The 60948-nt window shown below is 27.1% G+C and overlaps 3 protein-coding genes across 5 annotated transcripts in view; 2 read left to right on the top strand and 1 right to left on the bottom strand.

The window, feature by feature from the left end:
• Nucleotides 1–240: 240 nt before the first annotated feature.
• On the bottom strand, nucleotides 241–7531 carry LOC145842037 (uncharacterized). Of its 3 annotated transcripts, none has more exons than XM_082949393.1 (12): nucleotides 7438–7531; nucleotides 6528–6682; nucleotides 5973–6100; nucleotides 5524–5650; nucleotides 5215–5317; nucleotides 3651–3821; nucleotides 3294–3494; nucleotides 2839–3106; nucleotides 2329–2517; nucleotides 1096–1318; nucleotides 859–991; nucleotides 241–592 (listed from the first exon to the last, which is right to left on the bottom strand). In XM_082949393.1, exons 1-12 carry the CDS (start codon nucleotides 7460–7462, stop codon nucleotides 375–377), a joined length of 1941 nt encoding a protein of 646 aa, XP_082805519.1. In that variant the 5' UTR covers nucleotides 7463–7531; the 3' UTR covers nucleotides 241–374. The 3 variants fall into 3 exon arrangements, with proteins under 3 accessions (XP_082805519.1, XP_082805521.1, XP_082805520.1); XM_082949395.1 differs by having other exon boundaries at nucleotides 1096–1315; XM_082949394.1 differs by having other exon boundaries at nucleotides 3294–3491.
• Nucleotides 7532–11978: 4447 nt separating this feature from the next.
• On the top strand, nucleotides 11979–43907 carry LOC145843039 (kelch-like protein 7). Its single transcript, XM_082950508.1, has 3 exons — nucleotides 11979–12018; nucleotides 42293–43285; nucleotides 43522–43907. The coding sequence occupies exons 1-3, from the start codon at nucleotides 11979–11981 to the stop codon at nucleotides 43905–43907; spliced, it is 1419 nt and encodes a 472-aa protein (XP_082806634.1).
• Nucleotides 43908–54435: 10528 nt separating this feature from the next.
• The window catches only part of LOC145842149 (lysine-specific demethylase 8-like), a 9414-nt gene continuing 2901 nt past the window's right edge, over nucleotides 54436–60948 (top strand). The window contains exons 1-6 of the mRNA XM_082949544.1: nucleotides 54436–54606; nucleotides 55015–55120; nucleotides 57286–57438; nucleotides 58180–58288; nucleotides 58628–58768; nucleotides 59499–59634. Coding sequence (XP_082805670.1) covers nucleotides 54453–54606; nucleotides 55015–55120; nucleotides 57286–57438; nucleotides 58180–58288; nucleotides 58628–58768; nucleotides 59499–59634 — 799 coding nt within the window. The 5' untranslated portion in view covers nucleotides 54436–54452. The remainder of the gene's footprint in view (nucleotides 54607–55014; nucleotides 55121–57285; nucleotides 57439–58179; nucleotides 58289–58627; nucleotides 58769–59498; nucleotides 59635–60948) is intronic.

The following is a 60948-nucleotide window of genomic DNA, read 5'->3' as shown; positions in this document are numbered from 1 at the left end:
CGGCGATAAAACGTGTACGAAAATCAAAAATAATTCATAAAGTCTTAAAACAGACTCTGTACAGCTGAAAAATATCTGAAGTCAAAAGGACTCCAATAAGCACCTTTTCATTTTGTACTATACAGCGCAAAAACAGCTTTTGGGTAAGCAGGTGAACAAAAGCCCGCCAAAAAGTAGCAAAAAGCGCGCCAAATCTTCACTCCCACAGCTGCTCCTCGTCGTCCACGTTCAACACGTCATCAACTTGGATCGTCTCCCCGTCGCTCTCCTCCGACTCCCCCCTCATCCTGATCACCTCCTCCTCCTTCATCTCAATTTCCTCCTTCTCCCGGGCTCTTTCCACCACCGGAGGGATCCGCAAGTCCTCGATGACGTCATCGCGCTTCTCCGCCGGCTTCTTGCCGCCTTCGTCCTGCTTGTTGTGGCCGAGTATGTCGCTGATGGTGTGGCCGGTGAGCTGCTTGCGCTGCTGCAGTGAAGCCTCCTCCGTTGTTGCTGTTGTAGCTGGCCGGCCTGAAGTGGGGCGAGTTCTGGAGCAGGCGCGGGCTGTAAGGCGACGACAGCAGACCCGCCGCCAGCATCTGCAGTTGACCTGAAGCGAAGGTTGAGTTTGAAATATACGAATCAACTGCATTGTCGGAATTTAATTGTATTTCAAGTTATTATTTTTATTTATCTAATTTTTTGTTTAAAATTATATACGAGCCTAAGGTAATTTACTTTGCTCAATGAGCTTTTTCAACTAAACTCAAGTTACAGATATATCAAAATCAAAAAAAAAAGATAACCAACTTCAGTGAAAAAAAAAACAGTCTTAATACATACTTTATTGATAAAATTTTTTCACAAATAGGTCACCTGGAGAAGGAGGAGGAATGCCATATGGATGGTAGTGGGGAGAATTCATCTGCCTGTAGAGAGGAGAGTGCAGTGATAGGGAGCTGCCAAAGTGGTCAGGAAGCTGCTTCAGCCTGATCCTTGGTGGCACTTTCTGTAAATGTTACAAAAACTTCAACGACTTTTCGCATCAAAAATAAACTAAAATACTTTTTCATAAAACAATTTTAAATTTATAAAAAATCCGCTCAAAACAACCTTGAACGCCATTCTCTTCGGAGTTTTGGGCGGGATCTCGTCGTTGACCCTGCGCACGTCAGAAGTTCCGTTCTGCTTGCTTTCCGACGACGAGTCGGAAGAAGTCTTTCCGGAAGACAATTCTCCGCTGGAAGACTTTTCTCTGTGCGGGCTGGTGGAAGGGACCGTCTGGTCCTTGTTGACCTTTTTGTCGTCTTTGTCCGCGGGCAGCTCGCCGGCGCTGCTGTGTGAATGAAAAGGAGAATTTAGTGTGAAAACAAGTTCAGAAGCTAAGTAGAGCGTTTGTCTATTGTTCGGTGGTGAAATAACAAAGTAGCGGAGACAATGAGCCGAGAAATGAAAAGTTTTGCCAGGTACGTGACAATTACTGTTTGTACAGAAATAGATTTGTGAGAAAGTGCGCAAGTTCGATTGTGTTTGCTCAACAGCGGTTGAGTTTCATCCGAATGCGTTTCCATTGCAAATGTATTATTTCACATGTCAAACAAACAGTATTGTAGTTTGAATATCAATAAGGAAGCGAAAAGGAAGTTTCTGGTTAAAGTGCAACTTTGTTGTAGTTGAGCTAATAAAAATACAACTGCAATGTTTATCGAATAATTAAAGACTTTTTGGTTGCTAGAAATTATATATAATGATAGTTTATAAGCATAATAATAATAAGATAATTTGATTGCATCTGACTTATTGTTTTAATGATGTATAATTTTATAAAGTTATAAGACCTTACAAACAAATAAAAACTAAAAATTTGAACTCTTTTATGACAAAAACTTTAATACAAAAAACAATAATGTGGATACAAAGTTAGCATTTATAACTTATAAACTTTATTTTCTTTAATTCGCTTCGAACTTAACTAAAATTTTATATTTAGTCAAAAAGCAGTACTTATGCTTCCGATAAAAAATAGAAATTTTAAAACTAGACAACTTACAACTTTATTTCAAAGTTAAGTAATAAACTTTTAAAGTCATACTTTAGGTTAACGAAAAGTTTACCTTCAGCCAGAAAAAAAAAACGGTTTTATAACTGTTTAGCAACACTGCTTTGTATGAGGTAAGATGCTATTTCAGTAATTAAAAAAATTAAACATATATTTCAATTTGACTTACTAAATGTACTACTTTGAAGTCATGTTATTTGTTCAACTTTTGTTTTCAAACGTCTTAATATAAATACTTGCGAAATCTGAAAAAATAATAACCTGTATTAATAAAATTCTCAACTTACGATCTCTTGCGAGCGCTCTTCAGCGGCGGCATCTGAAGCTTGATGTTTCCCGTGTCGACCTGCTGCTTGCTGGCCGCTTGCTGCACCTGCTGATGGTTGGGCGACACCGGTAGTGGTTTCGCCGCCACGTTGCTGCCGTTTCGCTGGTGACTCACCACCTTGTCGTTTGAAATGTTGCTTCGGCTTGCGCTGTGCAAAGTGAATGGTGCAATTACAAAACGGTTACATGACAATTCAAGTTAAATAAAAATTTTTGAAGGGCATGAACTCAAAAAGTAATAAAAATTAAAAAAAAAAAGCGTATGTAGGTTTAATTAATACCTACGAATACTATTTCATTTCAACAGAAGCTATATTCATCAATTACTATAATTTACTATACTTTTAAAATAAATTTCAGCCATATCTCAAAAAAATATTTTTAATTTTTTAAAGTTTGAGTTAAACTGACCGAATTTGATTAGTCGTGCACCCCATAAAAACTAACTATAACTCAATTTTGACACGAACCTGAGGTAAGCGGTGATTTCTTCCTGGTCGAAGGTGAACGCCGGCCTCGGTCCACTGGGCTGACCACTGAGAAGCCTCGGGCTGGGTTGGACGCGGTGCGGCAGCTGCGGGCTCTGAGGGACCCGCGGCAAGGCGGCCGACATGGAGCTGAAGACGGGGGAGAGAGGGAAGAGGGTCGGGGTGGTGGGCAATGAACCGTAACTAGATGTGGAACCGTAAGGGTTCAGCCTGGTCGTCATGGAAGCAAGGGCGAGCGCCTGTGGGCTTTCTGCGGGTTAAATTTATGGTTGAAATATTTTAAAGCCTCTTTTAAGTATTAAGAGCACAAATCAATTAGTTTTAGAACTAAATATTAAATGAAGTTTGTCTAAAGCTAAAAAAAAAAAATCATTTTACCTAAGATCTTCGAGATTTAAGTTCAAACTAATAAAAAATAATCAAAACATTTGACCAACGTTGAAGAAGCTGGGCAGCGGGCAGCAGGTGCCTGTTTATCAGCTGCTGGCTGATCATCTGGTTGCCCATGGGGTTGGTGATTATTTGCCGGGGATTCACCGGGTGGCTTCCGTTGGACGTGGCGTCGGTGGTCGAGTCGGAGGTTGCCAGGGACTCCTCGCTCCCGTCGCTGATTGATCCCCTCAGCAGGCGGGTGGCTGCTTGAAAAATTAAATCATTTTTATTTGTTAAAATTTGTATATATTATGAGATAATTGTAAATAAATAATAGCAAGTTATCATATATACACTTTTGTAAACACATTTTGGTGTTATAGATGAAAAAAAAACAGCATTATTTCCAAAAAAATACCAACCGAGCCTGTGCTGGGTGTTTTGGGGCGCGGGGATGCGCGGTGTGAGCGATATGAGGGGATTACCCGGTTGCAGTAGCGGCGAGTTGAGGGGCGACTCGTGGTGGTGGGCGACGGGAGGAAACACGTCGCTCATCACTTCCGCCTGATGGCGCTTCAGAGCAGAGTTGGCCGCTGAAATGAAGATTTAAATTGTAATATTTAAAAAAATAAATAAACTTTTAAAGTAACAGGAAGCTATCAAGTTGCGTGTGTTTATCTTTTAAGTCTTTTCAATTTCGTTGTTTACTTATATTGTTCAAGCAAAGGAAGGGAAACTTAAGTTTTGCTAAATGATTTCATCGAAAAGTAACAAGAAAGAGCTCCGAAAGTTTATAGCAGGGTTGCCAAATGTTTTTGGCAAATTTTCTCCAAGTTTTCAAAATATCCTCCAGGTTTTTAAAAGTACATATTTAAGGGTCTATTTTTAGTTTAAAGTTAAGTATAAGGTAAAAAACTGTGTTAAATAGTAAATAAACATTGAAAAGATACTGTAAAGCTACTTCAAATGTGTTTTTTAATAAAAAAAATGTTTGATCCTGACAAAAATGTTTATCTATATGGTAGATTTTTTGTGTCAAATCAAAATTTTTTTACTTAACATGTAAATTTTTTTTAAATTCAAAGTTTTTAGCCTAAACTGTCAAATTTCAGGTTTTTCTAGGTTTCCAAGTTTTTTGGCAACACTGTGATAGAAAAACGTCACCAAAAAAAAATTTATAAGTAGTTTAAAGAACTGTTTGAATATAAAAACTTAAACATTCGATTAAAACATTTTCTAGTAGTCAGAATAAAATTACTTGTAATTTTAACCACGTAAACATTAACATTTAAAGTACGTATTTTGGAGACTATTTTTAAAGTAATTCCATTTTATTAACACATATGTTTCTTGGTAAAATTTGATGAATAATAAACAAACTTAAAGTTTAAATAGAAAATATCGACAAATACATTGCATTTTTATTGAAGTAGAAAATTTTTCTTAAAGAAACTTAAAGATGTTTTTTATTATTAGTATACTTTTTGAAATTTATTTTATAGGTGATTTTTATTTTCGACAAATCTTAATATCAATTACTTTTTTTCATAAGCAATAAACCGTGTTTCTTTTTTACCTATCAGTCATTTTTATAAAACAAGTAAATGTAAAACAATTTTATTATTTAAAAATAGAAAACAATCAGTGTTTATTGATTAACCTTTATTTGCATAAACATAGATAAATAACAAACATTTTTTTGTAAACTCTTTTACCTTTTAACTTTTCCTATTAGTAATATAAAATGTTAACTAAATTATTTAAAAAACAAGCTTTTTTGTATACAATTGCAAAAAAAGCAAAGTTTTTTTTGATTGACCAAAAATATGTTGAATTAAAGAAAAAATATTGAAAAGTATAAATAACGTAAGTTTTAAGATTAAAAAACGAAGCCATATAGCATTGTACAACATTTTTCAATAACTTAAAACAGACTGATTTTAATAGCCTATGTATATGTATTTTAAAACAATAGTTTAAACATACCAGCGGCCCGAAGCACGTTTACATGGGTGCTGTTTTGAAGCTGGTTGTTGTAATTCTGCCTGGCTATTTCCAGATAGTTCGCTGTTGCAGCTTGGTGTTGCATCTGATCAATGCGCAAATAATTATTAGCAATAAAATAAAACAGTTAATTAAAAAGCATTGTAACTTAGATAGTAACTCCTAATTTTAGAAGTTTCAGTTGAAAAGTATTTGTGTTTACTATTAATACGTGAACATTGTTAGAAAATTAATTTAAAGCGATTTAAGCTAACAGTAAGGGATATAAATTTATAACTTCCATATACTAACCTGAATGTGGCTGTTCATGGGAAGCGGTGGAACTAAATTTGGAGGGGCAGGCAGCTCCCTGAAGTTGAATCTGTAAGTGAAGCGCTTCCCCTTCGTCTTGTACAGTATCTTCTTCTGGTAGTAGTACCTGTTTGTTACAGTGCAAATTAGACATACAATACTCTTAATCATGATTTCCAAAAGACATCGCCTCATAAATGGAAAAGGGGCCATTTTGGCTTTCAGGGGTAATAGCTTCCTAGAGAGCAAAAAAAAGTAAATGGGTAAATAACAAGTAAAAGGGTGGTACCTAATAAATTATATTATTCATATTTTGATTTTTTATTAATTTCTGCCAAGTGGGCGATTGTGGGTAGAGTTTGGGAAAGCCTGCTCTAAATCATCATTCACAGCATTGGTTGTGAGCAGATTAAAAAAATTGTAAAAACAACCGATGTGCAAACTCGTACCTGAGCGCGCGACTCAGCTTGTCGTAGTTCATGTGCGGCTTGCACTTCCTCATTCCCCACAGCTTGGCCACCTCGTCGGGATCCTTGATGCAGAACTCGCCGTACTCTCCCTGCCACCTTATTATGTCCTGAAATATTTCATTTAAATTGAGGTTCTAACAAACTACAAGTCTTATAGAATATTTCTTAGCAGTCAAGTAACATTACTGCACATACAAGTAATTTTTATTTTTTTAAATATGTGTTTATGCTTTAAAATAATACTTACACGAAATTATAATGACTATTTTAAATTTTAGTACCTTCTAACAAATTCAAATGTTAGTTAGTTTTTATTGATTTTTTTTTTAAATTTCTTTGTAATGAAGTTGCAATACTTAAATTAACACAAAACTTTGTAAAATAAATTCAAACAAAGTTTTTGATATTTTAAATATAGATTTCCAAAAAAATAATAATGATACTGTTTAAATGTGAAAACTTGATACAGAAGTAAAAATTGGTTATGAAATGTTAGAAGCAATAAAAGCATCGCAATCATCCAATAAAACCAACATTGCACTGTTCGTTGTTGAGAAGTTCCAGTATGAAGTGCCACAGTTGAACCTGCCTGCTGCCGGGCGCAGAGTCGGGTTTGAACGCCCAATCGGGCATGCTCTGGTGACCTCCAGCGTTGCTGCCCGCCACAATACCCAGTTGACCACCTGAATCTGCAGATAAGATTTTTTTACTCTATTTTGTCTGGTTAAAGTATATTTTTAAAATTTATTTTAAAACTAAAATGTCATGTGATGTGTTAAAAAGTTTTGGTAAACTAACTTGGTAAAGTCAACTTAGGTTATGAGTTACAAAAAAAATAACACGTTTTTATGTTTAAAGGAAAATAAATTTTCAAACATTTACATTTATAAGAAAAAAATTTATGACTTTATGGAAAATTTTTACGGGAAAAAGCAACTTCAATCAAACAAATAAATTATTAATCCTTACTAGCTTTGTGCTAAAACTGAAGATTGAATTACATGTTATACATTTTTTGTCAGTCTAAAGTAAAAACAACAATAATCTTTAATCTTTTTAGTTCTAATAAGCAAAACACGAATAGTTGAGACTTGGAAGGCAAACTTTTAGTAAAAGAGAAATATTAAAAGAAAATTTATGCAAACGGATGGCTAATATTGAAAACACAAAGAGAAATCAACTATTTTTAAAAGTAAATGGAAAAGATATGTGTCACTTTAATCTGATTATTTTATGCTCATACAAAGAATGAACAATATTGATTACACATTCTAACTCGTTATGTAAAAAATATGTGTACATAACTATAAACTTTTCTATTAATAATTTTCCTTTAAAAACTTTAAATTTATCTATACAGATCGTTTGCATTTAATGTATTCAAAAAACTTATTGTTTAAGTTAAATTGGTTATTTATTCAAATATTTATAGTGTAAAACTCACTTTGCCAAGCAGTGTTCATTTCCATACAGACTTACACAAATTTAGCTTGTCTTGTATTCTTTTTAAAAAAACTTTTATAAATTAGTTAAAATCTGTAATAAATTTATATTGTTATAACATCGTTTAAACAGAAAACTCAGTATTTATTAAAAACTAAGTTTTTATTCAAGAGAAATATCCATTGTTTTATTATTTGTTGTAAAAATAGAAAACAAGTGCTCTTCGCTGTAAATTAAATTAAAATCAGGACTTTTGCTAAAAGATTCCACACCTCGCCAAGCTGAAACAGTAAATTAATCAAAACAAAAAAAAAGTTCAAAGTTTAACTGGCAGGTTTCAAAAGTAACCTATCCTTAAAACTTCAAATCGAGTGATTTTACAAAAAACAAGTAATCATTAATGGCAAAAGGAGCAAAAACAACAAGGTCACTCTTATCTTGTTTTAAAAACAAAACCCAAACTATTTTTTTTTTCTTTGAAGGAAAATATTTACGTTTGCAAACTTTAGTTGCTATAAACAAGTTTTTACTTATAAAGTTTACATTGAAAATCATTATCAAATTTTAGATAAGCTTTTGTCACTGTTTTTTGTTTTTATTTTTAATTAGTTAGTTTAAAACTATATTTTGGTTTATTGAACCAGACAATTAACAGTAGTTTTTAATGGTTTTATAATTAAAAAAAAACATCGATTTATAACAATTTAAATCATTTCTGAAACTTTTTTTTTGAAAGTTGAAAGCTTATTCAGTATTTAAAAAAAATTCATGAGTCTAAAACTTTAAACAAGCTTTATTTTTTGACAGAATACTTCAGTTTTTTTAAATACATGTCAATGATAAAAAAAAACTCAAAACTATCTCACAAGATTTAAATCGCGGACAGAGCGTATGAAGCTTGAGTGTCTCGATAGGTCTAATAAAAAGGCGCAAGTAAAATCCCGAAAGCAAACGAGTGACTCATGCACTCGAAGCTTACAACACCACACAGAACCGTGGGGGAATTTCAACTTAAAATTCTTACAACATTCATCACGATGGCAGAGATTTTGAAGGATTGTCTCTCTCGTTGGTCGCCTTTCAATTTTTGCGCTTGACGAGCCAAAAAAGGCCGCGCTTCTTCAGAAAAGTCTTGTTGGCTGCGTTACGGAAGAAAATAATGAAGTTTTGTAATCGTTCATATACCGGATAAGAGAGCTACCATATACAAGCTATATATTGATTTTGCCGCGATGATTCATTTGCTAATACGTCACGGTTTGAACTATAAAGTGAAACATACGCTTTATTTTGATACTTAAAAACAAATATGGTTTGACAAAAAAATAAGCGTTTTGTTTGTAGTTTTAAACGTTGTAAAATAGAATTACCAAGATTTAGACTGAAAATTCAATCTAGAAAATTACCTGTGCTCAGTATTTAATTATTGACTATGAAAAATTTAATTCAAATATTAATTAATCGGATACAAAATAGACATGTATTTAGTACTGAGTGCAATGAAAATTTTTTAACACTTCAAAAAAAAAATTACTGTACTTAAGTTTTTCCATACTATACAATACTCAAAAAAAAAAAGTCTGACAATTCCGAATTTTTTTTTATTTTATATCTCAAACCGTTAAAACTTTTGTAAAAATACCAAAAATACAAGTTTTGAACAAAAAACTAGCAGAACAGCGCACACAGAGCAATAACAAGTGGACGCGGTTGACTGAGCACGCGAGCTTACAAAGCCGCATTACTTCAGAGAAAAGAGACCAGAAGAATACCAACGTAAGCCGTCCTTTTTATTTGTTAACAAAAAAAATCGTCATGATCGAGTGTTTTAAATAAACACGGGCTCGCACGCAAGTAAAACAACAAAAAAAAAAAAAAACTTTGCATGTCTTTTGCGTGCAGTTAAACTAAAACAAAAAAAAATGCATCAAGCTTGCACGGTGAAAGCCGAGCATTAAAAAGCCTGAAGAATCCGTAAAACAATGGGGCAGAGCAAACAGAGCGGACTGTATAAACACCGTTGTTTGATCATCTGCGCACACATTACTTGGGAATAAACGCTTCACGTCAGCCCAAACACGGCGTCTTTGGACACGATTTGTTTGAACACAACTTAAAAGATTTTTGATTATGACTGCTATTACAAAAACGTTTTGGTAAACGATTATTTCGTTTTGCACACTAAACCAATAAAGTACTGTCTTAAAATAAAGTTGATTTAAAAAAAGTTAATATTAAAAGAAAACAAATTAAGTCAGCCTAATAATTCTTCTATACCGACAAAAAGCATGTTGGGCAGTCAAAAGCGCTAAGATGTGCGGCAAACAATATTATTGCAAAACACATCAATAACTGACTCGCACCATATGTCCAATGGTCTTGCGCAACGGAAAATCAACTTTAGGTCCGTTTCTGCGCCGTTCGTAAGCCGAAGAGGTCAGACAACTGATCAATAATCAGCCGTCCGAGCGCACAAATGCTGCCGACGACAAATAAAGAGGTTTGTTTTGCTGGCAACTTGCTATTGTTCGCCGCTTTTGTTCGCAACTCATGTCTCAGCAAAAACAAAAGAAAAAGTTAAGTTTCATTGCATGGTTGTGGTGATTAATTTTGTTTGAAAACTTTTTTAAAAACCTGACCGAGTTCTTTCTTTGATTGATATCTACGATTTTTTTTGTTATAGTCCGTGTAAAGCACATGATAAAAACTGACTTTTTTTTTGAATTGCAATAAAAAATCGCGTGACAAAATTTCTGAAGTGTTCAAAATGCGTAAGAAACCTTGAATTAAATGCGCTAAATACTGTAAATTAAGTACAGTTTAGCTGTGACAGCTACATAATTGAACAGAAAACAAACACTTACATAAAGCTTAATTCTTCAAAGTAGCACGAACAGCATGACTTTATGATAACCTCGAGCCGTGTGTTGTCGGTGTCGACTAGAAAGTCGGTGCTGCTGGCATCTCAAAAAAAGTTAAAAAGCGAGATTAAACCGAAGCCAAGTTATAAAACAAACTTAGCAAAAGATGCGGCTTGAAAGCGGCTACAAATGACCGGGGGCTAAACGATAAGTTATTACTCATCGCGCGACAACTTTTCAACTGAAGCGATATTTTTTCTATTCAGCTTTAAAACTAACATCGAGGCGGCGAAAATTAAAAAAATTCAAGAGACCGACGACCACCGTTTTATTTTCATCGCGCGAGCCCACAACAAACACGACCGCATAAAGCACGGCAGTGTTAGTCAGGTACAAGAAAAAAAATTGCACAAAAATTCAAACGGCTGCCCGTGCGCGTTTGCGTGCAAGATTGATTTTCACGCAGTCGATTTGGCGTGCGAACTGGAGGCGCGTTTTTCTAACAAGTCGAATTAACACAATGACGAAACGCGCTTGGGTGGCTTCAGTTGAAACTTGCGCCATTACCACTTGTCAATGAGCGACTCGCCTAACGTGTGTTGTGTTCTTGCGCATTGAAAGAAACTTTGCAGCTCGGCCCGAATGGGTTTGCAAAAAAGTAAATGGAAATCAACTTTTTGTTTTCTTTTGTCTGAATTAAACAAAGAAGTACGGTTAATTTATGACTTGCTGATAAAACCATAGCCGGATATCGATAAAATGTTGGGTAAAAAAAAACTAATTCTACATTACCTTTTTAAAGATTGATAAATTTTCAACGAAGTTTATTTACCATCAAAATCTACTTTAATAACATAACACATCAACAATCCTCAAAAAACAAAACCAGCTCACACTCACGCGCCGAGCCTTATCGCAAAATCCTTTGAACAAATCGGCACAGGCACGTTTTCTCGCAATGCTTCACGAGCCGCTGTGCCAGGCACTTTCACGACAGCGAGGTGTATGAAAAATGCGTGCGAGAACTCAAACAGACAAACCGCTAATCTCGATGCACAGCTTCCTTCCTAACAAGCGTTTTCATTCGACCGCACTTTTGTACCTCGGTTTCTTTCTGAAAAGCCAACATCGTGTTTACACGTTTCGAGCATTTCAGCAAGTCCCACGCTCACTTTGAAGTGGTGTGTTTGGAAACGCGGGTTTTGTTTTTAAATCGGCATGTGACTTTGAGTTTTTTGAAAACAAGCAATTATTTGCCACAACGCACATACTGGTTGGCGCTTACATACCGCTAGAAAATAACTTGGATAATAAACAACCACTCAGCTTAAATTACTCAAATTCATATTTTGATAACATAATATAAAGTGACAAAATTCCATAGCTGTATTCTCCATGCCACTAACTGCGTTTGATCAATGCAACAAAACTTCAAAGCTGAGCTGAGCAAAAGTTAACAAAAAAAAACTGATCGCACTTTTGAGTCGCGACCTGCTTACTTCCCTACATGAAATGAGTGGAAATAAAATGCGACATCTGGACCGCGAAAAAGAAAAATGACAGAAAAGAGAGCAGGTCCCCTGGCGAGCTCTCGAAACTTCATCGTTGAAATTCTTTGTCGGGCGAAGTAAAAGTTGTTGAAAAGAGGCAATTATGCAGGAAGGCAATCACTGCGAGGCTAATGACTGCTCGGGTGACGGCTAATTGTGAGAAAGCTGCGGGTTTGTTACTGGAAAAATAAGATTTGTCAACACAATTCGAAGCGTGGTGTTGAGATGTGGCCAGTTATGCGGAAAATTATGAAAAAGTTGTTTCAAAAATACTGCTGATTAACGAATAAGTGCATAATGTTCTATAGCAGAAATAGGAGTAGGTGTAATTACGCACACTAAGCTTTTTTTCATTGAAACACTAAATTCAAAAAATCTTTATTCAAATTAAATCTCTTTAAATTGAATACTACTTAACATTCTTAAAAAAAATTGCGAGTGACTTGCAATACAAGTTTTGATTTATCATAAAACAATCGCAGGTTGTAAGAAACAATAGCGTGCAAAGTGAAGGAAAAGTGGTCGCAAACACGATTAAACAAGGACTAAGAATAAACTTTGTGCTTCAACCAAAGATATCTCCGATTTGGTTTCCTTCCTGGTAATTTCGTGTGAGTAACTGGAAGAAGGAAACAAATTGCGCTCTGCAAACTTAAATAAACTTTATCAGAAACAACTGTCCACGCACCTAAAACATGTATTACTTTGCGCCTTACAAAAGTTATGTTACTTTAAACAAAAAAAGCCTAAAACACAAAAAAAAATATTTTCTGCAAATCTATGATCAATTTTTCAAACTTGCTTTCATAGCAAGTGGTAAAAGGCGAACAATGAAGAAAAAAAGCAACTATTGGCTTTTAAACAGTATTTATTTTCGCAGACACAAAGGTTTCAATAAAAAAAAACCAGACTATTTATAAACACTTATCCATAATTGACAACAACAAAACATGATTCATTCGCTTCCGTTATCTGATCTCTCGCGCAGCAAAAACAATTTGATATTTACAGATGCGAGCAATCAAGCGGCTAAAATTGAAACACTATTTCGAAATAAAAACAAAAAAAAACGTCATAATAAATATAAAACAAAAAGCTCTAAAACGCTTGTTGTTGATAAACCACACCTTTGGTTTGAATAAAGCGCGCATGTAGATTAGGCGAGCGTTTATATTCCACTGATGCTCAGCCAATTGCTTAGTCCTTTGTGCAAATCTCAGGTCGACCCTTGATCGGTTCAGTTCCTATTCGGTTAAGTTTAAGAAGGAGAGTTTAAGCAATTATTGCTACATGGCACGCAGCGCGGTCTGATATGAAAAAATACCGCAGCTTTTTCACACTGTTACAGTATACAAGCGTTAAGTCGCTTTGACAATTGTAAACAAGGCGAGAAAAGTTAAATTGAGTTGCAAGCTCCCGTCGCCACGAACTTTTCGCGTTGGTAACATTTTTTAAACGGATTAGTTCTAAAAATAAAAAGTTGTGAAAGTTCGTTTCACCGTGTTGTTGCTTGAAAGTGGGCGGAAATATTATTTTATGCTGAAAAAATTAACTTTTCACAAAACAGTGATACTTGAATGCAACGGAAATAAACTACATCTAGTAAATTTTAAAAATGCATGCAATACCTTTGAAACAAAACAGCAGCCAGCAACGCAACTTTCCACTTTCGCACTGTCATCTGCATTAAATTTCAGACATTAGCGAATTCAATATATAACCCTAACTTTAATTAATCGGAATGCTAGTTAGGAAATGGATGATATGTTACTTATCTTATCTCGCGCTCGCGTGTGCTTTAAACTTGTTATCTCCATTAAATAAATATTTTTGATCACAGCCCCGCATGCGCTCATACGCGCTCAGTTAATAAACAATCTATCTGCTAGGCCGCATTAGAAAATAAACAAAGACGAATTTGCTAATTGTAGTCGTGACTAAAGTTAAATTTTTTGTGGAAAGTATAAATAAAATTTTTACCAAACTTGGTTTGTTTGTTAAACAGCTTCACTCCTTTTATCTGATATAAAACCGACAGGTCTTGAGTCAAAACAGAAGTGCTTTTAAACTTGCTCTGCAGCTAAATAATAAACTGGTCCTTTTATTCAAATAATTCGCTTTTTAAACATCAGCTTTCATTCAGTAAAAAATAAAAATTGTATTAAATCAACGTTACATAGTTAAGGAAAAAGCAATATGAAACGATAATTAATATTAACTTTTATTAAAAACTAAATACCGAAATGGATTAATTTCTTATAGATATTTCCACCATCTCAAAATCATAACAAGTGGCAAAATTTAAACTGGCCGTGGAAACAAAAACCCACATCTGAGCAGTTTTAGCAACTACCACTGCATTATAATTAGCTTTCCATAAGGAAATAATTCATATCCTTCGGTGTGAGCTCATTCTCTTTTCGCCATGACCAATAGCTAACACATTTGATAACCGCTGCCCTCTCTTACACCTCGGCGTGTGGATTACTTCGAAGCTGGTTCTATTTTTAAACGTGTGTGAAGTATTGAAATCAGTTAGATTAGTAATTTTGATTTATCGCTACGTGTGCAACGGGTTTTAAAGCAAGTATATACTTTTTTTTTATTAAAGATTTTACTGACTAAAAATTGGTATTTTATATAACAAATTTGTTATAAAGGTCGAATTGAATCATTCCTTTTATCTTAATTCAAAAAACCCATCTTTGCTCATTTATGTTCTTGTTTGGATAAAACCTAGCGCATGAAAATTTTATGAGCTTTAGTTTTAATTAATTTACATTTTTATCGTCATTTCCGCACATTGACAAAAGCAAATTTATCATTATAAATAATTAAACAAATAAAGAAACCAACAACTACAACACAGAAGGGATGACATTTAAAATAAAGTCCGATTTTAAAATATACAAAAACTATAAGAAGAATATATAAGGTCGCACAAACACGCATAAAACGAAATTATATGGAAAAGTTTAGATTTACAAATTAAACATAAGCAAATTTTATAGACTTTAGACAACAGTTGAATAAAATTTCAATCAATTTGTTACTTTTTACTGAAATTATTCACAAATCAAGTAAAACTATGTTTTTTACTTTTTACTGAAATTATTCACAAATCAAATAAAACTATGTTTTTTTTCTTTTTACTATATATATTAACAAACAAATAAAACTATGTTTGTTACTTTTTGCTGAATATATTCACAAATCAAGTAAATCTATGTTTTCTACTTTTTACTATATATTTTAACAAACAAATAAAACTATATCTCTTACTTTTTACTAAATATATTAAAAAAAAAGAACTATGTTTTAGGAATTTGTCATACTACAGACTTCATTTAAACTTTAATGGTTGCTGCGTTATAAACTCAAGTTTAATTTACACGACAGAGCAACCAGCATGCGAAACACAAACACTCAACACATCGCTTTCTTCAAAAAAAAAAACACATACACCGTTGCTAAAACAAGACACAAAGCCAGGTCGAGTGCTAACAATAGGATTTACATGTTATCTGCCGCAACTATACGTTAATTTGGCTCCGGGCCATCAATTAAAGATGCCAGCCAAGCTTGCGAGCAGAACAATCGAGCTGTAATATCAACACCGCCGCCTCACCACTTGTGATACGGAAAAGTGGCGCGTCCCATTCAAAGGTAAATTCTTTTTTGCAGAAACTTTTTAGCTGCCGGCGAGCCGTGAGGCACACGGGTGAGTTCAATGTTGAAATAATGTAAAGTTTTAGTAATAAACTTCATCGCAGGCACAGTGAGACTTTTCTAAACTGAAAATTAAAAACTGAAGTGCTCGCTGCAGTCTGAAAGCGGCAAGTAGCGACTTTTTTTTTTATTTGAAAAATCAAACAGCTGAGCTCAAATTGCATTAGTCATCCACTTTATTGACTCAAACTGTGATATGTTGAATGAAGTACTTTTTCTGTTACGCAACGCACACGAATTGAATGAAGCTGATTGATACAAAAAAAAAACACTGTTTAAGAAGCTGCTTTGAAAGTTTCTTACCAAAATATCAACAATTTGTTTTGAAACAACAACAGCTCAATGATTAGATTTTAAAAGACTAAAAACAAACGAGCTCTCACTAAAACATATACACAGTAAAAAAAAACATAGAAAACAACAGTTTTCAAACTAAGACTTTTCTGCTTTTAAAATCAACCGAAAAAAGGTTTGAGAAGAAAATTTATAATCGCGTATAAGCCCGACAAAAGTAAATGATTAAATGCGAAGCTCGTCTCAACGTAAAAGATACGGCGCGGGCGGCAGAGGAAAAAAAAAAACTCTCGTCGAAAACAGAAGAAGGAGAAATTAAACTCTCTCTCTTGTGCGTTAGTGTGGCTTTGATATTTGGTACCTTGAAATTATTTTTAGAAGGTATTTCCCTTGCATTTATTATTAAGCTATCAACAGATAAATGTAAGTGAAATTTGTTAAGAATGACGACCATAACTTGCTTAAATGGAGACTAAAGCTGTAAATAGGTGGTTTATTTTGTTTATATGCGCAAATTCTTACAGTTTTAACAAATCAACGGACTTTTTATTTACATATTTTATCAAAAATTCGAGAGCTGGTAATAAATAAACTAAAACTAAATTACTTTCATAGCAGTTATCAACTTATTCAAAACATGGCTTAGTTACAAAAAGTGCAATTTATTGATAAAAAAGGATAATAAATGTCATTGTAACTTTAATAAATTATTTTTTTTCAACAAATACTGATAAAAGCTTAAACGGTCAAACTGGTAGTTTAAATTTAAAACCGGCTCTATACCAACAAAAATGCAAACTTTTAAATAAGGAATGTAAATAAGTTTTAAATTTTTTTTTCTGAATATGTGAAAAAATAGCTTAAACTAAGTGATTTAATTTTTATTGAAAACACTTCAAATCGTTTTAAACATAATTAGAGAAAAAACCAATTTAGCTTATAATCGAAAAATTGTTATTAAAGCACTTGAAGTTTTTTAATCCTTAAAATGCAAATGCCTGACATTTATACAAAACATAATATATTGTAAAAATATAAGTGCTTTGTCAGTTTTAAATGTACGAAACACAGTGAACAATATAAAAAACTACAAACTTATTTCATAAAAGTATTTTAAGTTTCTATAGAAAAATATATATAGACTACTTTGATTGATTTTAGGTATCATTTTTCGAAATTATTTTTAAATATTGAACATAAAAATACTAATAAATTTAAAGAAAACGTTAATTAAGTAAACAAATTATTCTAAAATTATTTAAACATTTAATTTCTGACTTAATATAGAAAAAAAAAATTAATCTTACTAAAAAAAGAATCAAATATTATTTATGACTACTAGTTTTTAAAACACATAAATACACTAATTATAGAAAAAAATACACATACATATAAAATTTCAATTAAGCAATTTTCATTCTTAAACTGACACTTTTACGTAAATATTTTTCCTTCTCAAAACTTTAAGCTCACAACTTTTGTACGACTAATTCTTATGCAAAAATAAAACAACGTAACAAATAGAGCTTGGAAAATTATCGTTTAAACAATTTTTAAATACATCTTTCGGCGAGAATTTATGACCTCAATATTGCCTGGCTCAACTTTAAATTCTAATTATATACCCCAGGTTGTTTGAACTCGGGACTCAAATAAGACTATTAAAAAATTCACATTTTCTTCTAGTCGTAAAAAATTAACTTAATTAATACAGATTCAAGTTAGCAAAGAGTTAATGTTTTCAAATATAAATCACTTAACTACAGTACCACCTTTAATAACTAATTAAACTTCAACTGCTACAATAGAATTAACTTAAAATCTTATAGGCCTTGCTTGCTTCATAATTAAACTGCTCTATTTGAATATACTTATTTGAAATTATGCAAAATAAATTAAGATGAAATATTTTTATCAGTTCTAAAAATTGGCTAGCTAAGGATTTTTTTTTACAATTTTTATTTACTATAAAATACAATAAAAAATCGGCTTATGAAGTTTATAGCCATTAATATTGCATAAATAAACAAAGAGCACTCGAGAATATATTGTCAAGTCTAATTTTGTTTTAGAAGAGTTTGATTTATTTAGAATATTAACCAAATATATTTATGATTACTTTTTTTTAAATTTAATCAAATAGCTGGTTTTATAATATTTACGTAAGCATTATGTAAAACCATTACTGTCAAAACTCAAGATTTCTTATAATTGTTTTCGATGTTTTATTTTTCTTCAAATTGTGTATGGTAATCAAACTCAATAAAATATAGTTTTTGTATAATTTTTGTAAAATATCTAAAAATTGAACAAAAATTATTTATAATACTTATAAACTTTATCATAAAGCAGTTCTTTTAGTTTTAAGCATTTTTTTGTCAAAATCTATTTGAACTTTAAAAAAAAATATTATATATTATAATAATACATGATAAAAATTAAAATATTAATAAAAATAAAGTCATATAAAAAAAAAGTTTTCTTAATACTTCGTTAAATAAATTATTGTAAACATGCTTAAATTAAACTCAAACTTTCATCAAATATTATTAATTATCTCTAAAAATCTGAGTAAAAACTATCAAAGTTAAAACAAAGATGCTTTCATTATAAATCATAGTTCAGTATGTTAACTTAATGCTAAATCACTTCAGTAAAACTTAAAATGATAACTACAGTTTCAAAAAAAATAAATTATTTAGCCATTAGCTTTGGCTTATAATGTCATCTTGATACACAATATAATAATTATTACTTTAAAAACCAGATAACAATTTATTAAGTATTATTTTGCGATAAAACTACCTTATATTCTAAAAAATCTAAACATAATTGCTTAATTAGAGGAATATTAAAAAAAGTGTTAAATATTAAACAAACACATTATTATAAATGATATAGCTAAACTTTAAAAAGCGCTAATTACTAAGGTACAATTTTTTTTTGTAAAAATAAAAACACTGTCATTTAAAATAAATTTAAACATGTTATTATCAAAATTAGTTATATTTTATCAACCATCTAAGACTCTTATTAGAATAGTAAAAAAAATAATTTAAAAAGAATTTTGTGTTCATAAACTTTAACTAGTCTTCATTTTTTAAAAATAAACCAAATAAATAATACTGATTCAGTTTCATAAAGTCAAACGTAAAAATATTTTTATTTCAAATAAGTCTTAAAATATTTTTTTAGCTAATTAAATAGAACATAACTTAACTTAGAATATTAGCAACATTCAAAATAAGCTTAAAACTATAATAAAGAACTATTAAAAGATATTAGGTTAGCTTGTATATAATTTTAGTATATAAAATATAGAGAATTTGGTAATATATATCTTATACTTTAAACCTTCTTTTTTTAAGCAAAGCCGGATAAGTAAATTACAAACACTTTTTAATTGATCTACATTTAAATCCGGATAGTGAAATGATAAAAAACACCAACATCAACTAAAAATTAATAAATTTGTAACAAACAAAACTCCACAGTTTAAGTTAGTCAATTTTTTTTTGTTACTTAATATTTCGTATGCAACTCAATCCTTTTATCCTGTACGTACTTCGAACGTTTAAAAATGCATCAAGTTTTTATTAAAAGAACACACCAGACTCGGATTACAACGGAACAAATAAGAAAAAAATTGAGAAAATAAAACTTAGCAATTAAAGCGAATGAAAGTAAACAAGAAGAGAAAAGTTTATTCTTAGAATTAAAATTAAATCAACATGGAAAAGCCGTATCAGAAATTCTGATAAGTTTCGGAAGTTGAAGTTTATAAGAAGAGTTATGCAACAGGATATACCATTTTTAGCGAAATTATTTACAATCAGCCATTGTCAATATCGCACATTTAAACACTAGTGTCATAAAAATTATAAAAACAGTTTACAGCCGCTATACTAATCTAGAATAAAATCAGACGGCTCAATCATTTATTTTTAGTTTAAAAGCATTTAAAAATAAAGTACATGCTCCACAAAATAATAAATCAAGACAATTAAATCATAAAGTTGTGTAGTTGGTTTGATAAACTAAAGAAATGCCTTAATAAATGTGTAGGAACGACAAGCTAAGCATAAATAAAAAGATTAAAAAAAAAACTTTTACGGAGCTACTCTTTACAAACTCAGGGTTAATTGTTAACACTTGAGTATTTACCGATTTCTTTTAAGTTAAAAGCTTTTAAATTTTTAATCGTCATTTAAAGCTAAATATAAATTAAAAATTTAGTAGACAAATATGTATACATATCAGTTAGTTGTGAAAAATACTAAAAAACAGCATTAATGGCAGGAAGCTATTTTTATTACAAATGAAAACTTAGAAACTAAAAATCACACTACTTCTAAACAAATTTCAAATAAATTAATAAAAATTATTGCTTAAGTAATAATTTAGTTTGTGAAAGTAAGATATATATATAAAATTAAACATATTTGCAAATAAAATAGTTCATATGATACTTATTTTAATTAAATGTATTTTTTTAGTTTAAAACCATAAGCAAATGAATAAAGTTTGTTTAAAATATATTATACTAAAGTTTTTGTTTTTATTTTAGCAAAAATACTGGTGTATTATTGTGCTGTGGTTGCGTATCACATCTCGAAGCAAATGATTTAAAATCGTCTCAGTTAGCGAGCGAGAAAAAACTTGAAGTGAAAAAACCAAAGGTTTTACAAAGACGCGCGTGCGCAAGCTGTAAAAACAAAAATCGTGTGATAGTAGTAATTAGCACTTAAAGTGGGAAGAATAATTTAGTGCTATTGTGTGTGATAACAAGTGCCAAGAAAGACAAGCAAACTCAACACGAAGCTATTAGCAGTACAACGGAAACATCAAAGTCGTTGTGTTGTCAAGGTAAGGAGAAAGCAGACTCAATTAGTACGAACAAAACATTTTTGATTAATTCCTTTTTGTTTTTTATTTAGTTGAAACGGCATTTTTTAATCATTAGTTTTTTTTTTCATTTGATAAAATTGGTATTTTAAAGGTGCAAGTTTGATTTGAAAATAATAAAGATAATTAACTTGAAAATAAAAAGCTTGTTTAGGTAAATTATAAAATTAAATTTCTGATAACTAAATACATTAATTAGAAATTTCACATAGTAAATGCGTTAATTTTAAATCCTAATTCTTCATCAAGTAACTCTTAAACTATAACATATTTAAATCAAGTATGTATTTTATCTTAAAAATTATTTTCAATATTTAACAAGCTTACTTAGACGACTTATAACTATAATTTTATCATGTCATAGTTGTATTTTTTAACATTATAACTTTAATAATTTAAGTTTATACTTACTTTTATACAGTCGTCTTGCTAAAAGAAAACTTTATGAAATGTTATAAACAACAGTTTTTACAATCAACTATTTGCTCTATTTCAAACACATCTAATTAGTCACGAATTCACAGCTAGAAATATACCTAAGCAATACAATGGCATGCCACAAAATTGCCCAATAAATACAAGCCATTGCTGTGCTTAAAAAATACATCAAGATTAAGGTTCAGCAGTTTACGCAAAACTTAAGCTTGTTAATGACGCCAACTACACAAACAAACCGACACACTGCCGAGTTAACTGGGTGGTCTGTTGCAGAGAAAACTTATTGAAGTGTATCAATCAATTCAAAACTGTAATTGAGATTCAGAGATATGGAAACTAATAAAGTCGAAGTTGGCTGTTTCTTTCTTTTACTTTGAGAAAACAGCAGTGGGTAATTATTTTTATTTCAAAGTTTTTGAATAAGCACTGTTTCAACTTTAAAAAACTTTAATTAACTCTTTTTTGATTAAGTTGCTGGCAATAATTCATCTGTTTTAGTATCTAATTATTTAGTTTTTTGTAAGAAAACCACGGCAGTTCATCTGCTAACATATTAAAAGGTTAGAAAAAATTAGCAACTAATAGTTTAAAACTAAGAAAACAGAATATTGAATTAGTTCTTTTAATTATGAAACACATTTATTACTTTTACTATTACTGTTAGATCACATTTTTTTCTAAGAAAAAATATATAGTTCAAACTTCAGAATAGTAACTTATAATTTTGAAACAAACTACAAATAACATAAAATAAGCATTTAATATAAATAAGCATTTATAGGCAAGTTTTTTTTTTTTCTATACAGCTAGTATTTAGTACTTTATCAGACTTTAAAGCAAAAAAACTAAAAGTAGTTCAAGTAAAATTTGTAACATTTAAGATGACGAAACTTGAAACCACAAAAAGCTGTCTTCTTTTACAAAACTTACCAAACATAGAAAAGAAAATAAAAGTTTGACAACCGAAAACCTATTTCACTTTGTAACTTTTCAAACAATAATACATATGAATTTCGCGACCATTGAAAACTAATAGTGTGTGAAAATAAAAGGGCGCCGGTCGCCTCTCTCAAGTAGCAGGCCGAACGTGAGAAAGAAAGATTTGCAAAGTGGAAAGGGATTTTCCATTTTGTGTGGTCATAACGAGCAAACACGATGACGCAACACGCCAGTGACGAACCGTCAAGGAGTGCGTTCAGTACATGCGTGCTATAAAAGTTTTTTTTTTAATATAAAAAAGGTGGTAAAAATATATACAAGAAGTTGGGTGTGAGACAAACAATAATGTCTTTAATATAATTAAAACTATTCAATAAGATTCATAACAAAATTACAGACGAGGATTCGATCTTAAATGTTCAAAAAGTCAAACTAAAAGCTTAGCGGTAATCAACTAACAAATTCTATAAAAGTAATGAGTTATGTCGTTAATCGTATTTAAAAATTATATTCTTGATTTTAATGAAAAAAACAAACTAACTACGACTAAAAATGTTACTTTGGAAGATTTTAATCTTAAACCTTTAATTCTGTGCATTTTACAGTTCAAATATGATAATTTCTTAGTTTAATTATTCTTACACGCCTGTATTTTAACTTTAGTAATTGTGACTAACACATTAATTAGTTCACTACGGTCTCCGCTAAAACTGATATAAACTTAAGACTCTTTTATTTTTTAAGTTATTTTAACGTCAAAAGAACACAATGACTGAGTAAATAGAATGGTAGGATTTGTTTGTTTTGTAAGTGGTTCAGACAAAAAACTTTGTATAGTTGGTATTAAAACGTTAAGTGTCGTAAAATAGTAGCTAATAAGTTTTCAAAATGTAAGTGATGCACTTAAAGTCAACTGATAAGACCAAATAAAAATTTACAGTTTAATGAAATGGCAAAATAGTTATGAGTAAACATTTTTATTAATAAACAGTTTAGAATTATATTGTAATTGAAGTATATAGTTTTTAAAACACATTGTTTTTTTTCAAACTAGCAACATCTAAATAACAAACTTAGCTTGAAAACGTAATTAGATTTTCTATAATAAATAAAATAATAGAACAGTAGTAACAAATAACTTAAATTATTCTTAACTCTTTTTATAATTTTGAAAATACTGTATAAATAGTTTTTACTATAAACTTGTAATTATAAAAAATAACAATCAGAGAAAAAAAATACAAACAATACAGAGTTGCCACTGGTTTTTGAGAAACTTATTCTAGATTTTTACAAGTACACGTTTTTGGATCTATTTTTTGTTTGAAGTTAAAAACCGTGTTAAGTAGTATAACAACATTGGAAGTAATGTAAATTTAATTATGACAAACATTTTTTATCTATATGATAGAATTTTCGTGTCAATTCAATTTTTTACTACTTAACATGTTAAAATTGTTTAAAATTCCAGGTTTTTTAGTGATTTTGTTCAAAATTCTAGGTTTTTTAGCCTAAATTGTCAAATTCCAGGTTTTGAGGCACCCTGATAATAAGATTTGATCTCGTTACAAGAGTACAATTTATGTTAATACTAAAATTTGCTTATTATAATAACTACAGTCTCAAAATAATACTTGATAGCACCAACTAGCGATTATTTTTTCAAATTTAAATAAAGATTACAAACGCTGAACATATTTTGTAACTACGCCTTGTAACTGAGATTTAATTTCAAGTTATCATATCTTTTTTTGACATTTAAAAATATAGTAATAACGTCTTAAACCAAACTATTATTAAACATACTCTTAAAACTTTTGACAACAAAAATCTAACTTTGTTTCGAATCTTTACAGCTAATTTTTCATTAAAATAAAGTTAGCAAGTTTTCAAACTTCAATTAATCAATAAACTATATATAAAAATCTACTAATAACAACTGTATATCATGAGTTTAAGCTTTCATAACAGCATAAAATTAATTAGGACTTTTTGAAACAAAAAATTATACCTTAATTATAAATTAAAATGTTTTATTGTTAACTAAAATACAAGACATACTTAATATATACAATTTAAAACTTTCATTTTAAAATATATTTCATTTAACTAATTCACCTTCCTAATTTTAATAAATAAAAAAAATTCGAAAATATTTGTTTATTACCTAATATCAATAAATTTAATACAATTTTAATTTATAAAACTCAGCTTCTCAGACAGAAATTAAGTATAACAAAATAATAGAAATTATAGAAAAAAAATTGAACTAAAATTGCTTTAATTTTTATTAAAAACATATTACATTGAAACTTAAAATATAAAATACCATAAAGAACTATGTTCAAATAAATAATACTTTTATTATAAAAAGTTTACTTAACTATTTATGAACTACTTATTTACAAACATACACTTTTTGTAATAGTACATTAAAAAGAAATATTGTAAACCTCAAAGTTTTACCTGATCTTTATTTCACTTCAAAATATACTTTAAAATCCTATACATATAAATGTCAACCTCTTTAGCTTAAAAAACTATGACTAAAAAAAGCATAGTTTGCATAAAGTTTTATGTTTATGTAGTTGAAATCATTAAAAATATACAAGCACTAATTTAGGGTACTTCAACTTTTCAGTTTATGTTGAGTTACGAAGCTTTTTGATGCATCCCATTAACAATTAAGACAAAATAGCCACTTCAGTAATAATTTTGATTTTGGCTGTTCAAGTACTTTTTTCAAATGTTTTTATTGTTAATAAGTGGATGAGGAAACATCAAAAGGAAACTACTCCATATCACTGTAATGATGTTTCCTATTTTAAGCAAGCAAACTAAGCTGGTTTTGGAAATAAAAAGTACATGCCTTTTAAAAACTAGACAAGTCTAATGAAAGCTGAATACTTTTCTCATGATGTTGAAATCAAACACTGTAGTTACTCGAATACTATATATAACAGTGCACTTACTATTTCAAATTAAATGCTGATAACTATCATAAATAATGATATTAAATTTAAAAAGTGGATTTTCTTTTCTTTATTTATTAACCACAAGAAACTTTAGATACTTAGGAATTTAAAACATAAGAAACGTACAAAGAAAATTGTCTAATATTTCAAACTATGAGCTAAATAGATTTTAACAACACATACAAACTAGTAATGATTTATTCGAATATCTTCCAGATATTTATAAATGTTTTTTAATAAATTTAAATTGATATGAAATTTCTACTTTACAAATGTAGTGCTAACGAAGTATATTTAAAAACTTTTGATTTACCTAAAACATAAAAGTAGTGTAAAATACAACATAAGAAGAAGAAAAAAACTAACATGAGTATTCAATCTTGTTTTTGTTTCGTCCAGAAAATAAAACAATCAGTTTTTCTTGCAAAATTAAAACAGGTTTGAAAAAACCTATATAAACTTTCTTATAACAACTATGTATAATTTTAAAATAAACAACTCCATATAAAAATATTTATAAATTTACTAATTTTATGTGTTTTTAACAAATTAATTACTTTTTTAATGTTTGCTTCGTGTACAGTTTAAAACTTTTCAATAACTATCATTAACCAAGTATTATACTTTTGAAAGCGGTTGAAAAAACATTTTAATATCAAGACTTTCTTTTCTTCTAAATTTTCTAATACATAATTGAGCAATAGTAGAGGACACTAATAACATATGTTTAAAAACTTTAAATAAAGATATTAGCTTTTTTTAAAAACTCAACTGTTAAATAAAAAGTTATCTCCATCTTTTTTCACCTATTGCTTACCAAATAAATAAAGCTTGATTTAAATTAGCATAATAACTACTTCATAAATCATATGATAAATACCATAGTTAATATCTTACAAAAGTCTTTTAATTGTAAGTACTATTTTAATTTCCTCATTAAATTTCAAAAATTATTATTTTAATAATATAAACAACTTAGTACTAAGTATATATTATAAATACTTAGAACAAAACTATTTAATGTTCAAAACTAATTAACTTGTCTCTTTTTTTATAATTAATTGAATTTTATAGATATTACAATACAACTCACTTTAAGAAAATAATGTTAATTATTTAGACATTGTCTAATATTTTATTTGTTATAAATACTATCTTTATAGAATAATATAAGTTAAACCTTTAAATGTTAAAATTTTGTAGTTCAAAAATATAAAAATTATAAACTATTGAATAAAAAGCTACAATAAATTGTTTACCAACTTTTGACCTAACTTTCTTTTTTAATACATATTTGCTTGCACCACATAAGTATTTTCAATAAAAACAAAGTTTAATAGTTTTATTGTAAAACTTTTTTAACTCTGTTAAAAAAAGGTCTCATTTGATATCTATAAAATTTTTGCTAATACTTCAGTTAACTGTTTTTATTACAGACTTCAAATTCTTAAGTGATCATTTTTTTGTTAAAATCTTTTTATTTTTCTAATTGAAAACAAAACTCCTGAACAATTTTTTTTAGCTCAAGGAGGAGCTAAATTTAAAAAAATATATCAATGCTATAAGTATGTTTAATTTAAATAACTTATCAAATATCAGTTTGATTGAGATGATTTACATCCTGTGTAAAACTTATTTTAATAACTATAATTAGGAATACAATAACAAAAGTTAAAATCATTAAGAAACTATTTGCAAAACATTTATCGTAAATGAGCTTGTGAAAAAAATGATGAATTTTTTTTAAGTGAAAATGTTTTTACAGCATTTACTGTATGATTTCAACAATGTGAGCTGTAATACAAGGTACATTTCAGGTGCTTTGTGACATTTAAAATGTATCTTGGTAAGTCACTTTTAGGCTAGCTTGTAGGCAATAATGCACCATGTACTAGATCAGCTACCAGATTAAGTTTTCTGAACTCTAACAATTAAAAAAAACAAGTTGGAAGACTTTGAAATATTAAAGAGAATGAAATCTTGCAACAGTTTAAAATGCTTTATATTAGTCATTACTTTGGAAACTTATCAACCAAACAAAATCTTTAAAAATTGTCTTTTTTTGGTGATGATTAAAAATAATTTTTCTATGTTTTCTTTATTTAATTTTACTGACTATATTTTATAAAATCTTATAACAAACTGTTTATTATCAAACAAAGACTAAACTGTAAACTCCTTTAAATGATTGTTTTAAAACTATTGGAGAAGATAAATCTTAAATAGAATGGTATTGTTTTTTATTTTATTTTTACTTCTTTACTTCTACTTTTATTTCTTTAAACAAAAAAAACTTTGGAACTTCCTAAATTTTATTGTCCATATCCTAAAAATAACCTCATTTTCAAACAACTGTAAAAACAATTTATTGCTAAAATAAAACTATTAAAAATGAGACTAAATGATGTAAAACAAGTTAATTGGCCACTTTTATGCCTTAAAAAAATAGAATAAAAAGTTCAAATTACATTAGCTCGAAATGGAAGCTAAGAACTGGAGCTAGGAAGCTGATTTTTTTGTGATCTTTTTTATATGATTTGCCAAGTGAAAAAATTGAACTGATCTCTACAAACTAATAATTTTTAAGGGGCTATAACTTAGTAATAAATAAGTTAATTAATAATAAAAATATATGGCAAAAAATTATTAATTTATGAACTAAAACTATTTTTTACACAATAAAAAGTTAACTTTCTTAGAGATAATATATGTATTCTTTCAGTTTTTAAAAAAATTCTTACTACAGATTTTTTAATTACTGCAAGTACATTTACTGAACATTTGAGGTAACTATCTCAAAAAGAGTAGATGTAATTTTCACTATTTACTGTTTTAGTTTTTCTTCCCATATGGTGACTATTGTACTCTGACTTTAATTGGCTACATCCCAAAAATTAATTTGTATATTAAAAAGCTGTAAAAAGCAACTTATAACTTAATTAAAACTATACAAATAAAGATTAAGTTGTAAAAAAAGTTATTCACCCCATATGGCCTTAAACAAGTCCTTTGCATAGTGAAGATATGTTTTTAAATAATTTGAACTGAAAAATGGTGTCTTAGTTTGATATTAATACATTTAATACTTATCAGTTGGAGAAAAATCTAAAAAAATTATGCTTATTGTTGTTTAACTTAAAATTACTTAATCATATTTAAATTTTATTTTCATATGAAACTTAAAAGACTACAACTTTTTAAGATAATTAACAAGTAGCTAATATAAATAAATATAGTTGTAAATTAAAATAAAACTCAAAATACCATCATTATAGGTAGCTCAAATGCAAGAAAAAGAAAAAAAAATTACAATATGACTCAGTGTTAAAGTTAGAAGTCAAACAAGATAGCTGTTTATTAGAGCTAATTTTTCTAATATTTTGAATGCATGATGACATGAGCAATCTTTTATATTTTTCAAATTCTTAAGTTGTTTTATAATAAGCATGAACTAGCCAAAGATTTTGTTTAGAGACAGTTTTAGATAATAAACAGTTTTGAAGTTTGTTTTTAATTGCATAGATAACTAACTATCTTTTTATTTAAAAACTAAGCTACTTAATACTTGATACACTTTCAAAATACCATAGTTATGCAATTCTAATCTTGATATATTTTTCAAAGAGGTAAGTAACTATTTGTTTTTTGTTTAATAAAAAATTAAGCTAATTGTTTATATAAAATTTTCAAGAGTAAGCTTATGTTGTATAGAACAAAGTTTTGCTAAAAAATGGTTCAATAATTTTTAGAACATTATATTGAGAGGCTTTTTTAGGTAATAAATTACAATTTTTCTTAACATCTGAAAGTAAGCTTTTTTGATAGAGTAATACAAACCTTACATTAAAAAATGTCAAAAGATTCTTTAAAAGATTAATAATATTATAGACTTTTTAAGCAGCTCTAAATTTAGTTAATTTTATATGGAAACTCAGCACAACAATTTATCATTTTTAGGGCATTTGTGGTCCAACATTTTTTTTTTCAAAAAATAACATTAGCTCGTATTTGAAAGCTAGGAGTATATATATTATAAAATAAAAAAAATAAGACATTTGAGATATAAGTTTTGCAAAAGAAATCCCATCCAATGTATGCAAGGTTGCCAAAAGTTTTTTGTAAATTTCTTGCAGGTTATCTTAATCTATTCCAGGTTTTTAAAAAACAAGTTTTTTGGTCATTTTTCGATATAAAATTAAACTGTTTTAATTTGTATAAAAACATTAAATAAATATTGTAAAGCTTTTTTGAATTTTAATTCTTATTAAAATTCTTAGTAAAATAAAAATAGATGATACAATTTATCTTTTCTTTATGATATATTTTTTGTATCTAATCAAAATTTCATTATATTAATGTAAAAATAGTTTAAAGTAACTATGCAATTTACTTGAATTTTTTTTGATATTACAAACAACTTGTAGGAAACCGAATTACAAAAAAAATAGTAAAAAAAAAGTAATGACTAAAACAGTAAAACTTTTTATCAAAAATAAAACATTTTTTTACAAAAATTAATTAATCTGTTTCCTAAAATTAGTTTAAAAATTTTTAAGATCACTCTGAGAAAACTTAAAAAAAATTGCTCAAAAACTAAACAAGGGGATAGATTTTTAGTTTGCGCCCCTTATAAAGATCCTATCGAGTCCTCTAACTTTGATCGCTTATATGTCAAAAGATATTTTTAATTTTAAAAGCGGTAAAAAGTAACTGGCAGCTTTAACTAATTGTGTAAAAAACAACACTAATAAAAAAAAAGTTTTACCCCATGCATATTATACAAATTAAGTCATTTTAAACAGTGTTTCTTAATCATTTATACACTCAATTGAATCATGTACATCGCATAGTGCACTGTCGTACACATTAGAAAAACTATAGTTCAAAAGGTATTTTAGTCAATAAGTTAGTGATAATTAATTAATATTTTTTAACCAATCTACATGTTTATAATTTGAAATAAAATCAGATTACAAGCTATAAAAGAATTAAAAAATATTCTAACCTTCATGTTGTTACTAGATTCAAAGAGTTTGAAATTGCAAACACTTTGAACATTTCATTAACTAAGCAAACATACAAAGTTAAACAATTATGTCCTATATTACAATCTAATCCTATGAGTCATTTCTCAATAAATCATCTGTAGCAATATGCTTGGCAAATTTGTAATACAATTTTATAGTTGCATTGTCATTTTATTCAATTTTTTTATCAACAGCATCTGTGTAACTTATTTTGTTTAATTTCATTCAAACTAAAAAAGTATAGAACAAATAAGTATTTTTTTAGTAAATAGAAAACAAATTATTCTCATAAAAACAGTAAATAAAAAATTTGACAATTAATTTGACTTTGAAACTTAAATTAACTTAATAGAATTTATTGTTTAAAAAATCTAATTACAAAGAACAACTACTTTAATTTGTTCCTTAATAAATTGTATTACAAAAAAAATTATTAACAAGTTGCAAGGAGTTTTAAATAATTCTAGCATAGTTTATAGAAGTTTTTTAACAAATCTAGCAAACTGTAATCACAATAACTGAAGATAATTATAATTGTATTTCATAACATGGTTGCCACTCTATGAGGTAAAAAACAGCCTTAGTGACCAAAATCTAGCCTAAGCTACATCAGGCTAGCTAAAATTAGCCTCAGCTTATAAGAAATTTGAAAAAAAAATATTGAGGGCTAAAAACTGCAAAACTTTACTATCTATCAAGTTTATATACCCCAGTATACCAAAATAATAACAAAAAAACTTGTGAGAAAAAAAGTATTTAAAGTCATAAAAGCTGGGTAGAAGTCAAATATACATAGAGGGAAATTTTTGCACAAAGACACTTTTTCAAAGCTTCAATTTTGCACAGATAGTTACTTTTTAACAATTTAAATTTTTAGAATTTTTTTTTTTTATTAAATTCATTTTTTTATTTTGAGTATCACCAGGGTTCGTGCGCAAAATATTTTTAATTTAGCCTGATCTTGACCAATTTAGCCTGATACTATTTCAAAGTAAGAAAATCCCCTTTATAATTATTAGTAACTTATCAAAATAAAAATATTCACAAACACTTCTTTTATTGAAAATAAAAACTTAACTAAGTTATTTCTCAACATCTATCAATCGCTTGAATATTTTCAAGCGGTCATTGTAATTTATGTTTCAATAAATTGTTATCTCTATCAAACTTTGGGGCTTGGTTGCATCTACCATACATCACACATATAAAAACTTTCAACACCTGTTTAACTTAGGTATTAAAAGATTGATAAATATTAATTAATTAAATTTTTTTTTAATCAATTGATATTTATCCAAAATCAAATACAATTCCTTAACAATTGATGTTCTACTAGATTCAAATGCTGGATCCAGACAGATCTGGCCATGGTATACCAAGAGTTTTTGACCAAAAACTTAATTTTATTCCAACTAATTAAAACTGAATCTGTCAAAGCTGATTTAGTAGCTGAGCTTTCCTTGACCTGGAGTTTAAAGATAAATTAAGGTATCAAAACTAGATTAAACTTTTTTTTACAAATCAAGACCCAGCTGGAACTATATTACCACATTAAAAGTACCTTAAAGTACATCATCATTCTATCAAGTAACATAATGCTGTAAAATCATAGATGATGTTCTAAATAAATTAAAAGTTTTTTACAAGAATCTAAAAAATACTTTAAAAATAGATATTGCACTCAGTCTGTTTCAATGTTTACAAAGCTTTTAAGAGCAAATCAGTTTGCACTTACCCTCAATAATTGGTTCTGCGCTTAAATGAATCAAGCAAGATAAAAAAAAATTCAGTTACTGGCTCATCAGTACATGATTTTGTCTAAAATTGAGTTTTTTATTGCAAAAAAGAGAAAGTCCCAATCAATTTAATAGGCTTGGGTTTTTTTTTTTGTTATTCCTTTTTGTGTTTTTAGTAATGACACACATTACGCATTTGTTTTAATTCAGATGTTTTTAAGCATTTGAAATGACATAAACTGAAACTCTTAAATTTTAAAGCAAAAAAAGTGAAAAAACTGATGCTTTAGAATTTTTTTCAAAAAAAACTTATTTAGCTTCATTTGGCCTAACCTCAGTTTACCCTTGTAGTAACTTTTTTTTCTTCTTTTAGATTTTTTACCAATATATATATTTTTTTTTAATTATAACTTTTATCTTTTATTCTATTTATACTATCACTGTTTCCCCTAACCCTTATCCTCAGTTGGTAACTTTATTAATGTTTATTTGGATTACTTATTTTATTTATTTTTTATTTTTATTAGTTATTTTTTCTTTTATTATCATTGATACCTTACCTGCGGTCAGTAGCTTGTTTTTCTTCTCTTTTGTACTTTTCTTAAATAATCTAATTTTTTATTCTCATGCAACAATGACCCTTTGTGCAAAAGTGATCCTCTGTAAAAAAGTGTTTTTGTGCATATTTTACCTGTTCCCATTAAAACTAGCCTGATATTTAGGAAAAATATCAAACTTAACCTGATTTTTCCAAAATAAAAATCAAGTAATCCTAAGTTTTTGTAAAAAGTTCTAGTTAGCCGTAATCAGCAGGAGTTTTTTATATTTAAAACTAGTCTAAATTTATGGCAACCCTTATAAACAATTATCTAATAATAAACCTGAGCAGAGAAACTTTTTATACTTTTATCAACATTTAAAAGTTATTTTGAACCAGAAAAATTCAATTCAACTTGTCAAGATCAGTTTATTTTTGACTTATATTTGTGAAAAAGGCTGCAACAAAATGGAAAGTAAACCTAAAGGTCGGTCAGATTTGCATATTTGCTGAGTTAGCAAATATTTTTAAGCTTTTATTAACTTTCATTTTATTTATACTCTTATTCCTAATCCACCTTACTATAATATATTACAAATTAAGAAAAAAATCAGCACTTAAAATTAAAATAACAAAATAAATATATATTATTTTTACTGACTCAGCAAATATGAGTTACCATTATGGTCATGACTGGCCTATAAGTTATAAAGCCTAACATTATTAACTAAATCAAATTATCAAATCTTACATCATTCAATAAAAATACAACGTTTAGTTGTATTTTTTATTACAATAGCAAGTTGTAAACTACTAACATATAAAAATATATATCCTTTCTATTTAACTTTATCTTTCATTTATCCCATCCTTCTTAGTTTCTTTTAATTACTTAATATATGTATACTTTTTATTTCAATATGTCTCCTTTGTTGGTTAACTACAGCGGTGTTGTAGATTTTTAGAAAACAACTTTGCAAGTGTTTTGAATTTTTCTTAAAAGTTTTGTAAAATTCTTCTTTTAAAAGTTAAAAAAAAAGTTGTACTCATTTAGTATTAAACTACATTTAAAGCAAAATATACCTTATAGTATAATATTATTGAAAAGATACTGCAATGCTACTTTATTTGTGTATTATAATAAATAAAATCTTAAGGCTATTAAAAAATTATTGTAATTGATAGATTTTTGTGCATCTAATCTAAACTTAACTTTTTTAGATGTAAAAGTTGCTTAAAAGTCCAGGTTTTTCAAGTTTTTTTGGAACCCTTGGTTATTATTATTTGCATACAAACAAATGGCTATCTTTTTTTACCAAATACTTTGAGCAACTTTTGCAAGCTACAAGTTTTTAATCAAAGCAAGCTACATAAAAACTTTCAAACAAAAACATCGATTTTTAAAAGTGAAGGAAGGCTATATTTAAAATATTTTAAAAACACAATTAGTAAAAATGACAGATTGTAAATTTAACCCATTAAGGGCATAGGAGGGATAAACACCCTTTTTAGGTTTTTGATCTTATTTTATATAGTTTTTACTAAGCTACAAAATGCTTTTTACAGATTTTAAAAAATCAAAATAATTTTTGAGATATAGCCTGTAAAAGTCGGAGGCAACAAAAGCAGGGTTTGTGCTCAAATTTTTATTTATTTAGCCTGACTGAGACCAATTTAGCACTTTTTCAAAGTAAGGAAAATCCCCTTTAGAAGTAATTTTAGGTATTAGGGATAAAACAATGTGCATTGTTGTGTTTTATTAAAATTTAAAATGAAACGCTTAACAAGTATTAAAATAAGTAAAAAACGTTTATTATAGTACTTTGACTAATACTTAAAATTGATACACAATTATAAATCCTAAACTCTAAATAAATAAAGTGATAGTTGATATCATATCAGATTTAAAAAGCTTACACTTAAATAAAAAAAAATCTTTAATATTTTGTTCTTGTATAGAAAAATGAATTGTACCTAAAATTTGTACTCCCACAAAACTTAGTACTATCATATCTTAAAGCTAAGTTTTAGTATTGTGAATATCTCTAATAACTTAAAACAAACAGTAAAATATATGAATAAACTGCTAAGAGTTTTAATCTAAAAAGTATTTGGTATAAAGCCTTTAAATTGGAAATTAAAACAGTTCAACCAACTAAGCTCTGAAAAACATAGCTGATGTAAACGAATTCAAACAAACAGATAAGTTGTTTAACTAAACTGTAATGTTTAAACTGTATTTTTTTATGAATTTTCATAATTAGACGTATATAATTTACGCAAAAGAAAACAATGAAGATTTTTAATTTTTTCTAGAGATCCAACAAAAGGTTTTAAGCATTTATTTTTACAAATACAGACTGATTTTGTCTTTAATGATTAAATCTTTATCTAGAAATAAATTCACATCTCAATCTGATCTTAAATGGATTTCTTTTTTTTTTATCAAAAATTTTCAAGCATTTCAACTGAGAATAAACTGAGAAAACTCCCCAGAAAACGTTTTTCGTTGCAAGGGGTAGAGTTTGAGACTGATGTTTTTTTTCTATAAAAAAAAAAAAATAAATAAATAAAAACTGAGATTCTCAAATTTTTAATTAAAAAAACTGATTTAGCCTGACTTAGACTGATTTGGCCTGACGCGCACGAACCCTGAAAAAGTTTTTTGCACACAACCATTTATCAAGAGTAACTAATTCTTTATTGATGACTATTCAAGTGATTAGGATTGGTATGATGGTAGCTTAGCTAGGCATCATCAGCAACTTAATAGTTTCATATTAATCTCTGTAGAGTTAAAAATTTCCTTAATATATACAAAAAACAACAATTGTCCCAAACAAGAATCCTGCAGCATAGTTGCAATAATTGAGAGCTTTTATGTGAACAAGCATGTTTTTATATTTTTAAAACATCAGACTTACTCTTCCTTCTATGACAATAAACGTTTTTTGAAGGTCAAGCAAGCAATTTGTCATCACCTGTAATTCATTCTACCTGGCCCTTCCAAATTATACTGATGTAATTTACATAAGCCCAAACAAAAAAGCTCTGATTTGTAGTAACTATGCCCTGCAGTAACCCTTTTTTCACAATTTCACACTCAGACGCAACTTGTGTATATTACAGCTAACTTTTTTTTTTTCAATTAACTTTTAAATAATTTTAACATTGTACCTTTTATATTATCTTCTTTAAATTTTAATAAGTCAGTAAATTTAAATCTGGTACTATATAAAATGACCAATATGTTTTAATATTTGGCATTTCATTATAGTATTAACAATTTAAACATGATTTGACTACAACATCACTTTTAATTTATTGTTGTTTCTTTATATTCTTAATACCTGAAAAAAGCTTGTTTAACTAATAGTTTATAAATAAGTCCCTTAAGTGAGGTAATTAAAAGATTAGAGAATTAAATTTTGCAATAAAACCTAAACATTGCTGTTTTGAGAATAAAATATATGTTTATAATTTGCTCAAAAATGTTTATTATTTTGTTTTAGTTTATTTCATAATACAAACATAAAAAATAATTTGGCAAGTTTTGTATTCAAAAAAAATAATTACAAAACTTTTCCAAATTTTTTACTACGTATAACTTTTTAGTGTACAGTAATTATATGCCGAGTTAAACTGTTCAACTTAAACACTTTACTAACTACATATTTTGTTTTTAATACAATCTAAAAATAAAGGTTCTTTTTTATATATTATTAAGTAGAACTTACTTTAGTAAAAATTAGTCTTCTCTTAGGTAGTATAAATATTTTTTTTTACTTAAAAAACTTTCTTAAAAATCACTTCCTCAACAACCCTGTTTGTGCTGAGAACTACCTGGATAGTAGGTTCAAAAGTTAATCCAGAGCAAAAAAACACCTACCATCTCTCAGTTCTAAAATCTTTGTTTATTTGCAAAAAAATTGCAAACAAAGAGTTTTTTTTTATAATTTAAAAATTTATAAATAGCATGTTTTTAGTATTATTGTTGTTGCTTTTTGTCGTATTTTGTAATGTGCTTTTTTTTAAATTTAGTTTCAGGTAAAATTTCTACTATCTTAAAAGTTTAGTTTTAGTGATTTTGTCTTATAAACTACTTTAAATCAGCTAAGTGTAACTCAATTCTAATTTAAACCTTTTAAACAGACTTTTATTTATACTTTATGACGTAACTATTATTTACCAGAAATTTCAAAATTACTCTTTATAACTAAATTTACACCATATTGTTATCAGTTTTTAGCAAGATTATTCTGAGGATGCGCTAAATGAAATTAATTAATAAACCTTTTTTTTTTAATGAGTAAATTATATTTAAATTTTTCAGTAACAAGCATCAATGCATGTTAAACAATGTAAATATAACTTCATTCTGGTAAACCACATTAAAACCGTTGCCGCTTTAGCAATTATGCGACTACTTAAAAATATAATTACTACTCTTATTAGCTAAATTCTAAACTTATAACTTCTCAATAGTTGCTTTGAAAACTCACCGGTTATGCGCAAAATCAGTTTTTATGTGTATAAAAAGAATTATAAGTCAACTAAAAAAATTTTAATTACTACAATTGAACCAATGACATCGTTAAAATATTACTGTATTTGTTTTTTTTTTATTACTATAATTTACCAACACACTTTCCCTAATCCTACGCAGTAAAAGCATAAAAGTTATAGCTAATTTTTTTGAGTGTTTTGTTTTTGTAACATATTTTTGATTTACTCTAGTATAAAGAAGTAGCTGTAATTAAGATACGTTTTTGCTTTTTTAAAAGAATTTTTAATGGCGAGGCGTAAATAACTTTCTCAAAAAATTTAAAGAATTCGAGTATTGCGCGATTCTTACAGTTGTAATTGTAAACACTACTACTTTCTAAACTATAGTCTAAAGTGTCGTAGTCTTGACTCTTGAGTCTTAACTTAACGAGTTAAAGTAAAAAATAAAAAGTTCTAAAACAACTTGATTTAATAAAAAAGTATTTATAACGGCACTAGTTCGAAAAAATTTTGAAGGAAATACCATAACCAATTAAAAAACAATGCATTTTTTAATTATGGGCTCCGCTGAAGTTTTAAATTTTTTTTCATAGAAAACTTTAAGTCAAAAAGCAAAATATTTGTTAAGCTATAAAAAATAAGAAATGAGTCCTATTGAAATTCTAGTTTCGTCAATATTTGCTGAGTCAGCATAAAAAAATCATCAAAATTTTGTATTTTAAACAGTTTTGTTTAATATGTTTTGGTAAGGTAGGTTAGGGTTAAGGTTATAAAAAAATAATTTGGGTAAGGAGGGTTAGGATTTTAAGTACAAACTTTATAAAAAGTAAAAAAAATATTAAAAAAAGCTGCCTCAGGAATTAGGGGAATTACGTTTCACTTAAAATCGGACCCTTTTTAACTCATGAAATAAAAAATTATAAAAAAAACCCAATGTTTTCTAAGAGGCCCCACTCAAAAAACCATACCCCAATCTAACGATTTTTTTTTAAATTAAAGATAAAGGACCATTTCTCTAGAAAAAAAAATTAATTAGCTATTAAGATAAGGGAAATAATCAGATCCAAAGTTTGGACATTTCTTGAAAATTTCTTCAAGCTAACTTCACACTCGTAAGGATTTTTTGATTACTATAACTTTAAGTTTTAAGAGCAGCAGTTATTCAGCAAATTTTGAACTTTTCACAAGAGCTTTTTAGTTTTATACAATCTTTTTCTATACAAGGGATAAAAAGTATTTTTTTTCTTATGTGTTATTAATGATATTAATTTTAGCTTTTACAATTATTGTCATTTAAATTTTAATCAAACAATTTATTATGTTATAAGTAACCTTAAGTTCTATTTTTTACTTTACTGCGAAAAATTAATATATAATAAATAATGTCCTGGACAAGACGCTAAAGGGTAACCAAGTGGTGTGCGACTCAATAACCATAAGATTTTTTGTGCACCAGGTTCTATAACCAAATATTTTAAGCGCTTAAAATATATTTATTTACTTGCAAAACTAGTTTAAAAAGGCTTAAATCTAAAATTTATTTGTAACAAAATAGTTTTTTCGATAAAAATGAAATGACACTAATAGTAGCAGTTAAGTTAATTAGAAGTCAACAATAACAAAAAAATATCACAGAAGAAATATAGTATTGGCTTAAAAGTTCCCGTGAAAAGTCCAAATTTTTTTGAACTACTTATAGCAACCGATTATTTTGATGTTATCGTTTTTACTATTATTTGGTTTTTAGAACGTGTCTTAACAGTTAAAAATCATTGAAAAAGTATTAAAATTAAAAAAAGAATTATACCGGGCTATATTGTATATGTTCCGTTAAAAAAGTATTTTTTGTTAAAATCTTCTTATTAAAATGTGACCTAACGGCTATAATTTTCTTTTTACTAACTGTCAATATTTTGCACAATTTGGCCTTAATTGGTTTTTTTTATGAATTTTATGAATTATGAACTTAAACTTATAAAATAAAAAAAATCATAAAAATCTCTCTTAAGGCCAAATTGTGCAAAATATTGACAGTTAGTAAAAAAAAATTATAGCCTTTAAGTCACATTTTAATAAGGAAATTAAAAAAAAGTATTATTTGTGGCTGTAAAGTTCAATCTATATTTACAAAGCTGTTTATTTTTTTAGTAAAACTGTATTTTTTTATCTTAAGCTTAACAATATTATTTTGCAATGTGTTATTATTTTTTAACTTAATTGAAAGCCTTGCATTAAAATGGTAAATTTGTCCCTGAATCAGTATAAATAAAATATTTTTAAGTTTTGAATCAAGCTTTTTTTGGCAATGCTAGTTTTTTCTAAATAGTTAGCGTGACTTTACTTAAAACTTAATTAAAAAATATTATAGGGCTGCTTTGTTTTATTGCATTTATTAACTGTATTAAAATAAAATACCTAAAAAAAACTTTTTTTAAAGTGTGAAAAATTTAATTTTTGTTTATTTTTGCTGCTTAAGATAACTATTTATAGTTTTATAACAAGCATTACTCTTTATATCATTTTCAGGTTTTGATAATTGTTTCAAAAACTGTAAAATACTTTCCAATTTAGTTTTATTGCCAGATTCTTTTTAATTTTTTTTGACTATGTAATAAGGTAATTATTTGTTGTAATTAAATGTATTTTATTAACTTTGATTTTCTTTAAAATGTATTTGATATTTAACTTAGTAGACGTGTTGAAATTTAATTTGAAATTGTTTAACTTTTTTTATTTTACTGTTGTAACTTTAATTATTTATTAATTTACTGCAAATTATTTTTAAGTTTTATTTTAGTTAAAAAACTTATAATTAATATCTTGAAAAAACGTAGTCCATCAAAATTTCTCTTTTTGAGAGTTTAGAGTTTTCCGTTTTAGTTTTAAAATTTAAAAATGTTGTTTTAATTCTAAATGTAAGTTCTAGGTTTTCATAGTAGTCCAAAGTATAATTATTAAGCAGGTTTATACAAATTACAAAGTAAACCCAGTGTTAAAAACTGTCCATGCATAAATTCATAAGTGTATTTAAATTAATATTTTCAAAATACTTTTGAAACATGTTCCAAAAATATAATAGAAACTAATGAGTAAAGCTAACGTTTTCTAGTTATAAAAGTGTGACAAATTATCTCTTTCTTTATCTAGTTTTGTTTAGCTTTGTAGTATTAAATCTTTTAACTTATTTGAACTTTTTTATAGTTCATTTACTGAACGTCATAAAGCTTTTTTCATAATGATTATATTGAAAATATGTATCATAAAAAACTGTTCAGATAATAAAAATTGTCCTAAATAATTGCAAACAAATTTTACTTGTTGTTTTTAAGATACCTCTATTGTAAATACAATTTAATTATCTTGTTGAATAATTAATTTGCCCCTGCTCGAGTTTAACTTGTCACTTCCTGTCTTATTGTTCTCGCTATGTAGGGAGTTTTCAACAACTAAGATCATAGTTTTTAATTCCAATGGTGCTGAAGTTCAATCACCTTTAGCATTAAGGTATTCAAAAAAAAATGTATTTTCAAAATTTGTGCAACTTTAAGCTGCAGCTGACACGGTTAGAGCTTGCAATTCCGTTTTATTAAACATTTGAAGATCTAATTTGATAATTTGAAAAATAAACAATTTGACCAAATAATAATAAAAAAAATACTTAAAATATTCGCAAATATTCATTTTTTACTTTTTTTTTTTGACTAGGTTGAACAACAGCTCCAGGGTTCAAATAAACGCAAAGCGCCTGGTAAAAGTTAAAAAAAAACAACTTTTCAATTAAATACGAAATGTTACTTTTAACAAATTTAAAGTATGAATCAGTAAAAAATTGTCGAACTGTATGAATCAGTAAAAAGTTGTCGAACTAAAGCAGGGGCCTCAAAGCTGCTGCCTAAAAAGCAAAAACCCGCGACCCGAAGTGTGATTTTCAGCTAAAAACATACTTTACACAAAAAATATGTGGAAAAAATTTACAATTAGGCTCTTAATTCAAAAATTATTAAATACAAATGTTTTGTAAGTGCTTATTTTATCACATATATGGTTTAGAATAATGTTTTAATTGATTACTACAACTATTTTATATCATTGCGGCCTGCAGAATACATTTTTCTATATAGTGCTGACAAAGAGCATTTTTTTTCTGTAAATATTGACCTGCGACTTATTAAAGGCTGCTGACCCCTTTCCTTAAGCAATAAAGATATTGTTTTGTTATCCAGTTGTAGTCTGTTAGTTAAAGACATCAAGTACTAGATAAAAATATACTAATCAATTAAGAGTATATTATATACAATAATAAAGCTTAGCTGCATTCGTTTTTTGTTAAAAATAAGTAAGTTTATAGAAAATAGTTTGGAATTATACTTTTTGACAAAGTGTTTGTTTTCATATTTTGTATGTTTTCATACATAACAATATAATGTTTAAGCCTTGGCAGAGTAACCATTTCTTTAAAGTTTTTTAACCAAGTTTAGACTTTTTATGAAGCGGACTTGTTGTATATGCAGATTTTTAAGGTTCACGTTAAATAAAGATTTATCGACTAGAATGTTAAAAGTTTATAACTAAATAAATTTATGTTAGTGATTAACACTTCAATTTAATAAAAATAGTTATTTAATAAAATTCTAGATGAGATAAAAATCCGAAATTTAATTTAAATTTTTGAATACCATCTAATAAAAACTCAGTTAAAGTTTACACATACAGTTCATATGATTAAAATTTTTTAGGATTTGTACTTACTTTTTATTTGAAATCGAATTTGTTTAATTTTCAGCTTTAATTGTAAAATAAATAAACATTTTCTAATTATGAATAACTTTGTAAATTTTTGCAAAAAAAAAATTCAAAACGATGTTGAAAAGAATAATTTAAAGTTTTTAAATAAACTCTCTAAAGAAAGTAAGTCTGTTTAATGTTTTTTATTTCTTTAAACTTTTGAAATACATAGAATACATACTTTTTAATTACTGATAGAAAATTTAAATAATAAAACAAACTACTTAATTTAAAACATAAAAAAGTTTTTGCAGACTATTAAAATTTTTATTCCTAATTTTTCAAGGATTTTTGAGATTGTACTTGTTTTAACTTTATCTCTGAGTACTATGTTTAGTTTATAAACAATTAACGCAACCTTTTTTAGTTGAATAAACTTTAGTAGCTTTTTTTTAATTGTAAAAAGTAACCTATGTTGATTTTAACTTTAAATTTTTTTAAGAAAATACGTACACTATTGTTATGACCACAAGTCTAACTGCAAAAATATTTTTTTTTAAAGGTTTCACAAGGAAACGATTTTTTTATCTTTAAAATAAAGTTGTTTTATTTTGTTAACATTTTTATCTGTAGGTAAAGCAAAGATTGAAGTAAATGAGTTTGTTCTTGATTTAAAACTAACCAAGCTCATGCTCGAACGAGACGCAAGTTTAAAAGTAATCGAGTATTTTCAACGAGAAATAACCGTTGAACGTTGCGCTGCTTTTTACAGTTTGGCCAAACTCTACGAGTTATCCAGCCTCGCCGAATCAGCCTTCAGCTACGTTGAACGTTGCTTTGCAATGGTGGTAGAAACTCAAAACTTTTTGCAGCTGGATCACAAAGCGCTCTTGAAAATTCTCGCGAGCTCCGGTTTGAGCGTTGATTCGGAAACTGAAGTGTACCACGCAGCAATCGCTTGGTTGAACCACCGGAGCAGCGAGGAACGGAGCAAACAAGCTGTGCAGCTGCTGATGAAAGTTCGCCTCCCCCTTCTGTCACCTTCCACCTTGGAGCACCTTTCACAGGAAGCTTCGCCGTTCACGGAAAACAAAGACTGCGTCAGCGTGCTGGAGAAAGTTTCAGGCGGGAAGCAAATTTTCTATACGAAAAAGCCAACGGGCAGGTATTGCTCGCAAAACGCCTTCGACCTTCTTCTTTGCGGCGGTTACGATTCGGAGTGTAAAAAGGTGTTGCCGAGCCTAAAACGAATCAGCGGAAGGAGTCTGCGGAACGCCAAAGATCTTCCTGCGATGGAAAACGCGCGGGAGTGTTCTAAAGCAGTTTACTTGAGGGGTAATGTTTACTTTTTCGGCGGCTGCCGAGACTTTGGGCAGCCCTTCCTGATGACAGTAGAAAAATACTGTCCTGCCACTGGCGCCTGGAAACAAGTTGCTGAGATGCTGGATGAACGTTATTGTTTTTGCGCGTGTTCGTACACCAGCAGAGTGTTTTTGTTCGGAGGCAGAACTGACGAAGAGTTCTCGATCAGCTCCAGCCTGGAGTTCGACGCTGAAAATTACGGTTGGAAGAAAATTGCGAGAATGGAAGGAGCAAGGAGCGAGGCGGCGTGTGCGGTGTTCGAAGGTGACATTTTGTTTGACTTTAACAAAATTTTAACATAATAATATGTCAGTGTTTTGTTTAAACATATTTTAAACATAATATTTAAAACATAAGTGTTTTTTGTCTTAGATAACAATATGCTAAAAATATCGTGTATTTCCACATTCATTTTCTTTTTTTTTTTTGGAACGTGCTAGTAGAATAACTAGTAGTCACGCCGTTCTTATTTATTTCTTTGCTTCATAAATACATTGAAGGGAGCGTCGTGGTTTGCGGCGGGGAGGTTCGCGGTGAAGTGCTGAAATCGGTGGAGCGTTACGACGCTTGCGCCGACCGGTGGACCCGGATGCCGAGCATGAACGCGGGCAAGTCGTACCACGGGCTGGCGGCGGTGAGGAGCAAGCTGTTTGCGGTTTCAAACAGCAGCTGCGAAGTTTTCGACGGGGAAAGGTTCGTTTCCTTAAAGTCGCCGTCGCTTTTACTGGGCAAGGTCGTGTCTATCGGAAACAAGGTGCTGCTGCTGGGTCAGTTCAGGCCGACGATTGCTTGCTATGACGTCACAAGAGAAGAGTGGTCCGCAGAAGCGAGCGAAAAGACGAAACACCTCGGTAGTTTTTCCTGCGTTAAAATCCCGTGCTTCTAATACACGCTTTATGTAACAAGATACTGAGCATTGTAGTTTTTTTATAATTTTTGTTTAAAACATACTCTCTTATAGTAAAAAAGCGGATACTGTTGTTTTTTTGTATTTCTAAAAACTTGATGAACTAACTTGTTGAAAATTTTTTTTTCGTGTTTGAATTAAAATAAAAAAATTCAAATATGCAATTATTTAAATTAAAATTAAAAGAGTTTTTATTTATGTTAATGTTTTTAGCAACATTTTTGAAAACCTTTACATCAGAATAATCTAAACCCTAAAATTTTCTTAAAACTTTTATTTTTAAATTTTTAATGTGTAACCTTATTTTAATCTAATATTTTCACCAGAAACAGATGTTTTTATTTATAAGTATAAATATTTTATTAAGTTCAATACAACTTAAAATAAATTAACTTTTTATTTCATAATGGTTTTAAAATAAAATTTTTCGGCACCTGACTTATTGAAAGATGCTAAATTTTGCATTTATAATATCAATTGTTTTGTAGCGATTATTTTTTTAAATAGTTCTGTAAAGTGTTTTTTAAATTATAAAATAATAGCCTACTTTTTTGTACATTCAAAGTTGAAGTATATTAAAACTTTTATTAACAAAGTAGATATTTGTTTTACAATACTTAATGTATTTTTTGATTTTTTTAAATCAATGAGACTAAATCACAATAGAAGTTACAAAAAATTATGAATTTAAGAAAAATTAAAAACTTTTAATAATATTAGTACTTAATTAGTTATTGAAATATAAGTTTTATTAGCAATTTATTTATCAACTATAACTTTATAAATTATTATTATCAATATTGCAATTTTTTTTTCCATATGATGGACCTAGGCATCATAATCTAGGCCACTTTTACAGAAAAACACATAACAAAATAAACCAAAAATAAAAACTACACAAAAAGTTAATTGTTTAAAACATGAATGAAAACAATATTTTTATAAAAGTTATAAATTTAAATATTAACATAAAAAGTTTTTTTTAATGACAAACTTATACTTAATTACGCTTTGATGTAGAACGATAAATAATGAAACTTTTAAACAATTGAACTAACAACAAAAATAAAAACCTAAAGCCCCTAGCTTATTAAAAAATAGACTGGCAAGATAAATAATTATTTAAAATATTGAAACAAGACTGGTCATTAATGATTAATAGAGGAAATTCGCTGGTTTAAAAATTGAACTATAGACTAAGTAAATTTTCAAAATTAAATCAACGGTTGATAAAAATTGCTTATCAATTTTACTAACAAACATTTTATTTAAATCAAACTTTAATCGAAATTCTTCAATTTTTTGCAAGAAACTTATTCATTTAGAAGTTTGTTCAGTATTTGAACAGACTGATAAAAAAAGAATTATGCCAAGCCTCATTATAGAAATGATGTGTGCATGTAAATTTTTTATGCTATTTTATCTTAGTAAGCAATTAGTTCTATAAGGTTCAAAAATTGATTGTATATTAATTGTAGTTACACCGTTAAGTAGTTTTAAAAAATAAGTAAAATGTAAAGAGGTCAAATTCAAGTTTTCTATATTCTAAAGATTTAATATTAAGTTTTGTTAGTCTATCAAGGTAATATGTATAAGAAATATGGCAGCGGTTGAGATTAATCCGGTATATTATTTTTGAACAGATTCTATAGGTCTTTTTTAAGTATGGAGACCAGATTAGTATGTTATATTCCTACTTAAGACGAATGTATATGAGAAACAACTTTTTAAGGATGTTTATATCCGTGGACTTAAGGCCCTTTAAAACTTAAAATAATTTAGGTAATACAGTTTGGTAAATGTGATTAATTTGGTGGTTCCATTTTATTATAAGCAACAAAACTCCGTGATCTTTATACACTTTAGTAGAAGATAAGTTTGTATTGTTTATTTTAAAGTCAAAAATAGAGATATTAGAGTTTTTGAATATTTAGAACTTGACACTTACTAGGGTTTAAGTTTAAGTTTCTTTCATTTAGCCAATTATCAATTTTATCTAAGAAATTCTGTAAAGTTGTGTTCGATTGGCTAAATATTTTTGTGTCACCTGCGAAGAGATTAATGTTGCTGCTAACATCAACTTCTGAAGCTATATCATTTATGTAAATAATAAATAGAAGTGGGTCAATAACCCCTCCTTGAGGGACTCCACTAGAAATAAGTAAAAATTCTTAAAACGTGTAGTTAGTCACTACTTTTTGAGTTCTATAGTTTAGAAAATTTTTGAACTATCAAACTAGAATGATTTAATTTTGTATTTCTATAATGTTTTAATAAGTTTAACATGGGAGACAGAATCAAAAGCTTTTTTGATGTCTGTATAGATTACTTTAGTAGACTTACTGCTTAAAAAATACACCAACCAAGAGTGAAAGCGATCTAATAATTGAAAACAGGATGTTTGGTTAGGGAGAAAACCAAATTGTTTTGGTGAAATAAGGTTATTTAAAAAAAGATGATTAAGTATTTTTAGAGAAATTATATGTTTAAAGATTCTGCAAAAGCTACTTGTCAAAGAAATTGGTCTATTATTTAAAGGGCTGTATTTGCTACCTTTTTTGTGTATTGGTATTACATATGTGATTTTCCATTGTTTTTAAACAGAGGATGTAGCTAAGGAGCGATTAAAGTTTAGTGATATTGGAAAAATTAAAGAATAAATAGTACGTTTAGTAAAAAACGAAGGAATATTATCTGTTGGTTTTGTTATTTTATCTTTTAAATTTATATCTATTGATAGATTTAACAATTTCATCATTGCTTATGAAAAAGTTTGCATTTTTAAACAGCCTTTACCAATAACTTCAAAATTTGTGTTTTTATCAACCTTAACAAATAAATTTTGAAAGACATTGATAGATTTAACTATTTCATCGTTGATTTTAGAAAAAATTTGCATTTCTAAACAGTCTTTATCAATAACTTCAAAATTTTTGTTTTCATCATCCTTAAAAAATACCTTTTAAAAAGCCCTAATAAAAAAAAGGTTTTATTAAGACCAGATCTACTGGTAAGTTTTTTTCGTCTTGCAAAACAGAAAAAGTAGGTGCTATCTTAAGCCTAAAGTTTACATAGCAGTAATTTTTTTTTGCATTTATGTTCTGGAGAAAACTTTCATGTTTCATATTAAAAATTTTAACTTCTTTTTGATATTCATTTGAAACTTCAATGATATAAAGTTTGAAATAAAATGCTTACTTGACTTTTTTGTACTTATTAAAAAAGTAATAAATTTATAAAATTATATTAACTTATAAGTTATTCTCTCCTTCAATGTTCTTTGTTGAGAAAAAATCTAAGTTTAGTATTTTGGTAGACTTAAAATATGAAACCAAATAATAACTACATGCGTACTATTGTTAATTAAAAACTTCAGTGTAATTTCAGTGAGTTGTATTTTAAGATAAGCTAATTTAAGATATCAAATTTTAAAAGATGAATAAAATATTTCTAAACGTAGCATAGTTTTAATTCTTAGATATTACAAGATAATTTATGTTGTTGTTTATAATTTATCAACTATAAAATCTCCCAAAAATACACATAAACTTTTCTAAAAATAAATAAGTATAAATAAACATAAATATGATAACTTTGTGTTTTTTGAATCCTCAAAAGATTAAACAAACTAATCAAAAATAGATTTATAAAATGATAGTTAGTGAACGCTCTTATAATTTCGTTGATAAATAATATAAATCATTGACAAAATACCGGGACTAGGTGTTTATAATATTTTACTATCGTAGTTAATAAAAATTATTTTACAAAAATAAGTTTTGTAAGGTAGAGCCAAGAATTTTTAAATCCTTTTTTTACATAAGTTACCGATACTGTTGTAAAAAAAAACAGTTGATACATTATGAATATGTATATACATCTGTAAATAAAACTACCTTAAAAAAAAAAGACCTTATCACACCATGTATTGAAATAACAATGAAGACTTTAAATCAAAGTACAAAATATCTAATAAATAAAACTACAGTTTTTAGAATGCTCGAGTAAAAGCTTTCAAGTTTAGAATAAGTTTAATTTTTTTTTTCAATATTACTAAAATTAATAAGATCTATTTATATATGAAAGCCATACTTATTCTAATTAAAAGTAAAGGTAAATGAATTAATCATGTGTCAAAATATTTTACTTAAAATTACAAAACAAAAGGTTAAACATTCAAACAGCTCTAAGTATGTTGTACAGCAAAAAAAAGCACTAAAAAGACTTAAAGTTTAACAAAAATAGTTTTTTATATTCAATAAGTAAAACTTGATAGCAAATATGTACATTACATTATACTCTTTGGTCAATGCTAACGATATGCTACTTGCATCGCTTTTTATGATATATGTCTTTGTTTGAATTTGTAAAAATGTTCTACCTAAGAAAATGTTTAAATATAAGAAATTAACTATTTTAAATGGTATTCGGCTTGAATCTTGATTAGTTTTATGTAATTTAACGCATAACACATTTAGCTATAGTTATAATTATAAAAAAAAGGTATGCATTAAGTTGAGGAGCTTTTGTTAAAGACTCAGAGAATAAGTTTTACAGTTGTTTAGTAAGTAAAACCTCAAACCTTACAAAATTAATCGAAAGCTGAAAAACTTTCATTTAAGCTTCTAAATATAAAAACTGACGTTGCAGCATTTAGTGTAGTATTCGCCAGTATTCAAAGTTTTTTCGGAAGATAATTTATCATATAAAAGTTAAGTATATACCAAAAAATAATCTACCTTCTTGTTCTAGAAGGTCTGAAGTTTCAGAAATCAGTTTTTATTTTTAATATATATTTTTTGAATTACCTTAAATTACGTCAAAATAATAAAAAATTTTTTCTATATATGATATCCTAAAAAAAGTTGCTTCGGATGATTCTCCTACTAAGAGTCAATGTTGGTGTTAAAAAATGGTATTGGAGTTTTTCTCAAGGTCTGTAGTTTTGCAATTCAGTCTTCGATTTTCAAAATTTTGTAAAAAAATCACGTCATACAAAAAATTCAATTTTTGCCTTCAAAGCCTTGTTTCGTAGAGTCCTCCTATAAAGAGTCAAAGTTGGTCTTTGAAAATGGTATGGGATTCTTCCTCAAAGTCTTTAGTTTTGCAATTCAGTCTTTAATTTTTATTTTGTATTTTGTTCAAAAATGACGTCACATAAAAAAGTCATTTTTCGCATTAAAAGTCTTGTTTCGGATAATTTTTATATAAAGAGTCGAAAATGGTCTTTAAAAATGGTATGGGTGTCTTACCGAAGGTCTTTAGTTTTGCAATTCAGTCTTTGTTTTTTTTATTTTTGACGTATTTTGTTCAAAAATGACGTCACATAAAAAAGTCACTTTTCGCCTTAAAAAAATTTCGGAGAGTTCTCTTATAAGAAATCAAAAATGGTCCTTAAAAAACGATTCTATAGATAGCTAAATATTTAATACTTTTGTTCATATTGCTTTATCTTGTGTGCCAAACCTTCAGTTTACGTTCTATCGTTTTGATACTTTGCAACTATTTTCTGATAAATTGTTTTAATAGAACTTCTATTTATCAAATCAAATAAACCAAGATTGAGGTCGTAATCGACATTTAAAGACGAAAAACCCGTATAAATTGTAAAACTACGTCTTATATTGTGTGCTAAACCTTAAGTTTACGTTTTTTCGTTTTGATACTTGCCACCAAAGTACGCATTTTGAGCGCAGCGCAAAAAGGAGTACCATACCGGCAGTGCGTACGTAAGAAATTTAGGCTTTTAGTTACATAATTATACATTTATGTTTTAATCATTGGGTATATCAATTGCAATGTTGATTTGCTAATTTTGCTAATATTGCTTTTTTATACGTTTTTAACATTTATGCTTCAAATATGGGTATTTAAATTTCAACTTCACTGTTCATTATTTTGATTAAATACACTAATGTAATATGTTTGTTTAAAAAATTAGATTTAAAATATAGTCTGTAAGTTCATAACTATTTTTTTCTGGTTTCTTTAGTTTTAACTTATTTAAGTTTAAAACAGTATAATTTATTTAAAATATACTATGTTTGTATTAATAACTTTGTATTTATTATCTCAATTTGAAAGTAAAAAATAGTAATTAAGAAAGAAATAAAACTAAATAAGTAAACACTGTTTTAATATTTTTACAGAACTAATCATTTTTTTAAAATATTCAGTTACAAACAGCTTTTTAATTCTTAATTTTTTTTTTTTGAAAATAACATTTTAAACTAAATAAATCAACCATAATTGGCAAAATTATATTAAACTAATTATTAAACCTTATAGTGTAAAACTAGTTCTATTTAAAGTTGAACTTAAAATATATATAATAAAAACAAAACATTAATTAAACTCTTTAATAATAATAAAACTTCAAGAAACATATACAAACAAAGAAAAAAAAACATAACTTTAATAACAGCTTTAACATTTAAAACAATCTTTTATAACTTATCGCTAATTAACTTGACAAGTTAGTTATATATTAATGTTCAAAAAATATAATCATATAAATATTGTGTCGTTAGTAAAAATACTTCTTACATAATAACTTTTATTTTTTATCGTTTTCAGTGAACAACAAAAAAGGAAAACTAAACTTTTTACACTGATGAAGCATAAAAAATCATGATAATCATAATTTTATTTACAAAACAATTTGATTACTGAAAGTTTCAAAAAAAATTTACACCACAATTTATTTAGTTTGTGTTACAAACTTAAAAAATCTTTTCTAATGGCTTACAGTAAATAGCTGACTTTTTATTTTATTTCCAAAACTAAAATTACTTGTTTAGTTAACTCTAAGCTAAATTGATTGATTTTGTCAGTTATTCTATTAATTATACTTTGAATGTTAAAATTAAATAAGAATTTTACTACTTATTGTACTAGTATTTTAAAACACTATTTTAACTTTGACGGATGTATATTTTATTCTTTGTTTTCATAACTAGTTTAATGTTTTTTTTATGTGCCGTGCCTACTTTTTTAAACTATTTGTATTTAAACTTTATTTTATTAAACACAATTAACTAATATTATAGAAAATTATATAGAAAATTATAACTTTGATTAGGGTAACAAACAGAATTTAAATCTTTTTCGAAATTGTTATTTAAATATTAAAACTTATTCAGTTTCAAAAACTTTACAAGTTGATTTTATACCAGATTAGTTTAAACATTATATATATATATATATAATCTAGTTAGGTTTAACAGGTTAACTTAAAATTTTTAAAGTATTTTGAAAAACTTAAGACCTTAAAAGAAGAAATTAATACTTTTTTGAGAATAAGCTTTCCTTTTTTAAAGTATAAATTTTGGATAAAAGCTTTTCCAATGAAAACAATTTTGGTTTTGAAACGGTTTAAAACAATCAGAAACTGATTTGTAAAATTACAAAACTTGATAAAGATTCTTAATTTTTTTTCAATCTGGTAATCCTCGTTATGAGGAAATGCACTAAAGAAATATTTTAAAGACCATTTTTGAATATTTATCAGAGAATTATCCGAAACAAGTTTTTAAGGCAAAATTTTCTTTTTTTTTGTGACGTCCTTTAAAAAAAAAACGTCAAAAATAAAAAAGCAAAGACTGAATTGCAAGACTACAGACCTTGAGGAAGACGTCCATACCATTTTAAAAAAACATTTTTGACTCTTTATAGAAAAATTATCCGAAACTAGATTACATCGACTACTACACTAAATGCTGCAACGATAAAAACTGCTATATTCAAAGATGTTAACTTGTAGATTTAATAATAGTTTAATATTATACAGAATAATTAAAAACTTATATTAGCAAAAACATGATAGTTGACAAAGTAAAAGGGAAAGATATAAATTTCAAAATACAGCCTTTTTTGAATTACTGTTAAGTAACGATACCTGCTGAAAAAACTGATGCGATGCGAAACTTCTAAAAAAAAAGCTTGGTCGTCCGTGTGGTTTAAACAGGTTGTTAAAAGATAAATTATTAACTTTAGTCATTTAAAAAATTCAAAAGCTCTACTAGAAGTTTTTTAAAAACAAAATTTCTGTGCAAACTAACCTGTTTTAAAAGTTCAAATAGTTAAAATAGAAATGTTAGCTTAGTTAACAAAAGTTGGTTTCTTTATATAAAATAATGTACTTAACTAATTTTGTGAGACAAAAAAAAAGTATCAAAAAATAAACAAAACATAGTTTTTTAAAGAAATATTATGCCTCTCCTAAATTTTTGAACAAAATTTCCTATTTCTTACATATTTTATTTAAAATTTTTCTTTAACAAGCTTACACACAGATTAGTATATATAAACTTATACATGCAATGTCGAAAACCAGCTTCTGTAAAATACTATTTAATCATGAAAATACTAACAACAAAAACATAGATATGCAATTTATATAAAACAAAAACACCTTGAAAAAATAAATGAATATAAGAATACTAGTCATGATGATCAGTGTTTTAATCACTTTTAAATGAAAAGTTTTAACAATTTAAGTTTGTATCAAAAATAAAGATAAAAGTTTTAACTAAAAGTATTTTTATTTAACTGCTTGATTACTTATACAGTTTTTTTTAAATATTAAAGTTAACTCTTTAATTAAACAAATATAATAAAATAAGGAAATAATAAATTTACTTACTCTAATTAAGATTTTCTAACAACTGAACAATATGTTTGTATATATGTTTAATGTTACAACTAACACCATTAGTATATGTTATGTTACACAAGAAGTTCTTGTGCAGCATAAAATTTTAAAAACAGGTAAAATCTCAAAATACAAATAAAGTTCGAAATTTTTTTATAAATTTTTGTAAGAAATTTTAATTTATTCTGACATCTTAGAAATACGTTTTTTTTGTGTTTTTTTTCTAGAAAAAAATTAACTGTTGACTGAAAAAGTGTTTCATCTATTTATTAAAGTAAAGAATTGCAAAAAAAAAACAAAAAAAATTTTTTTGAAAAACAGTCTGTGAAGTTTTTTTGCAGTTTTATATTTTTCAAGTTCGTTGTATTCATTTTAAAAGCTTTTTTTTTTTACTTATTTCAAATTATTATTCAGTATATTTTTAACTAGAAAATAAATTAACTGCTTTAATCTGTGAATATGAATTTAACTTTTAATTCCTATAAAAAATATGTTTTTTTAGATAGATCGATAAAAAAAAAAGTTTAGTATTTTGAGTTATTTTCAACTCCTTAACTAGTTTTTGATACGTAAAAACCGTGCGTAAACTTAAAATGCAAAACAAATTAGATTAATATTATGAAAATTTAATGTTTTATAAAATTAGACAACGGAGTGTTTACTTAAATAGTTTAATATTTTATTTGAGAATTTTAACGACAGCAAAATAGTCAATAGTATTTTATAGGAATGCACGAATATAGTTATTTTTTACATTGACGTACGAATAAATCACAAAAACTTTTTTGTTCATTTGTACATTTCTTTGTTTTAATAAACTTTAAAAAAAAAGTTATTATAATAGTCTTAAAAGCTTATGCAAAGGTTGATAATCAAAAAAGATCAATTTTTCTATCAGAAACATTAAGTATAACTTTATGTTTTAAATGAAATAATGTTGCGCAATGTTTTTTTATTAAGTATAACTATAATTTAGTATTAATAAAGAACAATTATAGACTGTGTTGTAGTCATACTTGAAAAAGCAAAAGAAACAGTAAATATTAAAAGTACTCGATATCTACAAGGCCACGTAGAGTATTTTTTTCCTTTGTAATAACAAAACACTTGACAAAAAGAAAATTGTTTATATACCCCAAAACTCAATGCTTTGTGTTTTTTCACCTTTTACTTTCAATAAACTTAAAAATAAAGAGCACATAAAGAAGAGTAAAATAATTTCTATTGAAAAAATTTTACAGCTTTTACGGTTAACATTAAATTTTTTTTTGCTACGATTTATAGATGCGTGCTTGTTACAGATTGGTCGCCTCTTGATATGACGAAACAAAAGATTACGTATTACAATTTTATTTTTGAGTGTTTGATATTGATTTTTTAGTTAGTTGATGCTTACAACATTGTGTATGTTTTTTTTAACTTAAATCCATTTATATACATATTTTCGTTTTTTATTAGTAAAATACAGGCTTAAAAGCATAGGTGTACTGCTTTATTAAACATATCTAACTTAGTTTTTTTAGATTTTTACTATTTGTATACAATTTTTTTTCTAGTTTAACAATTTTTACAGAAATTTTATTGTATACCGACTGAAAAGTAGTTGTTAAAGTTGTTTATCAAGTTAAAAGTAAAATAGTTATTGTTTCGTAAAATATTTACAATTTTCGTTACCAGTTTTAACAAAGTGAGAAGTTTTGTAGTTTTGTGAACTAAAACATGTTGATAAAAAGTATACAAACGAACTAAGTAGTGTTAGTATTTTTAGCTTTAAGTCTCTGTACGGTTTTATTCATAAAGTTTACGATATTTTAACTTTGTTTATCGATAACTTACTTAAACAATAATAACAGATAACATTAAAAATAAACATGTATAAAGTATTTGCGATTACAACTTTGTGTGTCGCATTTACTTATGGAGATATTTTGTTTCCTAAAGATACTTCAATAGACTTCGTTTTTCCACCGAAAATGAGAGCTAGCAACATTCCTGGAATGGGAATTGGACATTTAAGACCTCTTGGTAAGTTATTTGTTAATTGTTTATTTTTTTCACACAAATGTTTACATTTGAAACTTTTTACTATTATAAGCGCTAGTTTAAAAATCAAAAGGTGCAACGACGTTCATGCTTACCATAACCTTAACTCAAATTATACACATTTTTAAACTTGGCTTTGTTTTAAAGTAAACTAGCCTAGTTTATTTTTTGATATCCATTTAATTAATTATTAATTTATTAAGCTTCAGTCAAAAATTCGCTTCATAACTGATGACACCTTCATCTCTGTCAAAAATTATGACATGTTAATATCTTTTTTTACTTAATTAGTACCAAAACCTAAGCTTTTTAAAATGTAAACTGATAATTTAATATAAATGCTTTTTTAGATAATAAACTAAATTATATTTATTATACATATAACTACAGGATGGCAAAGAGCACCAGAGGGTAAGGTAACAGAAGTCACTCAAACACCCGACCCTAAAACATTTTGGACTGAATCTGTAAAGCCCAAGAAGCCCCTTGTAATGAGGTTACAACAACTAATAAGCTTTTTAGTTTTGAAAAGATAGCTAAAATTTTTATTTACTACTACTAGCTATAATATACTTGTTTACTTTTACGATTCGCACTAGATATTAAAAAAATTAAACGCCATAGGGCAGAAGCATAGGCTTGTTTTGACTGATTTCCTGTTTTCTCTGCGACCCCAGAAAAACTGAAATAAATGTAATAAAAATGCAATTGAGAATATGTTTTTATATTGAAATATTATCTATATGTAAATTTTTTGTATGAACTAAAGTAAAGTTCATATTTTGAAAGAATTACGTCAAAATGACGTAGTTTTATAGTTTTTTTGTAGAAAAAGTGATATAAACTATAAAAAATTGGATAAATATAAAAGTTTAACAATTGAAAAATGAAGCATTTTATTTAAAATTAGCCAATCAAAAGTTGAAAAAAAAACTATTTTTGAATTATATAACAACTCGAAGAGTTTCATTTTAAACTTTGAAAACTTTTCACATATTGGTTTTATTTTACATCAGAGAAACCGTAGTTTTACAATTTAATTTTTTCTTCAAACTGTAAAATAATTGTTCGTGTCTACTCTTGGTTTGTTTTAAAAAACATAATTTTTATGATTTAAATTGATTTTTAGCAAAGAAATTTTAACTCGAATTGTTTCATTTAGTGATTTATTTTCATATCATTGAATATTTTTTTCTGCTATTAAAACAAGTTAATTAATAATTCTGATTAACACTTAGTTTTTAGTATATTATGTATAAAACTTTTCGTTATTCGTGTTAGCTTCACAACGTAAGTCAAAATTTTCACATTGGCAAGAAAAATAGGACTTAGGTTTATATTTAAACTATTCCATTAAAAATTAATGAACTGGATTAATTAAAATTTTGCAATCTGTTTTACGGGTACTGTCGAATTGTTTAAAGTTTAAACATTTTTATGTACTTGAGAAAATTCAGAAAGTTGTGTAATTTTCTAAAGAGTAAAACTACAATATATCACACAAAATACTCTATCATTAAATTGAAAAGTTTTTACAACATTTAAATTGAAAACTTATAAAAACATTACTCAAAATAACACTCATGAAAAAATAGTGTTTAGCAGAAATAGTTTGTGATTATAACTTTTTAGATATGAAAGAAAGTATCATGCTATGTTGTATAAAATAAATAACAATATACTTAAATTTCATAAATTTAAACTGTATAAAAAGAGTTGTTATAATAAAAATTAAAATCTTTATCTACTTTAAGATTTTTTTGTATAAATGAAAAGATGTTTTGTTATATAAAGCCCCAAAACCTAGTTCAATCATGAAAACTAGACCTTGAATATTATTCTAAATTATACAAATGTTTATAAAAATGTATTTGTATTTCTAAACATGTTAAAGTAAAAATTTCATAGTAGTTAGTAAAAACAAACAAATAAATCTCTACAAAAAATTGTTAAAAAAGGAAAAAAACTTAAAATTTATTTATGAACACGTTGCAAAAGTAATTAAATTACTAGCTTCAAGTTTTAAAAACTACATTCGTACTTTCATATGCAGTATGTTTGTATTATAATTTTCACTTGCAATTACAAATAAAATAATGCTGAAAATTTTTAAATTAAACATTAAGTTTTTTAATTTTAATACCAACTGTAGTTAATAAGTATCAATAGGTATTTAAAGACCAAGTTTTAATTATTTTTAACTATGTTTGCATTTAACAATCTAGAAAGAAGTTTCAGCAACATATTTTAATTTAACTTATTTAATAATCAAGTTAATTTTTTTTTCTGAAGAAAAATATAAATAAAAAAACCATTTTATACATCTTATATAAAAGTTTCATCATAAAAAAAAAAAAAATAATAAAATTGTTTTATTATTTTACTTAGGATATTTTTTTCTGAACTGTTCTTAAAAACTATTTGATAAGTGCATGTTATTTAAACTATTTTTAAATACGAGTTATATAAAATCGATTTATTAGTTAAATCGAGAATTTTTTCGATTTATAAAATATATTAATTTGAAAAAAAAATTATAACTTACTAGGTAAACTAGCTTATATTTTAAAAAGTAATTTTTTTTATCAACTAAAAATTTCTGAAAAATCTAAAAATCAAAGCAAAAATAGAAAACAGACTTCATCGTTTTTCATATTTCAGAGGTTCCTTCAATACATCAGCTGAATGTTTTACTAAATGGGATGACAAGTATCTAAGACAGCATTATGGAAATTTGAATATAGAAGTCACCACCAAGAAACCTGGAAAGATTATTGAACCAAAAATTATGACTTTTAAACGGTTTTTATTGAGGTAAATCTGTTTGAAATTTTTGAACAAATTTTAACATGAAATTTTTAAAATAGTTTTATTGATATGTTGTTCTCTATAAGGTTATAGATTTAAATAATAATTTAAAACCTCGTTATAGAGGTAAACTGCATTTTGGTTTTTATAAAAATATTACTTTTATAGTTTTCGAAAGTTAAACAGGTTATGGATATATTTTAACTAGATTCGTCTAGTATATTTACTTTAAGATTATTTTACAAAGCTATTTGTTGATAAACAAAAAACCAACAAAGTACAGCATCAGTAAATATTTTTATACAAATTATTGTGCAAGAGTCGGCAAAAAATGGTTATTGCGAGCCAAATTTCGAAAATGAAATTATTCGCGGGCCCTAATTGTAAATTTATTGAAATGTTTAATAAAAACTTCTCATTTCCCGTAAAAAGTACATAAAATGTTTTTTTTATTACAAATCCCAAAATATTTAGTGTAAGTTTTAGACTATTGTGAGCGGGTCGATTTTGCATGTTACCGGACCGCAAGTTTTAATGGATTTCATGGACTGCGTCCCGTTTAAAATAAAGATATGCTCGTCGGCTGTTATTTACACTTGATACTTTTTTATAAAACATAAAAATACTTTTTGATAATTAAGAAAAAAAAAATCTGAATAGTTTGCTTTAAGCATGAACTATTTAAAACGACTATTTTTTATGCTGTAGTATCAAAACATTATTAAAATTAGCATTATTTATTTTTAGGTATAACTTAGAAGATTGGTATCTTGTAAGTCCTATTCCCGACGAAATCTTACACGGAATTCCGATGATACCTTCATTGCTGTGCGGTACTTTTAAAAAATATCTTCAAGTAAGTTTGAATTATATCTGTTAAAGAGTACAGTACAATTATTTTTCGACAACTAAACATAAATTTTAAAGTAAATTAATAAAAAGCTAAATTTATTTATTTTCTAAATTGAAAGTAAAGTAAAACTATCGTGAAGGGTTTAAAAATAATCATATTTGTTTTAAACCTGATTTTGATATTGCTTTGAAAATTTTTAATCAAATAACTCGTGGCACTTTTTAAAAGTTTCTAGGAGTCAGTTACAAGCATTACTATCAAATACTTCAGTATATATAATAACGACCGTAAACATTTTATTTCAATTTATTTTTTAAATTTTAATTTTCTTATTATTTTTAGGAAGCGGAAATGTGGATGAGCAGCGGGGGAACTTCATCGAACTTGCACTACGACGCGGATCACAATCTTCACTGCCTCATTGACGGGAGGAAGGACTTCATCATGTACGATCCCAAGTACAAGGATCGCTTCGACATGGAGGTTCATCATTTGTTTTGGTCATTTTAAAATGTTTAGTGTAAAAAGTTTAATTTTAGCTTAAAACTAAAATAAACTAAATTAAAACTAAATTTATCATCAGTGTACCATGTCTAAAACAGAGTTGTTTAAGAAAATTTGGTTTAACTTTACAGTAATCATAAAAACATGACATTTATGTAAGTTATAAATAAAAACTAAGAGGCGAAGTTTTTAAAATTGCCTTAAAAATTATCAAACATAAAATAGTTAAAAAAAATTCTAAAACAATAATTTAGCTTTAATTAAATTAAAAATTACTTTCTCAAACTTATATTTTTAACTTTTTAGTATTTTACTTTATGTGTAAAATTATTTCAAACTAAAAGTAGTGTACACACGATGGTTTCCTAAAGTGTGCGATATCGCATTTTGGAAACGATTTTTACTATATGTGGGCAAAAACTAGGAAGCAAGCGAAAAATAAATGGGTAAATTTCTGTTAAAATGGGCGATGATTAATAAATGGTCCGTTTTTAAAGTAGTTTGGGAAACCCTGATATTCACTTAAATTAATAGTTATTACTCACTAGATTTATAAAACCGCGTGGCTCTGTAAAGTAAAAGTATCTTATCTATACGTATTTTTAACTGCAAAATGAGAGGTAGTTATAACTATAGTTTATAAATTTTATAAATCGTGGCAAAATTAAAACAATTTTACTTAATACTTAATTTTTATAAATATAAATAGGTAGACAAAGTGGCTAAAACAGGATATTCAAAAATAGACTCTGAAATGGTAAATACATACAAGTATCCCCAGATTGGTAAAACTGGTTGGAAGTGGACTACACTGAAACCAGGAGACTGTATTTTTATACCTGCAGGTAATATTTTAGAACAAATAATATTTTTAAAATTAAAAAAAATAACTTAAAAGTAAAAAAAAATACATACATATTAACTTTATTTCTAATCTTTTACGGCTAAGGTCAAAAAATGTTAAAGTATTATTTTTAATAAAAATTAATATGTAAGTTTATAACAAATAAAATATGTTCTGGTAGTCAGCTTAGTTAGTTTAAAAAGTGTTTAATTGAATAAAGATTTATTTAGAGTTTTTTTCTTTTCCTTATTTAATTATTTGGTTGTGTTCTAACAATAAATGCTTTCAGTTAGTTTTAAACTAAAATCATACTTAAAGGTTAGTTTCTTTGAGTATAAAGTTTTTTTTAAATTTATTCAAAAAATAGTAAAAGAGCTATGTTTAGTTTATATATTGTTTAACAAATACATCTGTTATTAATATTTAGTAATAAATTTATAAGAGATCGCGTTTTAACAACTTTAATTTAAGTTTAAAAAACAGCTAAAATGATACCTAACACGAATGTTTATTTATGTTATGTTTATCATTTCAATTAAAAAATCGACTCTTAAAAAATTTGGTCACAGGACTTGGTTTATAGAAAGAACTTATAATCATCGAGCTAAACACGTTTTACTTACTTTATCTACTTCTAGCTACTCTATAAATAACAAAAACACGAATCTTTTATCATTACAAACCTGTATTTTTACAAAAATAAAATAAGAAGAAACCATACATTTAATAAGAACATGACACAACATGAACGTCACAATATGAATGTTTTTATAAAAAAAAATAATAATGATATGGAAATCGATCTAATCTCAAAATAATATTTGCCAAAGTTTATAGCTTGATAAAAAAATGTATGATACATTACCGTTTTTATTTTCAGTTTTTATTACAAAATTAAAAGATTCATAAACTTCATACACTTTGATATTTAAGTATTAAAAAAAAGTACTCTTTACATACAATAGTTTTAAATATAATAACACGTAAAAAAATTTCTTTATATGCCTCTTTCAATTTCAATAGAACAAATTAGCTTTATTCAAAAAACTTTTTGTTTTCGTGCATTTTTAATTATCTCATATCAAATCAATCGTTAAAGTACTTAATTAGAAGGTATAGGAAAAAATACAAACTCATTGATAAAATTAAAAGGCTATACTATTCTAATTGCTACTTATTTTTAAACTTTAAATTGTAACTAAACAGTGTTTTATTTTCTTTTCTAAAAAAATCACTTGAAAATAAACACCTTAATACAAAATTACACTTAACGTAACTTTGAATTAAATTTAAGTTGTAAAACATTTCATACTAA

This window comes from Thalia democratica, chromosome 8 (genome assembly GCF_965202585.1).
Source record: "Thalia democratica chromosome 8, ktThaDemo2.hap1.1, whole genome shotgun sequence".
Classification (NCBI taxonomy): Eukaryota; Metazoa; Chordata; class Thaliacea; order Salpida; family Salpidae; genus Thalia; species Thalia democratica.
This window is presented reverse-complemented; position numbering and strand designations above follow the sequence as displayed.

Bases quoted from the DNA above. Each gene is read 5' to 3' on its own strand.
- LOC145842037 (XM_082949393.1), bottom strand. From the start codon at position 7,462: ATGGAAATGAACACTGCTTGGCAAA. The intron at 6,101-6,527 runs GTTGGTTTTATT...GAAATATTTCAG, and splicing joins TCAACAACGAACAGTGCAAT to GACATAATAAGGTGGCAGGG. The intron at 3,822-5,214 runs GTATGTTTAAAC...TCTTCATTTCAG, and splicing joins AAACGTGCTTCGGGCCGCTG to CGGCCAACTCTGCTCTGAAG.
- LOC145843039 (XM_082950508.1), top strand. From the start codon at position 11,979: ATGACTGCTCGGGTGACGGCTAATTGTGAGAAAGCTGCGG. The intron at 12,019-42,292 runs GTTTGTTACTGG...TTTTATCTGTAG, and splicing joins TAATTGTGAGAAAGCTGCGG to GTAAAGCAAAGATTGAAGTA. The intron at 43,286-43,521 runs GTGACATTTTGT...AATACATTGAAG, and splicing joins GGCGTGTGCGGTGTTCGAAG to GGAGCGTCGTGGTTTGCGGC.